The sequence below is a fragment of the Notechis scutatus genome, chromosome 15 (genome assembly GCF_049901735.1).
Source record: "Notechis scutatus isolate UNSWTSFEM ecotype Mainland chromosome 15, rNotScu1.2, whole genome shotgun sequence".
Taxonomy (NCBI): domain Eukaryota; kingdom Metazoa; phylum Chordata; class Lepidosauria; order Squamata; family Elapidae; genus Notechis; species Notechis scutatus.
This window is the reverse complement of record NC_142023.1, coordinates 6,564,786-6,629,962: the sequence shown is the minus strand read 5'-3', so window position 1 is coordinate 6,629,962 and position 65,177 is coordinate 6,564,786. Positions and strand designations below refer to the sequence as shown.

At 54.3% G+C, this 65,177-nt stretch overlaps 6 protein-coding genes and 1 long non-coding RNA gene across 10 annotated transcripts; 4 read left to right on the top strand and 3 right to left on the bottom strand.

Annotated features, from left to right (window-relative positions):
- Positions 1 to 423: 423 nt before the first annotated feature.
- Positions 424 to 5,833, bottom strand: FUT7 (fucosyltransferase 7). Its single transcript, XM_087943919.1, has 2 exons — positions 5,752 to 5,833; positions 424 to 3,049 (listed from the first exon to the last, which is right to left on the bottom strand). Exon 2 carries the CDS (start codon positions 2,944 to 2,946, stop codon positions 1,927 to 1,929), a length of 1,020 nt encoding a protein of 339 aa, XP_087800045.1. The 5' UTR covers positions 2,947 to 3,049; positions 5,752 to 5,833; the 3' UTR covers positions 424 to 1,926.
- A 5,116-nt stretch (positions 5,834 to 10,949) lies between these two features.
- Positions 10,950 to 47,077, top strand: ABCA2 (ATP binding cassette subfamily A member 2). Of its 2 annotated transcripts, none has more exons than XM_087943916.1 (49): positions 10,950 to 11,189; positions 19,921 to 20,014; positions 21,935 to 22,046; positions 23,134 to 23,303; positions 23,481 to 23,608; positions 23,720 to 23,797; positions 24,467 to 24,643; positions 24,831 to 25,049; positions 25,224 to 25,552; positions 25,662 to 25,821; positions 26,167 to 26,295; positions 26,944 to 27,111; positions 27,596 to 27,692; positions 28,340 to 28,513; positions 28,744 to 28,846; positions 29,047 to 29,161; positions 29,962 to 30,152; positions 30,915 to 31,065; positions 31,238 to 31,442; positions 31,556 to 31,720; positions 31,884 to 32,064; positions 32,168 to 32,380; positions 32,593 to 32,789; positions 32,929 to 33,111; positions 33,379 to 33,563; positions 34,749 to 34,869; positions 34,965 to 35,261; positions 35,519 to 35,731; positions 35,959 to 36,058; positions 36,278 to 36,603; positions 36,828 to 37,041; positions 37,147 to 37,252; positions 37,434 to 37,545; positions 37,900 to 37,960; positions 38,149 to 38,323; positions 38,448 to 38,563; positions 39,800 to 39,947; positions 40,042 to 40,165; positions 41,142 to 41,274; positions 41,476 to 41,593; positions 42,259 to 42,437; positions 43,160 to 43,301; positions 43,544 to 43,678; positions 43,792 to 43,895; positions 44,077 to 44,169; positions 44,474 to 44,576; positions 44,670 to 44,807; positions 45,018 to 45,224; positions 45,350 to 47,077. In XM_087943916.1, exons 1-49 carry the CDS (start codon positions 11,124 to 11,126, stop codon positions 45,383 to 45,385), a joined length of 7,491 nt encoding a protein of 2,496 aa, XP_087800042.1. In that variant the 5' UTR covers positions 10,950 to 11,123; the 3' UTR covers positions 45,386 to 47,077. The 2 variants fall into 2 exon arrangements, with proteins under 2 accessions (XP_087800042.1, XP_087800040.1); XM_087943914.1 differs by having other exon boundaries at positions 11,013 to 11,189; positions 19,921 to 20,022; positions 21,940 to 22,046.
- A 692-nt stretch (positions 47,078 to 47,769) lies between these two features.
- CLIC3 (CLIC family member 3) lies at positions 47,770 to 52,086 on the top strand. Its single transcript, XM_026685852.2, has 6 exons — positions 47,770 to 48,449; positions 49,422 to 49,531; positions 49,877 to 50,002; positions 50,218 to 50,324; positions 50,816 to 50,991; positions 51,357 to 52,086. Exons 1-6 carry the CDS (start codon positions 48,414 to 48,416, stop codon positions 51,513 to 51,515), a joined length of 714 nt encoding a protein of 237 aa, XP_026541637.2. The 5' UTR covers positions 47,770 to 48,413; the 3' UTR covers positions 51,516 to 52,086.
- Positions 52,087 to 52,292: 206 nt separating this feature from the next.
- Positions 52,293 to 55,866, bottom strand: PAXX (PAXX non-homologous end joining factor). The gene is made up of 7 exons (XM_026685854.2): positions 55,735 to 55,866; positions 55,344 to 55,404; positions 55,190 to 55,230; positions 54,631 to 54,821; positions 54,148 to 54,225; positions 53,690 to 53,777; positions 52,293 to 52,487 (listed from the first exon to the last, which is right to left on the bottom strand). The coding sequence occupies exons 1-7, from the start codon at positions 55,815 to 55,817 to the stop codon at positions 52,448 to 52,450; spliced, it is 582 nt and encodes a 193-aa protein (XP_026541639.1). The 5' UTR covers positions 55,818 to 55,866; the 3' UTR covers positions 52,293 to 52,447.
- A 21-nt stretch (positions 55,867 to 55,887) lies between these two features.
- Positions 55,888 to 61,918, top strand: TMEM141 (transmembrane protein 141). Of its 3 annotated transcripts, none has more exons than XR_015745404.1 (6): positions 55,888 to 56,014; positions 56,158 to 56,215; positions 56,365 to 56,433; positions 56,684 to 56,786; positions 61,142 to 61,282; positions 61,766 to 61,918. XR_015745404.1 is itself a non-coding variant. In XM_087943931.1 (5 exons), exons 1-5 carry the CDS (start codon positions 55,988 to 55,990, stop codon positions 61,197 to 61,199), a joined length of 315 nt encoding a protein of 104 aa, XP_087800057.1. In that variant the 5' UTR covers positions 55,888 to 55,987; the 3' UTR covers positions 61,200 to 61,325. The 3 variants fall into 3 exon arrangements, 1 of the variants encoding a protein (XP_087800057.1); XR_015745405.1 differs by lacking the exon at positions 61,766 to 61,918 and adding an exon at positions 61,363 to 61,470; XM_087943931.1 differs by lacking the exon at positions 61,766 to 61,918 and having other exon boundaries at positions 61,142 to 61,325.
- On the top strand, positions 59,048 to 60,530 carry LOC148129464 (uncharacterized). The gene is made up of 3 exons (XR_015745406.1): positions 59,048 to 59,162; positions 60,276 to 60,353; positions 60,449 to 60,530. It is a non-coding gene; the product is annotated as an uncharacterized LOC148129464 (long non-coding RNA).
- LOC148129463 (uncharacterized) lies at positions 61,392 to 63,570 on the bottom strand. The gene is made up of 6 exons (XM_087944257.1): positions 63,475 to 63,570; positions 63,099 to 63,223; positions 62,900 to 62,970; positions 62,474 to 62,578; positions 61,995 to 62,114; positions 61,392 to 61,477 (listed from the first exon to the last, which is right to left on the bottom strand). Exons 1-6 carry the CDS (start codon positions 63,568 to 63,570, stop codon positions 61,392 to 61,394), a joined length of 603 nt encoding a protein of 200 aa, XP_087800383.1.
- Between the last annotated feature and the right edge of the window lie 1,607 nt (positions 63,571 to 65,177).

The following is a 65,177-nucleotide window of genomic DNA, read 5'->3' as shown; positions in this document are numbered from 1 at the left end:
CCCATTAGGACAGGCAAACCAACTGCTTAGCTCAGCCTTCCTGCTTTGGAATGGGACAACTTGCTATATAGCAAAGTCGCAGCAAACTCGCCACAGCCAACTCACTGCAACCAACTCACCACTGGACAGCTTCTCACGGCCAACTTGCCACAGGCCAACTCGCCACAGGACAATTTGCCAATTCGATTTCCTGATTTAAAATAAATAAAGACAATTTTTAATTTTTGCCATTCCCATTTCATTCGGTCCCCCTCTCCTTTTGCATCCTTTCTTTAAGGTTTCCATTCCACCATTTCTTTGATATTAGTGTAACTCTTGTCCGCAGTCAGTTTTTCTGTGGCGAGGTTGCTGTGGTGATCTGTCCCGCAACAAACAAAACGTCAAAGAGTTTTATGCAAGTCAATCGCACTCTGCACATATTTTGAGGAAGATAATTTACTATTAAGGGGGGTTATTTTCTTAAATAGGAAAAGAATATTCAAGTAATCCGATTAAACATTCAGGCAATTCAAGTTAGGATTGGAGCAGTGCGCGATGCTCGGTGCTGATGAAAGAAATAATTATTTTGACTCTGTAAAGGTAGAAAGATCCAAGAGGAAGGAAGGAAGATTTATAGCAGCAGCAGCAGCACCCTTGTGTGTCAAGTTGTCCACCAGGGGGGCTCACAGGCCTTTCTGGACCCCAGTTTCAAACCCTGATCCTGCTCTTAAAGATCCCTTTTTTAAAACGCTCCCAGCGATTGCCCTGTTAAATCTTTCTTTCTGGATGCTGGCAGTTTAGAGTGTCATTTAAATTCCTCCAAGGTAGCATATTGCACGGGGGATTTTCTCCCCACTCCACCCCAGCCCTGCAAAGTAGGTCAGCGTAAGATTAGGATTAGCGGATCCCTTTTAGACTGGGGGAGGGGGGTGGAAGGGGAGGGAAAGTTGGGGGAATTAAAAACGGGTCTCTCTCGAGGTGGGGTGGGGGGCTTCCAACTGGGCACCGGGTTCAGTCCAGTGGTTTTTCGGGAGAATGAATGGGCACCCGCTCCGTAGGGATCCAGTGGGACCGCTAGAGGGAGCTGATGGCAAACACGAGGCTGGCACCGGATTGGCTCTGTGCCAAGAAAGGGCCAGATTTCACCAGAGGCGGAATGAAAAGGACGTGAAGCGATGATGTTCACAGGATGTGGGGAGCACGTGGGACTCGGAGGGCTGAGGGAGGACCGAGATCCAGTCTGGAGCATCCGGCACTGTGGCCAGGGGTCACTCTGCCTCCCCTCCCCTGTTAGGCCAGGCAAACTGGCTATCTAGCTCAGCCATCTTGCTTGGCCGCTGCTCACCCACCTCCTGGCGAAAGATGAGGCTGAAGTCAAGGGACTCTCTCCCTGAGGGTGCCCAGAGGATGGGTGTCTCCCCGCTGCCAAACCAGGCGCTGTAACCACTGCACCCGCTGGCCCCTTGCTTAAGACAAGGAGGGGCACTGAGGTTTCTAGCTTCCTTTCCTGCCAGCTTCACTTGGGTAAACAGGAAAAGGTTTACGGCCAGGCTGATCTTCTGTTTCGCGCCTTTCTCTGCTGCTGGAATGGCTTTCCCCTCTGCCGCTGCCTCCCGTGTGTGGCATTCGATGTGGGTTCAACTACAGATCCCATCTTCCGTCCCAGAATGGGTGGTACAGGGTGACGGAGCTTGCTGGGGTAACAGAGAAGAAATGAAGCTTGAGCAAAGAAGGAAGGGAGGGAGGAAAGGAAGTTGAAGGAAAGAGAACAAAAGAATAAGAAGGGAGGGTAATTGGGGAAAGGCGGGGGGCCCTGTGGGTGGGCCCTGGTGCAAATGGAGGGTCTCTTACTGGTCGGTGCCAAAGGTGGGCAGCTCTGGGGCAGGAGAGGAGCCACAGACAGTCTGGCTGCCCCAGAGACAATCCTGGCTTCAGAGGCTGATGCCGCTAGTAATCCCAAAACCAGCGCTTCAGGTCCGGGTATAGTTTCTCCAAGGGCAAGCGAGGGTACTCCCGGCAGATGGAACAGAACCGTTCCTGCCAGTCCTGGTGGAGTCTGACCGTGTAGTTCCGCTTCCAGGCAAAGAAGCTCCGGTAGTGGCTTTCGTTCATGGTGGTCAAGAAAGTGGCCAGGTCCTTGGCTGAGCTGAAGTCATCCACGTGGATAAAGGCATTGGCCGGGATGAACTGCTGGTAGTTGGCGCGGGAGGGGCCCAGGACGATGGGCACAGAGCCGGCGAGGAAGGCGTTCCTCCACAGCTTCTCCGTGATGTAGTCCCGGTGGATGGAGTTCTCGAAGGCCAGGTAGAACCTGTACTTGGAGATGGTTGGCAGCAAACAGTCTGGGCACAGCGGCTTCCTGTTGGCCTTTCCGAACACATCGATTCTGAGGTGCCTGGACAAGTTGTAGAACATCGCTGCCCTGGCTTGGGAGTGCTGATAGTTGCTGATCACCCAGGACACTAAGCCGGTTTTCTCGGGGATCTCCACCACATCCAGCGAGTGAGGCACTAGCTCCCCATAGGGGATGAAGAGGTCAGCGTCTCGCCTGTACGAGAGGACCCAGTTCCATTCCTTCCCCGTCCAGCCCTCCAGGGCTTTGGTGTTGCTTGGAGACTCCAGGGAGACCCAAACCCACTTTTGCCAAGGGTGGGCCTTGGACAGTGGAAGGCCCTGTCTTTGATACTGGAGTTCCCAGTGATGGAACACCACAACGTCTGCTTGGATGAACAGGCTCCGGTTTGTGGTCAGTTGGCAGCCTGTGATGCCGTAGAGCCTGGAGCAGACATCACCGGTCAGGTTTGGGGCTGCCCCGAAGGGCCAGCTCCAGATCAGGAGGGTCAAAGTGCTGTTCTGCCTTGAAAATCTTGGAGGGTTATCGGACAACTTGAAGAGAAGCGGGGCATTCCAGAACAGGACGATGCCAAGGAGAGATGCGCTTGCCCAGATCTTTGCCATGGGGGCCATCAAGTGGAAAAGTGACTAGCAACACAACTACTGCTTTTACGTTAGCAGCTGGCTTGAGGAACTGCGGTTGCTCGACCCTCTTCCTTCCTTTGTCCCAACAGTTCTGCAAGAGAGACAGAAGAGGTTAGGGTGCTCAACGGATTGCAAAATATCCCCCGTTGCATTAAAGGAAGTATGGAGCAGCTCGGAAGTCTCTCGTTCCGGCCCTTCCCTGACCCCAAGGAGGCTGGGGGTTTATGAAACCTTAGCCTGACACAAAGTGAGATCGGAGTCTTGGGTGTTGTTAAAGTTGGAAGGGATGGAAGAGACTGCAAAACTTTTCAGCTTCAGCGGTGTTACCACCACCTGCAGTGACGCCGCAGTGACACCAACTGCTATGCCTTTGGGAAACATGGAGCATTGTAATGCAAGTAATATTTCATGAACTATATTTCTGTCTCACATTGGCTACAAACAAATACAATCTCTCTCTACCCGCCCCTCATATCTCTTAAGCCAAGACTCAAAGAGGAGATAAAAGTTGATCCCTGGGTACTGGTGAAAAAAGAGTGGTGTCTGAGGGACATAAAAACAGAGGATGGGTCCAAGCAGGGAGAACAAGGAAGAGAAACCCCCCAAACTCTGAAAAAAAAAACCTCAGTTTCTCTCTCCTACAACCTTCCCATTATCATCCAACCAACATTACAATCTATTATTTGGAAGAGGGTTAGAAAATTGAGTGGGTTTTTTTTTTAGGTTCAGTGGGATGTAAACTCTGGTATTTTGAGGATGTTTTGATCTGAATTGCTTTCACTTCTCACTTAGCCAGATTTTGTTCTGGAGGTTAAATAGAGAGAAAATCACAATACCCGAAAGCAGGCTGTCCATGAAGTGGGGGCAGGGGAGCTTTAGAGTTTTCTATTCTGGAAAAGGAATTTGTGGAGAGGTATCTGAGCAGAACTCTTTATTAACAAGACATCTGATAGTCATACTAATTGTGCAGATTCTGGCTTCTTTAGTTGATAAGGTTTTCTTTTTTTCATTTGCGTTCCTCTCCCTACCTATTCTGTTTTTTGGCTGAAACATATTTTTGCATGCTGTGCACTTCTATCTAAACGCCGTACAACGAAAGCCAATGCGTGGTGCGGTATAAACAATGAGCAAACGTGAACAATGTAATGATCAGTTCAGGACAGTCTGCCTTAATTTAACTGGCATCCAAACCTCCACTGTAAAGAGAAACCTTAAGATTCACAAAGGTCCGGTGGAGAAAAAATAAAATAAAATAAATGTTTTAAGGACCTTTAAAAACCTTTAAATATCAGTCTCCAAGGAAAAGTTGCGGGGAGCCAATATTGAAGCCAGATGAGAAATGTTTGAAGTCTGCGGTGGTCCTTCTAATCCCAACAACAACACTGGTTGCGCAAAAGAAGATGAATCGCTGTGCAAGGAACGGAGGTTTCTGCCCAAAGTGGCAGAGGCTGGCTCCCTTGCCGAGCAAGAACTGAAGAAGAGGAAGGGAAGGGCTCTTTCCAGGGATGCCAAAGTGATTCCAATCCAGTTTGAAGGACTTGCCGCTTTAAAAAATGCTTTCTTGGTTTGGTTGGAATGCCCCAGTGCAGCAGGCACTCAGGAGCACCTGGGTCGCTGCTCAATGCTTGCCTTTCAGTGGTTTCCCCTAATGTGGTGGGGACAGAAAGGGGCCACTTCCTTCAAACTGGGACGGTGAGGGAGAGGAGAGCCAACGGCGTCAGCTGGTGCTCCATTCAAAATCCAAGAAAGAAATACTTAGACTCCGTTAATCAGAGAAAAGATACCTTTTCCTGGAAATCAAGTGGTAGCAACAGAAGAATTCTGAATCTGAGAAAATGGGCGCATAAATCACATATACAAAGTGATGGCAACGTTCCCACCCTCAATAGTTCAATTGGCTCATCCAGTTAAAAGTTGTCTATATCATCATGTGGGCATCTCCAGGTGGTGGTGAGGCTTCTGTCCTTGACCTTGACATAGTTTGATAAAGGGTTGCAGCTGCGCATAGCATAGGATAGAAACCTAAGCAAGAATGTACCCCCCCCGCCCCCGCTTTTATACAGTTCTGGTTTGTAACACCTCCAGCTCACTTCCCATAACCATTCCCCCCCCTCCCCCCACCGTTACTTATGACAGCCGAAAGAAGCAAAGCAAAGGGAGAAAAATCTTGAAGGCTGACAAACGGTGAGCTTTGCAAGTGGGTTGGCAAGCTGGTGCCAATCAAACCCAGCTATGATTAGGAATCAGATTTTAGCCAGGAGCCTGAAAGGCATCTGGACTGGGACTTCCCACAGGGGTGCTCAAGACAGTTGCTTGAAGTCTTGCAGAACTATCTACTGAATATCTCTAAATATGTTTTTCTCTCTGCTTGCTGATGCCAACCCACATTTGCGTATGCCACCGACTCCTCCAGACACAAAGCGGCTCTGTGCCTCAAAACGCGAAATGCAATAAAAAGCACCTCAGGAATAAAGCTCATAAGGATCACAACCCCCTTCGAGGGGCCTTCCTCTATGTCCTCTGGGGCAGAACTGTTTAAAACTTTTTCTGGAGGGCACAGAGAGGGAGAGGGCTGCTCCAGAACTAGGGTTGTGCATGTTGAAATATGGGCGGTTATGAGAAGAAAATGGTGTCTCTGCATTCCTGAATTCAGATGCCGACAGGTTCTTCACCCCCACCCACCCCCCGACAAAAGCTGTGGACCCCTAAAGACAGATTAAACCCAAACAGGAAATGATGGCAGGAATTCATGATTAATAAGAAGAAAATACGAAGCAAGCAGACGATACGAACCGTGGCAGGAACGAGGCAGCCTGAAAGAATCTTCTGAGTAAACTTTAGTAATCTTGTGAGTTGGTACAACTGCCCAATGACCACAGTTCATTTATTCCTAATATAAGAACATTTCGTTAACTTTCTCCAGCTGGTTGATTGGCTGATTCACTTGAGATATTTTATGGGCACCAGGCGATGTAGCTGCTTCTAGTAATTCTGAAAGTGCCCTGAGTTTAAGGAAGCTGATCTTTCATATCCTTCCAGCAACTAAAATCAGTGCTCTTCTAACTAGCACTTCAAACGAACTATTTTCATCAAACATATTTCAGGAAATAAATCAAAAGGAGAAAATGACAAGTGTTTGCATCAATGGTGGGCAACGAAGAGAACATCCTTTTTGAAATGCAGACTAAAAACTGCCAAATGGGGTTCATCCTTGAAACAGTGAAAACGAATTTAATTTTAATCTTAATTTTAAACTATAAAAGGGATTGGATTAAGAGAAATTTACCCGTGTCTCTGCCCAGAGAGTTAAACTTTAGATTTTTAAAATACGAATTTAAGATTTTAAAATATTTATATAGCCCTTCCAAAATTTAAAAAAAATGAAACTGTTGCTACTTCAGCTAAAACATCTGGAAACATATTGAATTTGAAATCTATTCTTATAAGGTCTGTTTTGGGGACGGGTGGTAGCAGCAAGTGGCGAAGAGCTGTAGGAGCAAAAATTTTTGTCAGAATGGTTAGTGGGAAGGACAAAAGGTAGAGGAAACACAATGGAAATTCTTTAAAAAACAAAAAGGCGTTCATTTTGTTTCATTTCAATACTTATCTTCATCAGAAATCGCTGATGAATGAAAATTTAGTAATGATATCATAATGATATCATAAATCAGAGCCATTTAAAACTCCATTCCAAACGATACGGATTTATTAATTGAGTGAAAACTAGCATGAACTTAGGACAGAAAGACAGAAATGCTTTCCTTACTCTACATAACAACCAATAATTGTCTAAAGTCCTGTTCGTTCTGTTCCACCTTTGCTCAGGGCTCCCTGGCAATGCCCGCCATAAATGGCATACATGCACAGCCTGGCCATAAATGGCATAAATGAGCTTACCGGTGCCGCCCTGGTTCTGTCCTGCTCTTGCTCTGGAAGATCGATCTGAGCGGAGGCGAGGCGGAAGGCAAAAGAGGCACTTGTGGTCTCTGCTGCTTTTCAAAAGAAAGCCGCCCCTGAAGCTTTTCACACCTTGGTCAGACTCAGCTGTATTGCGGGAAGTTTCTCTCTTTCTTCTTCTTCTCTCTCTCTCTCTCTCTCTCCCCCCAAACCACATCTGGGACAGCTGCCTAAATGGCTGAGCAGTGCCCCCCCTGACTCTGCCAGAGGGGAGGATGCAGCTGAGTTTCCTGGCCTCCTTCTGTTGGGTGAACGCAGACGCTCCCGCGGAGCTCCCCTTCAAAAGGGCCCGTTTTCCCGCGCAAATTCCTGCCACCAGACCTGGCATGAGCAGCCACTTAGTTTGCCTCTGGAAAGAGACCTGGGGCATAAAAGCCAAAGGAGAACTGGGCAGTGGTGGCCCAGCTCAGTGCCAGCTGCAGGTCTGGCTTTGACACCCAACACCTGGCGCACAGAGGCAACTTTCCGGCTGTCCCCCACAACAGCTCAGGGTTTTATTTCCACCAAAGTCTTAAATTTCCACTGCCCTTTTCTCCCTTCTTGACTTCAGCTGGGCTGTACCAGAGCCTGAAATGGCCTTTATCTCGCATTTGGGTAACTTTTGTCATGCTGGGTGGGGATAATGGAAGGTGTAATCCGGCTGAAGGGTTTAAGGCAGTGGTCGCCAACCAGTGGGCCGGGGACCACTGATGGTCCGCGAGAAAATTTTGGTGGTCCGCAGAGAAATGTCACCCCCAAAGCAATTAATCCAGGCTGTGCGGGAACACAAGGCTTGCGTCGCTTGCATTGTGAACAACATGAGGTAGTGAGGGGAGGGGGAGAAGGGCGGAGAGGGGGAACTTGCCCCACTCACCCCATGCGCCTGGCCTGGGCTGCTTCTTTCCGCTTCTTTCTTCTGCTTTTGGCTGCAAGCAAAGAGCAGAAAAGTCTTTTTCCTCCCCCAAACTCTGCCAGAACTGAGTCTTTGGGACCTTACAAGGCCTCCTGCCCCAGCGAGGCTGTGCCGGCAAAGACTCATTTCTGGCGGAGTTTGGGGGAGAGAAAGAAAGACTTCTGCTGCTTCTGCTGCTTTCCTTGCATGAAGCCAAAAGTCTCTCTCTCTCTCTTTCTCTCCCCCCCGAGAACGGAGCTGGAGATGGTATCCTGTGATCCCAAATAAAGAATGATCGATCAGTAGGAAAACAGGGTGGGGAATTTTCCTGCAGACTTTTTGGGGGATTTTCCCAGGGTCTCTGGTCCGCGGGATTTAAAATTATGAGTTTGGTGGTCCCTGAAGTCCAAAAGGTTGGTGACCCCTGGTTTAAGGTACAGGTGTAGCACAGCAGATGGTCTCAGCAGCTGCACCCCCCCCCCGGGGCTCCTTTGGGGTTTACAACCCCAGGAAAACGCCTGTCAGGGAACTGGGCAGCCAGTTTCAGAGACGCCAACACAAAACCACTTTTATATAACACTGAATAATTTAAGTGAGGCCAACAGGTGAATCAACAGACCAGTGACCTCATGAGGTAAGTCACAGAGACCATGAGGCAAAAAAGGCGGGAAACAAGGAAACGCCCCCCCTTGTCACTCAGCAACCAATCAGAGCTCATGCAGCGGCCAGCTCTCCTCCACCAATTGGCTACCGCCGTTGTCTTTTTACTTCTCGTCCAGCTATTAAATTTTAAATATCTCAATGAGGCCAAATTCTGGGCTGAAAGAAACAGTGTGGAATCGGCATTTATTTTAATCCAGCCAGCATTGAAGAGAAGTTTTTTTTTTTTAAAAGATAAAAATAAAAACCCACAATAATCATCATCAACATCTGCAATTCTGACGTTTCTCTCCAGGTGGAGCTCTTGCCCCTGTCCTGGGCTCTCTCGGTATCCCAGCCTCTTCAGTGTGTTTGTGTGACGGGCTAACCCACAACGCCGAGGCCCGGGCAAGGCGGCTCCAATGTCCCAGAGGGCCCCCTTTCGTTGCATGCAGAAAGGAGGCAATGACAACCGGAGCCACGGAGTCCTCTGGCGGCTCTTGGAAAAGGAGAAGCCATCTCTCGGATTTGAAGCCCCTTCGCCAAATCCCCTCGGCTGCTAGGAGGCCCCTTTAAATGCCAGGGAAGGGAAAGGCGAGGACTGTCCTACATTTCCCAGCAGCCCACGGCAGGCGGAAGGAATTGTGGGAACTGAAGTCCTTGGCGAATCTGCCCTCCTCAGCCTGCCCAACCCCCGAGAAGGGCCTGTGCCCACCACCCCCTGCTTCTCCTCCGTCGGCCTCCTCCCCGAGGGAGGGGAAAATGTGCCAGGAGACCCTTTGGCTTCTTCCAGGGGAAAAAAAATAGACCCCTGCAACATCTGGAAGCTGGAGTCCAGCAGCAACCCACCGAAAACCCCTGGGCACCATATAGTGGGGTGATGGGGGTGTCTCCTGTGTCCTGTACATGGAGGCTCGCTCCATTTTGTACTGGTTGCTGAGCTGCTTTTCACTGGGCCGCTCGTCCTGCATCGCCCTGGGGCTCTGCGGGCAATAGCCAGATGCTTCCAGCTTGCAGGAAGCTTTCGGAGGGATGAGCGGTGCCGGGCTTCTGCAGATTGCCTCTGCGCCTACCACCGAGCCCTGGTTTGACCGTCCTGGATGGAATAGGCCCCAGTTCCTCGGGATCACCTGCCCTGTTGCTGTCTGTCACCTGCAAATCCGCCAGCTTGTCCTTTAACAAGATACAAACAAGATAAAAACCTTGAATTACGCCATCTTCAGTCTGATTTAAGTATGGTATATAAAATCATACATTGCAATGTCCTACCTGTCAATGAATACTTCAGCTTCAACCATAAAAACACAAGAGCAAACAATAGATACAAACTCAAGGTTAACCGCACCAAACTTGATTGCAGGAAATACGACTTCAGCAACAGAGCGGTCAATGTCTGGAATACTCTACCTGACTCTGGGGTTTCTTCCCCAAACCCAAAAAACTAACTTTAGACTGTCTACTATTGACCTCACCCCTTTCCTAAGAGGTCTGTAGGGGGGCATGTATAAGCGCACCAATCGTGCCTACCGTCCCTGTCCTATTGTTTCTTTTATTTTTCTTATATGTATCCATTTCATGTATTCATAACTATGTATACACTTATACTTATTATCCTGTAAACAATTGACAAATGAAATAAATAAATAAATAAAATAAAATAAATACTTGCGGGTGCAGAAGCGAAGGAAGAAAGGAAGGAAAGAAGGAAGGAAAGGAAGGAAAGGGAAGGAAGGAAAGAAGGAAGGAAAGAAGAAAGGAAAGAAGGAAGAAGGAAGGAAGGAAAGGGAAGGAAGGGAAGGGAAGGAAGGAAAGAAGGAAGGAAAGAAGGAAGAAGGAAGGAAAGAAGAAAGGAAAGAAAGAAGGAAAGAAGGGAAGGAAGGAAAGGGAAGGAAGGAAGGAAGGAAGGAAGGAAGGAAGAAAGGAAGAAGGAAGAAGGAAGGAAAGAAGGAAGAAGGAAAGGGAAGGAAGGAAAGAAGGAAGGAAAGAAGGAAGAAGGAAAGAAAGAAGAAAGGAAAGAAGGAAAGGAAGGAAAGGGAAGGAAGGAAAGGAAAGAAGGAAGAAGGAAGGAAAGAAGGAAAGGAAGGAAAGGGGAGGAAGGGGAGGAAGGAAAGAAGGACGGAAAGAAGAAAGGAAAGAAGGAAGGAAAGAAGAAAGGAAAAAAGGAAGAAGGAAGGAAATAAGGAAAGGAAGGAAAGGGAAGGAAGGAAAGAAGAAAGGAAAGAAGGAAGAAGGAAGGAAGGAAAGAAGGAAGGAAGGAAAGAAGGGAGGACAGAAGGAGGGCTGCCGCTTTAAGAACCGGGGCCGAGCCCCGCCGAGGTTGGAGGCGGCGCTGGGCTCGCCGGCGTTGCGGCGGAGAGCGGAGCGTCTCGACCGGCCGGGGCTGCGCGGCGCCTCCTCGGGAGTAGGTGCTGTGCGGGAGCTGGGCCAAGGCCCGCCGCCGCCCCCCTCCCTCCCCTCCATCCCTCCCTCCCTGCCTGCCTGCCTCCCGGGCGGGTGTGTGCGAGGCTCTGCCCGCCTCCAACCCCCCTTCCTCCCTCCGCCCGCCTGCAGCAGGGAGAAAGGACCGGCTGTTGCTCCGTTTCGGCGAGGAAGGCGCGGGGGTCTCCGCGGTGGGCGGCCTTGGACGCTGCAACTGCGCCCCTTCCTCCCCCCCAGCCCCGTCCCTCCCTGCAGCTGATGCCCAGGGAAGGGCGACGCGATGGGTTTCCTGCACCAACTTTATCTCCTGCTATGGAAGAACGTGACGCTGAAGCGACGCAGCCCGGTCAGTAGCGGTCTGCGGGGTCGGGGGGGGCGAGGATCTGGAGGTGGGGAGGGTCCGAAGAATTTGTGGGAAGGGAGGGGACGGGGGCTTGCGCCCCCACCCCGCTCCTCCCTTCTCCTCGGGCGGCGGGGCTTCAACAGAGTCCGGAGGACTTGGGGATGGCCGAGATTTTCTTGCACTATTTTTTGCAAGGGGCGGGGGCGGCTTAGGAAAGGCTCCCCCGAGCAGCTGGGATGGGAGTCGGAAGCCTCCCACACACCCATCCATCCCCAGGCCGATCTGCAGCCAATCTCTGCGTCCCCCCCCAACCCCGACCTGGCTGTGGGGAGGGAATCTGCTTGAAGACCCTCTGCCGCTGGCTGGAAGGGCAGCTGTCCCCGCAGAGAGGGCCAACCTGGGGCCCAGAAGACACCCCCCCCTTTGATTCTCCCGTGGGGGGTGGCTGCAGAGAGGCTGGGTGAAGGTTGCCTCCACCTGTCCACCAACGGGGAGCTGTCCCTGCCTGTGGCTGCTCTTCCCTCTGGTTTCCAGGTCAAGGGCGGGATGGGGTATCCTGAGCCTTCCTCCGCTTGGAGACAGCCAACGTGTTGGGGAATCATGGGCGTTGTAGTCCATCATATCTAGAGAGCAGGAGGTGGATGTCCCTTCTTGTGCCCCTCCGTCCCCGGCTGCCCAATTTCTGTGTTGTTTCCCAGCCCTTCAAGACCATATGGGAGGCTGGGGAGGTGTTCCTTGAGCCAGGGTTGTTGGAATGATACCCTGGTGGTGTCTGGCCTCCCCTGGAAGGCAAAGCCAGGGGCAGCTGAGTTCCCAAATTGTGCTAAACCGAGCCAAGAGCAGTTAAACTCTATTGCGCGCCCCTCGTTGTTGACACAGTTTTATCTCTGCTCCCCTATTTAAAAATAAACTTGGCATTTTTCCTTTGTTAACACCAGCCACACCGGGGAGGTTTGGTTCTCGCGTTGCGTTGTGCTCCCAGCTGCTTGCCCTGCCTTTCGGGAGCTCTACGCGCTCCCTGGCCTGTGGAACTCATGGCCACAGGTCCTGCACTGGTGTGAATTACGCTAATTGTGGAGAAAACAGCCCTTCCTGCAGTAGCTAACTGTGCCATTATGACTCTTCTAGGAAGGGGTATTGTCCTGTCATGCCCCTGTCAGAATCTATTTTGGAGGGGGAGGCAGAACAGCTGACAGGGAGTGGGAGTGTGGCTCCATTGGTTGTGGAAGAAACGGGAAGGGCACAGTCCGGCTGGGCAGAGCAGGGGAGAGATAGAGCAAGGGAGAGGGAATTCAGAGGAAGACCCAGGCCCACCCCATCTTCATCCTAGGGCATGCAGGGAGGAACCGTGAAGGGAGCAATGTGAGTTGCATGGCTTACAGGGGAGGAAAGGGCCCTGATTCCCTTCATTAGCTGCAGCTGGGAACACAGTGTTTAAAAAGGGAGGCTGCATGCAGCAAATTGTTGGGAGAAAATCGTGAATTGTCATGGCTTATCTGCGTTCCTGGTTTGTGTGGATTTTTAGTTAGTCTGTATGTACCTTGTTTTGGACTGAATTTCCTCCACTTAAAGGCTGTTCCTGGGAGAGTTTTTCTCCAGCCGAAGATAACCTGGACATTGGGGGCAAAGTTGGAGATAATAAAGGGACTCTTCTTGTTTATTTGGCTGTATTGCCTTTGGGCCACACCCTGGGTCATCTCACCTCCTTATAAGGGGTGGGGGTCTAGGGGCAGTGAGGAGTGGGAATTCCCCTTATGGTTGCTGGGGAAACTCATCTGACCAGCCTTCACTGGTATAAAAGTGGTCAAGCAGAGGCACCACCAGGCTTTAAGGCACCAGGCTGGCCCGAAGGGCTTAAACCCGTGAGGGTGAACCTATGGCATGCATGCCACAGGTGGTACGCAGAACCATTTGTGCCAGCATGCAAGCTGCAGGCAAACTTACCTCCCTGGGCATGCGCATCCCTCACAGCTGATCTTTGGCAGGTTTGAGGCCTTTTTTGGCCTCCTAACAGCTTGAGGAAGGCTTCTGCAGGCTTCTGCAGGCCGAAAACTAGCCCCGTTTCGTCACTTCTGGTATTTTTGGAAAAACAGGAAGTGATGAAACGGGGCTAGTTTTTTTGGCACAGGAGCCCAAAAAAGGTTAGCCACCACTGCCTTATACCATTGGCATTTTATCTACTGCCCTTTTCCCGCTGGGGAAAGGAGGCCGAAGCCTGCAGGGAGCTCGCCAAGAGAGTTAGAGGGCGAAGTGCAAGAGAAGCTCCCCAAAGTTATCCAAAGGCCGTGATGTTATTACGTGAGCTCTGCAGAATTAATCATCCGCAGTCTTTTGAAGGGGCAGCTTCATCCGCGGCTGCCTTGGGATGCAGCCAAGAGCTTGAAAAACCAGAATTGTGGTTCATAATCCAGGAGAGGATTCTTCCACCTGTGGAAATCAGCACATGCCTCGTTTTTTTCCCTCCTCCCAGCTCAGGACCAGGGCTCCGATCGTACGGAGGGGGTTTGGGGCTACCTACTGAAGCAGGGGGTGTGGGCATTCTTCTGCCACCCAGGGCTGGAGGGTCTTTTCCATTCCCCTCTGCCTTCCCAGGGGCCTTTCTGGGCCCCTTATGCTGCACGAGGACAGGGCCATTGAAGAGATGCTCTGTTGTATCTCAGCCCTCCTGGCAGCTGGTGTGTCTCCTTCCCTTGCACTGGGCTCTCCTCTTTCTCCTCCTCCATCCCGGCAGGACCTTCTGCTGGCTTTCCCTCCCTCCGAATAACCCAACAGCCTGCCCGTTCTAGGAATTGTCATTTCATTTGCAGCCGTGGCTCCTTGCCTCTGCAGAAGACAGTCTTCCAGGACTCTTGGTTCCTCCCCCCTAATTTATGTCCATTGTAATGAAGGAGCCGTGGAGGATCTGGCTAAGCCCTCTGCAGCACCAAGGCAGCTTCGGGGGGCATAAATTCCGCAGGAGCTTCTTCTGCCTAGAGCAGACTTGGGTCCCTTTCCCAGCGGAGAGGCTGGATTTCGGGCTTCTTGGGTAGGAAAGCTCGCCGCACCCCGGCCAGCGCTCGCATGGGAGACCTTCCAAAATCTCAGGCTGCCGGTTACCTTGCAGGGACCAAACCATTCCCCCAAAGGCAGGGGAGGCTTTTGCGTGGACGCTGACCAGACCTGCATGGATGTGTCCATCTTGACACCCAGAGCTGAGCCTGGGCCAGACCCAACAGAGAGTTCCTTCTTTAGCCCTGGCTAGATAAAACCCCTGTGCTTTTTTTTTTTTTTTTCTGGGAAAAAAAAATTCTTCTGTTGGTTTTTTTTTTTGTTCCTTTTCTGTGGCAGCCCCTCCCTCCTGCCTCTCTTGCATAGCAAAATAGAGACCGACCCTGGATTTCCTAAGAGCAGAACAAACTTTGTGTTTGGAGAGAGAACCTGAGTCCCAAAGCGGGCTGGAGAATTCTGGGAGAGGGAAATCTATCCATCCTCAGAGTTGCCAAGATGGAGACCCACTGCTCTAAAGGGAGGGGTCGCATTTAAGCCCCTTCTTTGCCCCCTCCACCCCAACCTCTTGGGAAATCAGGCTGGGTGGGTTGAAGCGTCCACAGGAGGCTGGTGCATCCTCAAAAGAGGGAATCTGCCATTATTCTCCTGGTCTGGCCAGAGGAGCGAAGGAGAGGTGCTCACACAGAAGGACCACGTGCAGCTGTCTCCTAAGCAGGGCCAATGTGGCTGCGTTTGATTTACCTCCAGGGATCTCCTGGCTTCGGATCCACACGAGGGTAGACAGGCTGCCCTGTTTCAGGACTGGGTCTCCTCTGCACGGTGAGGCTCCTCTCCTGGGTTCCCGGGTCTGGCCCGATCTGGTGGCCAGAACCACATGGTGCACATCAACCCAGATGGGCCTTTTGAATATGCTGGTTTGTTTACAGAGACTTTGCAGAGCTGAATCTTTATGAAGGAACATCTGGAGGGGGAAGGCAACCCTTTAGAAAGCAGCTTTCACACAAGCCTCCACTCGGTTGTGGGTCTTTCCATTGTTCTTCCTGTTTCAAATGGAGAGATTTTGCTGGAGCTGACCTCCCCGCCTGGACAAAGGGAGGTTTGTCCGCTGGGACGTCAACGCCACCTCGGCTGCGAGTTTCTGGGAAGGCTGCTGGAAGCATCTTCTGTGTTTGCCCGCCGTCCTCCCTCCCACCCACCCACCCACCTGCTCTAAAGCTAGGAACAGGGTGTGCAGCTCTGCTCATCTTTTGTGGATGAAAATTTGGGGAGGGAGAAGAGAGGTGACTCTCTGGCAGCTTTTGACAACGTGCTGAAGATGGAGGGAGAGCAAAGGCCCATATAAAAATCTCTGAGTGGAAGGGCTGTTGTTGTTTTTTTGGAGGGCCATGAATAAAGGGGCAGGTTGCCAATTTTTTATTAATTTTTTATTAACTGACAAACACAAGCATAACACATCAACATAAAACCATCTTCCAAAATGCAACGTATCGGTTGGTACATTTCTTTCATGCAATGTCACAATATCCATGGTCTTTCCTTCCGAACATACATTCATATTACATAGGTCAACTGTACATATTATATTATGTTATATTGTGTTATTATTGTATTGTTAGTAGACCCAACTATAAATTTATATATTTCTTACCGAACAAATCTCTATTTTGACAAACCTGGGATCATACAATTCGTTTTCTTAGGTTCAATTATATAACATCATTGCATCATATTATCTTACATATTATACTATTCCTTTCCATAACATAGTTTACTTCTCTTATCTAGCCATTGATAAAATAAATCCCAAATTATAATATTCTTTATCTTCTTGCTCTCTGGCAGGTTGCTAATTTTAGGCACGCAACTGGGTGTCGTGCTAGGCAACCACCCACCCATACTTAGGGCGGGTGCATCCACCAGGCGCATAACTTGAGCTGTACAGGTTAATTTCCTCCCCTCCCCCTGTTATTCCACACACTTTTTTATCTGCTTTTCTGTTTCTCTTTGAAGGTAGAGGAGAGGGGGCGAACGAGAAAAATACTGCCGTTTAATCGCACTTAACGCCTTTTGAACCCCAGGGAAGAGATGCCAAATTCATATCTTTAGAAACAGGAACCGACTGGTTACAGGATGTGCTTTGAAAGTTTAAAGGGAAAAAAAAACTTGGAGAAAGTTTGTGATTAACTCTGTGGCTGGACCTTCTGCGGGGATGAAATCTTTTCAGATACAACACTCAGGGCTGGTGAGGAAGCAGCCGGGCTGGCTTCGGATCCGATACAGGGAAGGCCTGCTTTTTCCCCAAGCAGTGTGGGGGTCTCTAGGCAGGGACCCTTGTGGCCATGCCCCTGACCTTTCACACAACTGAAGGCCACGAGGCTGCTTCCCTTTGTCACGGTGGCCTTTGACACAATAAGAGGCAACCAGCAACCTGTATGCTGAGCACAACTCCTATTCAAACAGAACATCTCCTTCCTTCTGAGCGGAAGCACACCTGCCGTGTCTTGGGAAAGCAGGTGGCACTTGATGGCGTGGCAAGATTCCCACGGGAGAAACACAGTGCCAGTGTGTTTGGCAAGTGAGTGCCAGCCCCCCCTCCCCCTGCCTCTGCCTGTGTACCTTTTCTGCAGCTGCAGCAAAACCAGGGAGCTGCTGAGCGTTGCTCGTCTTGGGCGAGGTCATGATTTACCTCAAACTCTTTGATTTATCAGTCCGGAAGTGAAAGAGATGTGAGCAGGGCCAAATAAGCGGCATTTCACCCCCGGCAAGAACACTAACAGGAAAGAGCATTAAAAACCCATTTGCACCCATGTGGCAATTCTTTACGGAGAAAGCGTGAGAACTTTTTGCCTTCGGTCCAAAGGAAATAAACCTGATGCCTCCAGTCCCTTCCCAGCTAGACTTTTAAGATGAATGGACTTCAACACCCAGAATTCCCCAGGCAGCAAGCTGGCTGGGGAATTATGGGAGAGTAAGTCCCTGCATCTTGATTTTCTCACAGTTGGGAAACACGGCTCTAGAGTTTAGTCAATTGTCTGAAGCGTTTAAATTCGTCCCAGCAAGCTGCTTGGGGAATTCTGGGAGTCTACACCTCTTAAAGTTGTCAAAGTTGAGAAGCACTAAGATAGACTGCCCCCGGGCATCAAGATTCGTAATCTGTCGGTGGATTTCTCTAATCAGATGATGGTTTTCAGCCCATGTTTACAGTTGTGAGTTTAGCCCGAAGAGGAAATGCTTGCGACTTTCCCCCTAGCTCCTTTCTCCAAGCCCCGGATCACAAGCTCTAATTGCATCACAAGCTGTGTTGTGAGTTTTATCATCTCCTGCTAAACAGCTGTCACGCACACCTTTCCTTTTAGGTCAAAAGTGAATCTGGTAAACACTCCTAGGGAGCACCTAGGCGGCAGTTTCAGCCAGCAAGCACTGAGCTGAGGAGTGCATGGTGGACCTTTGTCCCATTTCATCAGTGCAAAAGAAAAAAAGACAAGAAAAAAGGCAGCTGCCAACCGGCCTGTCCTGTAGCCGGCAAAAGAGCCTATATAGGATGTTGGAGGAAGTTTTCGATGCGGCTGTGTAAAGGGAAGAAAAAGACTCTTCCTCGTAACCCAGCTGTGCAGGAATAGTTCCCTCCACTCTGCTCAGTGCCACTTTCCGTTTCTCACGGGGGGAACCCTGCTCCTCTTCCAAGGAGAGAGGAGAAATTTCTTTCCGGGAGACCCCAAAACAAGAGCGGGGTGTGGGGTGTGGATGAACGGAGAGTCCTTCCCATCGCGCATCTCTCTTCCCATTTTGGGGGTGGGTGGGGTGGGTGGACAGGGGTTGACTTGTCTCTGTGTGTGTGTGTGTGTGTGTGAGTGCCAGCAGTCTGTTTGCGGGGTTCTGAACCCAGTTTCTGTCGAGGGGTGATTCACTCCAGCGTGGTGTCTCGGGGGCAGAACGGTGTGCCTGCTTGCAATGCAAACCCGGATTGGGTTGCTATGGAAACGTAGCAAAAAGGATCTTCTTCATAAGGCTATTTTAAAAAAAACATTGGAGAGGGATCCCAGAGACAAGACCTGATCTGATCCACTTGCTGCCTGCTCCCATAAAAGGCTAGCTGGGAGCCTCACCTGCCCAGGTAGCCAGCTCTGTGAAGACTGGGCAGGGCACTCTGCCCTGGGGTTGTATATCTCCCCACCCCCCACTTTACGATTGTTGTGTGTTAACTGGAAAATTCTCTGTTAACATTTTTAACTGCAGAGGCAAGGGTTATTGCTGCAAGTTTGCTCAAGGAAATCTCTGTGGAAATATACAGGCAAGGACTTGCTTAATTTCCAGTCGCAAAGAAGGAAATAATGCATGTGAAATAAATATTCTGCCTTGGGCTGTTTGGCTCGTCTTGCAGGGGTTTGGCCCCGAGAATCGTTCCATCCGCCTTGAGGGCTGTGTGCCCACCCTCTTTCCTTGCCCTTTTCAAGTTGGCCATCTTGGGCAAAGAGCTGTCTGGTGCCAAGCACGACTTTTCCCCTCTTCGGTCTGCTTCAGCACTCTCCGACTGGCCCTTGGGGGCATTGTGGGTGCCCATGGCCCTGAGCCCCCTTGGGGGGGGGGACGACAATGTCCTTCTGCCCTTTCCGAGGCAAACACCAGGCGCTGCCGCTTCCTTCCAAGACGTTAATGGCGGAAGGCGAGGCAGCCATTCTGACGCCAAAAATGCTTGGTGCTGCCTGGTAGAAACCAGCTAATGAAACGGGGGCGGGTGTTTCTGGTGACAAAGTGACAATTGTGAGCTTCCCGTGAGTAAACAAAGGAGTCACCCTGGGTGGCTTGACTTGGGTTGGGGCAGGAGAAGTTGCTGGATCCGAGGCCCGAATGGGTCTCGGCCCCCAGCTTTTCCAGTTCCCCTCCAAGCAGAGGAAGGTTTCTACTGGCTGGAACGCTTCCCTGCATTTCCCCCTTTTCATTTTCAAGAGACAATTTCAACCCTCCGCTGAGTAACTTCCAGGGAAGATGCCGAAATCTTCTCTCCACCCCGTTGGTGGTTTTTTTGCACATCCCTCCAGGGAGCTTCCTTTAATGTGGGAATCTGGCAGGTGGGGGATTCGGTGGCCCAGTTGTGGCCTCCGCTATCCAAAGCAGCCACCAAGGAAGACCACGGCTGCAGTGCTGAAGCCCCCTCGGCTCCCCATTTTAAGGAAGGCCTCTTTAGCAGATCAATCGTGGCCACGGGACATGTGGGGCACCTTTACAGGTGGACCCTTCTGAAGAAAGGGGTCACTTCTGTTGGAGGGGAGGCGGGAGGGCAAAATGGGCACCCTGGTGGGCAGATGGGGTGGGCAGGGGTGCTGGCGAGGCGGGAGGATCTTAGTGGGGATCTTGCACAGCAGTGCTCCCTCCCTCCCTCCCTCCCCTTTGAACACTCAATTGCCTGACATTCTGGGTTTGCACTAGTCGGCCCTCATTCGAGCAGAACAAACATGGGTTGTTGCCCCCTGAAGACCTGGAGCCCCTATGTTTCCAATCTAGGTCAGTGAGTCGGGAGGTCTGGTTGGCATTCTCAGGTTGTCTCCTGATCCTTGCTAGCCAAGAGGAGAGGGCGACTTGGGGGGATCCTATAAGCCACCCTGAAATTTGAGGGGTTTTCACCAGCCTGCTCCTTCAGCACAGGGGTGTCTGTGCCCCCGGTTGGCCTCCCAGCCAGGCTCTTGGGGAACGGTGGGCCTCCCCTGTCCTTGGACTCATCCAAGTTTCCCTCCCCTCCTCTCTGCAGTGGGTGCTGTCCTTCGAAATCTTCATCCCGCTGGTGCTCTTCTTCATCCTGTTGGGGCTGAGGCAGAAAAAGCCCACCATCGCGGTGAAGGAAGGTAAGCGCCTGGCCGCCAGGAGGAACCGGGTACAACCGGTGAGTCCTTCCCCCGATGGCCACGGGCACAAAGTCCGCAGGGTGAAGCCTGTCCCCCGTGGGCCACAAGGCCTCCCTGGGAAGGCAGAGCCGAAGGATGCCCTGCAGTTCGCAAAATACCCCTGCCGACATCCTGAGCTTCTGTACAGAAAGCATCCTCAGCTCGGAGCGGTGGCTGCCTGGAAGGTATCCCCCCACCCCTGGTGCAGATGGGCAGCCTCTTCCCAGAGCAGCTGGCAAGGGGTCTGGCTGTGGGGTGGGGGGCAAGAATCCCAGAGGGTTGCAGCTGCCCTGCGGTGATCAGGGTTTATCTGCTCCTGCAAAGGGCTCAGAGAGTCATAATTCTTAATTAAACCCCACTGGAATTAGGAGCAGCCTTTGGGTGCCCGTTAGCAATGCCCCCCTGGCCCACCCCCTTTCTTTGGTACCCCCATCTCCCGCTTCCCCCGGCCCATGGGAAGCTGCCCAGGCTGCCAGTTCTGCCATCATCGGAGGCATCGCCACGATCCTCCCCGTTTGCTTTGAGGCTTGTTTTTCGTTTGTTTCTGAAATGTTTTTTTCTTTTTTTTCTCTTCCCCCCTCCACCACCCTCCACTCTTTATTTTTCTTTTCTTTTCCCTGACCTGACTTCTTCTTCCTCTCTTCTTTTGCGCCCGTGTTTCCTCTAGTCTGTAAGTTGGTTTCCTTTGGGCTGAGGCCACGTCTTGAGGCTCTCCCCACCCCCCAGTTGACTAATGTTTTAATCCCAGCTTTCTCCCGTCTCTCCTCGCATTCGTAGCCCTCCCGGTTATGGTGGCAGGTAACCATTGGGGGTTGGGGTATAAAGTCCTGTGCAAATTCAGAAGCCGAGGCCCGTTCCCAAAAACCACCAAGGCTTCCTTTGCAGCTTTGAGAATCTTCAAAAGCCTCGAAAAATTCAGGGCAATCCAAACAAACAAACAAACAAAAAGGCCACAAAGAGGGGTTATTTGCCACCATTGCAATCCCTTCCCCAGATTTATATCTAGCTTACTCATTATTTCCCCCATCCTGCTTTTTTTCCCCTGCAGTTGATCAGGGTTGGATCCTGGCTTAATTCTCTCCTGCCCCTAGCCCATTCCTCCTCCTCCTTTTTAACTTGCCCTCTAGGATGTGACTAACCGGTTGGCCAAGGCCATCTGCCCTTTGGCCTGGGGGAGTCAAAGGTCACTGTTTCCCTGGCTTCTGAGGTTCTGGATAGGTCATCAACTCAGCCGCTTGCAGAATCTCCAATGCCTCTAAAGCCTAGAAGAATAATTCAGTGCGTGTTTGTTTGGAAAATAGTTGTTCTTTCATGGAGTGAAATGATTGGATCAGGCTGTACCTTTTGGAATTCAGACCGGGCATTGAAAGCCCAACTTTTCAATGTCTGCAGCAAGGCAGCAGCAAAATTGTATTTATTTATTTTTAAAATTTGAGTTACAGCAGATTCATCTTGGTGGTTTGGGTGTTAAACCTTGTACCGTGGGGGAAGGTTTTGTTTTTGGCTCCAAATTCCACTTGGTAAGAGGCTGCAAGCGGCTTGGAGTTCTGCCTGGGAACGGACGAGATACCAGGTTGGCTGTGGGCAAGGATTTCTCCATGCTCCTGAGGTGCTGGACTACAGTACCCATACCCCCCTTGCCAAGGGTCATGGGGCCTATGATCCAGCACCTCTGAAGCTTGGAGAAGGCCAATTTGGAGGGGGAATTCGATGGAAGGGCCGCTGACCTTTAACCCTCTGAACTGTCCCTCTGGCTAATCGGAAGAGACTACAGCAAACTGATCTGACTTTCGCACTGCTCTCTGAACTGGTGTTGTGCGTCTTCTTACATACCCTGTCAGGTTTCCACCCACCCCTTTTCTCACGCTCTTCCTTCTCTAGCCTACTACACGGCAGCGCCCCTCACCTCGGCCGGCATCTTGCCCGTCATGCAGTCCTTGTGTCCTGACGGGCAGCGTGACGAGTTCGGGTTCTTGCAGTACTCCAATTCCAGGTGGGTTCGGCACCCCAGATGCCCGGTTTCTGGTATTTTGTTGAAAAAGAGGGTATGGCGAGAGGAGCCTGCTGAGGGAAAGGGGCCTCTGTGGCCAGCCCCCGATCCCTTCAAGGAAGTGCCGGTCACCCTTCCAGTTGCAAGGGGAAAGTTTTGGGTGTAACCATTTATTCCTAGGTGGGGGCCCAGGTGGGTGGGGGAGCAGGAAGAGCTGCCCGTGGAACTGACACCTTGGCATCGAATCAAACTAACCACTATTGACCTCACCCCGTTCCTAAGAGGTCTGTAAGGGGCGCGCATAAGTGCACCATTGTGCCTACCGTCCCTGTCCTCTTGTCCCCATTTATTTGTTACCTATTTCCTGTATTCACACTTATACCTATTATCTTGTAAGCGATTGACAAATCAAATAAATAAATTAAAAAATAAAGGAAGGAAGGAAAGAAGGAAGGAAGGGGGGGAGGAAGGAGAACAGAGAAAGGGAAGGAAGGAAGGAAGGGAAGGAAGGAAGGAAGGAAGGAAGGAAGGAAGGAAGGAAGGAAGGAAGGAAGGAAGGAAGGAAGGAGAGAAAAGGGAGGGAGGAGAGAAAAGAAGGGAGGGAGCTGGAGGAAGGAAGGAAGGAAGGAAGGAGAGAAAAGGGAGGGAGGAGAGAAAAGAAGGGGGAGCTGGAGGAAGGAAGGAAGGAAGGAAAGGAAGGGAGAGAATACCCATTCCTAAGAGATCTGTAAGGGGCGTGCATAAGTGCACCATCATGCCTATCGTCCCTGTCCTATTGTCCCCAGTTATAAGTTCCTATTTCTTGTATTTAAACGTATGTTTCTTCTTGTTTCTGTTATATTGTAAGCTTTTGACAAATAAATAAAATTAAGTAGGAGGAAAAGTATGGAGGCCGTCTGAGCTGGGAGGATCTTTTGTTCTTTCCAGAGAGCAAAAAGTGGGCAGACCTGTTCAGGCTCTTTCCTCCACCAACCCTGGCAAGTGCAAAAGGTCTGAAGGGAGCCAGAGCCCCCCTCAGGGTGTGGCCTCCCCATTCACACGTGCCTCACACACACACACGGGGTGTGTGTGGGGGTAATCTTTCCTGCAGGGTGACGCAGCTGCTGGAACGGCTGAACGAGGTGGTGGAGAAGAGCAACCTGTTTGACCCGGATCACGCCGGGCCGGAAGAGGAGTTGGAGTCTCTCCGGCGCCACCTGGAGTCTCTGGGCAGCAGCACCAGGCCCAGCCCTGTGGAGACCCATTTCACCACCCACGCAGGTGGGTGGGTGGGTGGGGGGTCCTCCCCTGTGGGGAAGGGCCAGGCCAGGAGGCAGCAGCTCGGCTCGTCTGGGGTTGCGGAAAGTTGTTGCTGCTGCCCGCCTGAGGGGTGGGGGGCTCTCCCTGCTTGGCGCCCACCGCCCTACCTCCCCCTCCCCGTCTATCTTTCCTTGGCAGCCCCTGGCTTCTCCCTGGACTCCATCGCCAAGGACAAGACGGAGCTCCACCGCTTCCTCAGGCAGAACCTCTCCTTGTCCAACGAGTCGGTGGAGCTGCTCACGGGCTCCAGCATTAACCTGAGAGAGGTGGGCAGGGGAGGGCGTGTCGCAGGGGGGAGCCGGCTGCAGGTTCAGGGCTGGGGAGGGGTGACGGGGAGGGGGTTGAGTTACCAGGGTCAAAGATTGTTCTTCCCGCAGGTCTACCGCCTTATCTTTGACGTGTCTCCCGGCTCTGCCGATGGCTTCAGCCCAGCGGACAAGTGGCGCCACCCGGAGGTGAGGCTTCCTGGACCCTCATGTTGCTGGTCAGGGCAGGTGTGGGGGGGGGGGAGGAGGAGGGAGGATAGACAGAGGGATGGCTGGGAGCGATGGATGGATTGGTCTCTTCTCCGCTCTTCTCCTTCCCTCCTGGGCAGTGCGTACGAAATCCTCGCAGCTGTTAATATGCGTAACATGATATATCTTATCTGTTTTATTGCATTTTTGTGTTATTCTACCTAATAAAAAAAAGTTTCCGGATTAAGTTCAGTTTTCTGATTCGCAACTCTGGAAAGAAAAAAAGGGTCCCCCAGAAGACATGGTTATAAAAATATATAATAGATTGTATAGAGACGGACAGGCTAACGAAAATACAAGACTGGGAAGATTCAATTTACTATAGGGCCTGGTATGAGTGGTTTAGAAATAAAAATAAAATAAAATGGCAATTAGGAAAAGAATGAGGGAATATGTAAATACACCATGGAGAAGATTGATGTGTAAGGATAAAAGATATTGATTTATAGCGAGAGTAAGATGTAATGGTAAAGGGATAAGTAAATACATATACTGAAAAATGTTAAGGAGATGCAAAAGAGGTCTTGATGTTGATAACAATGTATAAAGTTTTGTGTTTTTAAAATTTGGAAACTTAATAAAATGTATTATTAAAAAATAAATAAGAAGAACATCCTGGGCAAGATGATGGAAGGTGGGCTGGTCCGGCAAGCTCTGCGCGGCCCTCCCAAAGGCGCCCAGCGGAAGGCCATCCTCCGACTCTTCTCACATGCTTTGGGCCTGGCCAGCCCCATGGCAGAGCCCCCCGGCTCCGACAGCCCCCAGACCTTTGTGAGGGATGTGGAGGTGAGGAGGCCAGGAGGAAGCCAACTCTCTCACTGGGAGGGGGCTTCAGGAAGGGTGCCCGAAGGGAAGGCAGGGAGGGGGCATCCCCGTCCCAGACCTCCCCCCGCCAGCCCCAATAACTCTGCCGTTGTGGCCGAGCCCTCCGGCCATTCCTTCAGTGACCACAACTGCTTCCTCCCTCCCCCAGAACATCCTTTTCACCCCCGCTGTGCTGGAGAGCCTGACGTGCCGCCAGAGCCAGGACGAGCTGAGGCGCATCCTGGTCATCCCGGAGAGCCAGGAGCCACTCCTGCAGGCCTATCGTGCTTCGGTCTGCAACCGGAGCGCCAGCCTGCAGTCCGACTACTTCAGGCAGCTAGCCGTGGAGATGAAGGACCAGCTGGAAGCTCGGAAGGTGGCTGAACAGGTGAGGTGGGCAGGGCAGGCTCTTCTGCGGCCTCCCCAGCCCTCGGGTGTCTTCCTCCTGCCCCGAAGGCCTCACCTTAGCCGGGATGGGCGCCGAGTGCGATCGTTACCCCCTGGACCCTTCCGAGGAGCAGAATTTCCTCGGTTGCAACCAGATCTCTGATCATCTCTGCAGCTGAAGCTGGACGAGGTGAACCACACGGCGGCCCAAAGTCGCCTCCACGCCCTGCTGGAGGACCTGATGGAAATGGAGAAGGTGCTGAAGGACCTGGACATCCTCTCCGCTCTGGCCAAGCTCCTCCCCAAGGGGGCCTGTGCCGCAAAAGCGCCCCCCGCCGCCCCCAACAGCACCGGCTCAGCTGGGAACTTCAGCTCTGGCACCAATTCCAGCTCGGAGGAGGGCAGGGCCAAGAGTGAGCCGCCATCCGAGGACCCGCAAGGGCAGTGCTCGGCATTCGTGCAGCTCTGGGCCGGCCTGCAGCCCATCCTCTGCGGGAACAACCGGTGAGGGTCCCAGGGCGGCTGTTGCCTGGGCTTTGCTTTGGGGTCCGTGTCCAGAGCGGCCTTGAAGGGCAGGCGTAGGCTGCTGACCTTCAGAATCTGTCCCCTTTAGGACGATTGAACCCGAGGCGCTCCGGCAGGGGAACATGAGTTCTTTGGGCTTCACCAACAAAGAGCAGCGCAACCTGGGCCTCCTGGTGCACCTCATGACCAGCAACCCCAAGATCCTGTATTCCCCCGTTGGCACCGACGTGGATAAAGTCATCCTGAAGGTGGGCAGGGCGCAGAGACAGGTGGCTTCGGCCTTGAGGCTTTGCTGGGGCGATGTGTCCAGGGGTGCCTTCCCGCCCTTGGCATGTCGGGTGGTTGGCCTTTGGAGAGGCAGCAGCTGCCCAGCTGCCAACTCCAAGAAGAAGCAACACCAAAAGGATCATCATTAGCGGAGTCTGCTCCAGATGTCAGCCGCTGTCCTGCCTTTCCTTGAGTTGCCAAGAGGTTTATTTTTTATCCTGGGGGACAATTCTCGGCACCCAAAGGAAAATGTCCCCAGATTCCCCTTGAATACCCTGCCTGCAGTCCTTGGGGTGTCCTCCTTAATCCTCCTCCCCGCACGACAGGCCAACGAGACCTTTGCCTTCGTTGGGAACGTGACACGCTACGCCCAGGTCTGGTTGAACATCTCTGCTGAGATTCGTAGCTTCCTGGAGGAGGGCAAGTTGGAGCAGCGGATTGCCTGGCTCCAGCAGGTATTGTGGGGGAGGGAGGATTGGCTTGAGCCCCCCGCTGCCCACCCAGGGCAGCAGGGAAGAGAACCTGAATTCAAGGGTGGGATTCTACCAGTTTGCACCTATTCGCTAGAATCGGTTGTTAACATTCTAAGCAGTTCGGAGAACCGGTTGTTAGAAGAAATTACAGGGCTAATCCTGTAAGGAAGGCAGGAAGGAAACATTCTGGTGTTGCTTACAGAAACTGCCTCTCCGTTAACCCTTATTACATTCTTGGCAGGACTAGACTTCCTGTCTCGGGAACTTCTCTGGAGTTTTTTTCCCCCTCCTTTGCTGGTACTTTGCTTGTGTGGAGTGACCATTCAAAGTTACAATGGCACTGAGAAAAGTGACTTATGGCCATTTTTCACACTTATGACTGTTGCAGCATCCCCACAGTCATGAGAGGCCAGGCGAGGAGATGCGTGCCTCGATGTGAGTGGTATTGAGTTGGCCACGCCCAGCCAATAATATGACCACCAAGCCATGCCCACCAATTAAGCCACGCCCACAGAACCGGTTGTTAAAAAGTTTGAATCCTACCCCCGCCTGAATTCCTCCCAGCCCAGCTGAAGCCAGAGAGGAAGGGGCTGCCTGCTCTCACTCCCTACTTCTCTTTGGGGCCCCCAGATGGCGGAAGATCTTCACAGGCACCCCGAGATCCTGAATGTCTCTGACAGCACCCTCTTCCATACCTTCATGGAGAGCAATTTGTCCCTCTCCAACACCAGCACGCTTCTGCAGCAGCTGGACACGATTGACAACGCTGCCTGTGGCTGGATCCAGTTCATGTCCAAGGTGGGCCTCGCTGGACCTCTTCTCAGGCCAGAAAGCCAAGAGCCAAGCCGGGATCCTCCTGGGAGCAGAGAAAACGGGGAGATCTCAGGGTTGGGAAGTCAAGGAAGGAGCCCCAGAAGAGGGCGCGGCAAGGCCTTTAAAAAATACGCTTTAAAATATAATATATTTCGGCTTGGTGCCGTTCAGTAAAAAGTCATGATTTAAAACGGCAAGAAAGGATTTGAGATTTAAACAGCTTAAAAACACAAACTTCTAGATTAAATGCTAGCTATAGAAGCTGAGCTTGGGGGGGCCGGCAGGGGTTGGTTTCCTCCGTCTTTGAGTTGGCGTTGCTTTCCAGAGGGCGGGAGGTTCCTGCCTTCCTTACTTGGGGTTCCTAGCATGTTCCTAGGACTGGAGCTCTCACACACTGTCTGAGGGGAAGCTTAATTTGGGGTGTCAAAGCGTCTCCCTTGCACCTCAAGGGGGTTCTCCTTTCGCCCAGGTCAGCGTGGACATCTTCAAGGGCTTTCCAGACGAGGAGAGCATCGTCAACTACACCCTGAACCAGGCCTACCAAGACAACGTCACGGTCTTTGCCAGTACGGGCCTGTCTTCCCTTCCTTGCCCTCCCTCGCAGCTCCTCCGCCCGAGTAGCAGAGCCACCAGCTGGCACACCTTTTGGGCAGGATTGGCCCTCAGTGTAGCCAAGGGGGAAGAGTTTCTAGAGGTGGCCTTCTAATATTTTGGACTACAGCTCCCATTTTCCCCGGGATGTCTTCTCCTGGTGGAAGGAGAATGGTGGTGCCAGTGGCTTCAGCACTGCGGACAGCTCCAAACTGAATTATTCTGTAATTTGCAGTTTGTCAACCTGGTCAAGTATGAGGTGGGCAGGTGTTAACTCCCAGAATTCTGGGAGGATGAGCCTGCTGGCTGGGAATTCTGGGAACTGAAGTGCACACATCTTAAAGATGATAAGGTTGGGAAACACTGGTGGGTGGACTTCCTGGTTGCACAGCTATGTATGCCAGAGCTTTTTCTCTGTGTAAGGCTGTGTAAGGTCCTGTAGAGAGACAGAAATATGGATTTATGAGTATGTTTACCTTAGAGGCCACCTATTATTCTAGATGATTTATTGGTTCAATGCAACCTCACAGGTCAACACCTGGCCTACTTTGGGGCCGAGCCAGAAGTGTGCTGGCACTTTTCCCCGTTCCCTTGTGGACTATTTCTTCTCTTCTCCCAAAAGGTGTGATCTTCCAAACCGACAAGGATGGCAGCCTCCCTCCCCACGTCATGTACAAGATCCGCCAAAATTCCAGCTTCACGGAAAAGACCAATGAGATCCGGCGGGCATATTGGAGACCCGGGCCAAACAACGGGGGCCGTTTCTACTTCCTGTATGGCTTTGTCTGGATCCAAGGTGAGAACCCAGCTGGCTTCTTCAGAGCCTGGGTAGATGCTCCCTTTCCCTGGCCCAATGTCTGCAAAGTGGTTCATCGTTGACTGTAGGTTAAGGAAGCGCACGCTTCAGTCGCAGTTCCTGACCCTTCGCTTGCCAAAAAAGGCAGGTTGTTTCTGGAGGCCAGTTTGGGCACAATCAATGCCCGGAGAACCATCAGCATAAACTTAAGCGCTTCTCATTTTCCAAAGACATGATGGAGCGCGCCATTGTCAACACCTTTGTCGGCCGCGATGTGGTGGAGCCTGGCAATTACGTGCAGATGTTTCCCTACCCGTGTTACACCCGTGATGAGTGAGTCCCTTCTCTTGCCTTGGGAGTTGGTGCTCCCTGGGGGAACAGCTCTTCTCTAGCAGGCCGGAGGCCAAGGAGAAGGGTTGCGTTGTGGAGCTGCTGGGGGCCTGGCCCCTGACTCACTCCTGGTCCCCTCCTCCTGGGGATGGCTGGGGGGTTTCCTGGGCTGTGGACGAGGCTCCCCCTTTCCCCTCCCCCAGCTTCCTCTTTGTGATTGAGCACATGATGCCCCTGTGCATGGTCATCTCCTGGGTCTACTCGGTGGCCATGATGATCCAGCACATCGTCGCGGAGAAGGAGCATCACTTGAAGGAGGTGAGGCCGTGGGACGGGAGGGGCGGAAGGCAGAGGTAGCTTCCAAAAGGCCAGTGAGGCGGGAAAGGAAGGAGAACAAGGAAACAGACCAAGGGAGGCTTTGCTGGGAAGCCAGGGCTGAGCTGGGTGCTGCAGCTGGGACCATGAGAGGAAATGGAGGGGGATCTGTTTGGGATTTGGGGGCAGTCACTGGGTAGGCGCCACACCCTCAGCCAGAATGGGAGGCTGCAAGCAGGGCCCTGCAGGCCTCTCTGGGTGCAGGTGGCAGAGTAACGAAACGGGTGCTGCGAAGGGGCAAAACCACCTCCTAGAACCAGGGCTGGAAGTGTTCCCAGACGGGTGGGGGGGCCTCCTCCAGCTGTCCCGTCTCCGTCTTTTCAGCCGTGGCGCTTCCCAAGCCGGCGTCCTCCCTTCTGTGGCACTTCCCTGCAGAGCTCCTTCCTTGCCTCTGTGCCAGGAGGGCCTTCCCGTTGCTGCTGGCATGTCCGTGTTCCTGCTTAATGAGATCATGATGAAGTGCCAGGGCAGAGAGCCAGCCGGCTGGCCTGCCTTTGGGCGGGTGGCTACGTCTCTGCCAAGGGAGAGGAGAGTTGGCAGAGGTGCCAGCTGCAGGGAGAGATTCCGTCCAGGCGGGCAGGCAGGGAGAGGATGCTGGCTTGGGAAGCTTTCCTGCCCGCAGCAATTTCTGATGGTTGAAGACTCAGAATCTCAGAACCGGAGCCATTTATGAGAGTTTTTGTGCAGCAAAACGGCAGAGAGGCCCTTATCCCGGCTCTGAGGAGGCCCTTATCCCCTTGCAGGTGATGAAGATGATGGGGCTGAATAATGCCGTCCACTGGGTGGCCTGGTTCATCACAGGCTTCACCCAGCTGTCCATCTCGGTCACTGCCCTGACCGCCATTCTCAAGTACGGGAAGGTCCTCATGCACAGCGACGTTCTCATCATCTGGCTCTTCCTGGCCGTCTACGCCGTGGCCACCATCATGTTCTGGTGAGGGCCAAGGGAGGGAAGGTGGCCTGTTGGAACATTGGCCCTCGCATTGGGGCCTCTACACTGTGGTGCTCTGCAAAAGTTGGCGGTTTGGTCTCTTGCCTCCCATGGAGATGCCCTGCCGAGCAGAACACGGGGCTCCCTCAACGTAGTCCCCGGCTGTTGTGGTTAGCCAGCAGCAGGTGCGGACGGCTAAGGAGAGCGAGGACTCAGATGAGGGGCCAGGACCATTAGGGAGTGGACTGCTGCTTTCAGAGATTGTGGGGGCTGGCAGCAGCAATGAGGAGGTTCCCAAGGAGCCTGTGCTAAGTGCACGTGTGCACAGGATTGCTCACAGGAAAGAGCAGTTACAACGGCATGGGCAACTCGGGAGTAAGGCTGCAAGGTAATGGCCCCTCCTTCAAGAAGATAAAAGCCAGCTGTGAAGCGAACGTTCTTTGCAGGAAGCAAAGACGTTTTGAAACTACAGCCTCGTGGACATTCTAGTATCCTGAGTTTGGATTTGAAGATTCTTGTATTGCAAATTATTTCTCGTCTGTCTCACACAGTTTGGCAAGGCTTTGTGCTTATCACAGCTAATTATTTTGTAAGAATATTACAAGGTTTCTGTTCCTTTTGGATTGTGTTTGATTTGTTGGGAAACGGCGTGGGTCAGAACACCAGCTGAGGGTGATGGGATTGGGCAGCCTGCTTAGCTAAGCTCATTTCCCCCGTCCACAGGACTGCAGCCTGTTCCTGACCTCTCGCCCTCTTTCCCCGCAGCTTCCTGGTCTCCGTGCTATATTCGAAGGCCAAGCTGGCCTCGGCCTGCGGTGGGATCATCTACTTCCTCAGCTACGTCCCCTACATGTATGTGGCCATCCGGGAGGAAGTGGCCCACGACAAGATCACTGCCTTCGAGAAGTGCATTGCTGTGAGTACCCCGGGAGAGACGCAGTTGAGGTGGCAGCAGGAGGCTTGGGAAGATCTGCCCCTGTGGGGCAACGGCTTCTCTTGCATCTGTGGGCCCTGGGCTTCTCTCGGTTGGCACAGTCTGTATTTTTCTCAGCCCTCGAGGCATTTTTCACCCTCTCCTTTCTCCCCAGTCCCTGATGTCCACCACGGCCTTTGGGCTGGGCTCAAAGTACTTTGCCCTCTACGAAATGTCTGGCGTGGGCATCCAGTGGCACACTTTCAGCCAGTCCCCTGTGGAAGGGGATGACTTCAACCTCCTGCTTTCCATGATGATGTTGATTGTGGACGCCGTGGTCTATGGGGTGCTGACGTGGTATATTGAAGCTGTGCACCCAGGTACGGGGATTTGGGGGAGCTTGGGGTGGGGTCTTGGTCGCTGCAGCCGCCACCCCGGGCTGAGATCCTCCAGGGAGGGGTTCCTGCCATGCCAACCAGTGCTTCTTCCCCAGGGATGTACGGGCTCCCTCGGCCTTGGTACTTTCCGCTGCAGAAGTCCTACTGGCTGGAAAACGGGCGCACTGAGGCCTGGGACTGGTCATGGCCTTGGTCAAAGAAGACCCACCTGAGCATCACAGAGGAGGACCAAGCGTGTGCCATGGAGAACAGGAGGATGGGTAAGGTGGCAGGTGGGGCAGAGCCACTGCGGGGCATCGCAGAAAGGGCTCCCTGTTGTCCGCATGGCTTTTGAAGACTCTCAATGGTCAGAAAGGGTCTGGAGAGGCCCTGCTTTTTCCTCTCACAGAGAACCCCCTCCCCACCCTTCGTTGATCCCTGCAGAGGAGAGCCGGGGCATCGAGGAGGAGCCCACCCACCTGCCCCTGGTGGTCTGCGTAGACAAACTGACCAAGATCTACAAGACCGACCAAAAGCTGGCCTTGAACAAGCTGAGCCTCAACCTCTATGAGAACCAGGTGGTCTCCTTCCTGGGTCACAATGGCGCTGGCAAGACGACCACCATGTGAGTGTTGAAGAGTGTGCCCCCTGGCCGATTGTAGGGGGGGCAGGCAGGGAGTGATGGTGGGGTGTCTGACCCCATCCCTGGGCTGCTTCCTCCCTGGCAGGTCCATCCTAACCGGCCTCTTCCCTCCGACCTCCGGCTCGGCCACCATTTACGGCTATGACATCCGGACGGAGATGGACCAGATCCGGAAGAACCTGGGCATGTGCCCGCAGCACAACATCCTCTTTGACAAGCTGACGGTGGAGGAACATCTCTGGTTCTACTCGCAGCTGAAGGGCATGGCCAAGGAGGAGATCTGCAAGGAGATGGCCAAGTGGGTGTCCCCTGACCCTCCCCCAGCAGCCTCGGATCCCAGCTCCCATGCTCCCCAGCCAGCAGGAGCAATCCTACTGTACCCTTTCCTCCTGCTCTGTCTCACTTTGGGAGCCCCTCTGGGGAGGCTCACCCAGATCTGCTGGAGGAAAGGAATCCAGGTCTCCCCAGAGGGGCCCCCCAAAGTAAGACCGCTTCCTTTGCTCCCCACAGGATGATCGAGGACCTGGAGCTGACCCACAAGTGCCACTTCCTGGTACAGACGCTGTCCGGAGGGATGAAGAGGAAACTCTCGGTCGCCATCGCCTTTGTGGGGGGATCGCGGGCCGTCATCCTGGATGAGCCCACGGCTGGTGTGGACCCCTATGCACGGCGAGCCATCTGGGACCTCATCCTCAAGTACAAGCAAGGTGGGTCTGCTGGGCCCTGTTTGGGGAGTGCAGACCAGGTTCCTGGTCCTCTCCCACCTTGGACCTCGGGTGGGGGGGTTCTTATGACCCCCACATGGCCCATCTCCCCCTTTTTCTGCCCCGCCCCCCCCGCCCCCAGGAAGGACCATCCTCCTCTCCACCCACCACATGGACGAAGCAGACCTGCTGGGCGACCGCATCGCCATCATCTCCCATGGGAAGCTGAAGTGCTGTGGGTCACCCCTCTTCCTGAAAAGCACCTACGGGGACGGCTACAAGCTGACGGTGGTGAAGAAGCAGTCGGACGCCCGGGCCAATGCCGGTCAGTGGCCCCCACCGGCCCCCTCCTGGGTCCAGGGCAGGGAGGAATCCTCAGGCCTTTGAGGGGGGGGCTCTGCCTCGGGTCCCCCTTGGCCTTTCGTGCTTAGGTAGACTTCCTCAGAACAGGGAGGTTCAGGCCCTTTGCAGCCCAGTCCCTTTCCCTTGTCTCTGCCTGGTGGCCCTGCTTTAAATTCTGAGCGACGTGGGGGGGAAAAAAGCCCCCTCTTTTCCTTTGGCCTGGCTGACTTTCCCCACCTCCCTCCCCCAGAGACGGGGCTCCCCCGCAGCCCGCCCTGCCCCTCCGCCACCAGCCCCTGCTCCGAAGAGCGAGTCAGCCAGTTCATCAAGAAGCACGTTGCCTCCTGCCTCCTCATCTCCAACACCAACACGGAGCTCTCCTACATCCTGCCCAGTGAGGCCGCCAAGAAGGGTTGCTTCGAACGGCTTTTCCAGGTGGGCGCGGGCCAGCGGTGGGATTCTAATTTTTTTTTAACAACCGGTTTTGTGGGCATGGCTTAGGTGGTGGGCGTGGCTTGGTGGTCATGTTATTGGCTGGGCATGGCCAACTCAACGTCACTCACTTCAAGGCACGCATCTCCTCGCCTGGCCTCTCGTGACTGTGGGGATGCTGCAACAGTCGTAAGTGTGAAAAAGGGTCATAAGTCACTTTTTTTAGTGCCATCGTAACTTTGAATGGTCACTCCACACAAGCAAAGTACCAGCAAAGGAGGGGAAAAAAAACTCCAGAGATGTTCCTGAAATAGGAAGTCTAGTCCTGCCAAGAATGTAATAAGGGTTAACGGAGAGGCAGTTTCTGTAAGCAACACCAGAATGTTTCCTTCCTGCCTTCCTTACAGGATTAGCCCTGTAATTTCTTCTAACAACCAGTTCTCCGAACTGCTTAGAATGTTAACAACCGGTTCTAGGGAATAGGTGGGAACTGGTAGAATCCCACCCCTGGTGCCTTTTCCAGGTGGGGGAGGCGACTGGGGGGGAGGAAGGGAAGAGGGAGGGAGGGAGTGCTGCATTGGGTTTGAGTCCAGGGCTGCGTCCTTTCCTGGTGTGTGTGTGTATGTGTGTGTGTGAGAGAGAGTGTGTGTGGAAACACATAAAAGGTGCTTTGAAGCAACCAGATGGCGATCTTTGGGTCAAGAAGCTAGTCCTCTTGAAGGGGGGGTCCCCCTGCCAACCTAGATGACCCTTTTCTGCCTCCGGGGGATCTGTAAGCAGTTCAGATCTCACAGAGGAGCCCCTGAAGAAGCGATGGAAGGTGCCATCATTGGCACAGGCTGAGCTGATAACTGCGTCCCTGTGTGGTTGCAGAGGTAGACTGCCCCTGAGCTTGGAAGTTCAGGGTTGATATCCACCAATAGCTTCCTCTTCTTCCTCCTCCTCCTCCCCCTCCTCCGGGAATTGTGAAAACTTGATTTAAAGCCACACCATTTGGAGGCACCTTGCAGAGTGGAGGAAAGAAATGCCTTTGGTCCACCCTGGAAGGGCCGTCGCTTGACCGAGACACGATTTGCATAGAGATATTCCAGAGAGGAGAGTTGCCAGGCCATCTCGGAGCCTGACTCCCCCGCAAGTGGAGGAGCTGCAGTGGGACTTCCCCTAACTTCCCCCTGCTCCCTCCTGCAGCACCTGGAGCACAGTTTGGAAGATCTGGACCTGACCAGCTTTGGCCTGATGGACACCACCCTGGAAGAGGTCTTCCTAAAGGTCTCCGAAGAAGACCAGTCTCTTGAGAACAGTGATGCGGGTATGCTGCAGGGGGTCAGGCCTCCCTCGCCTGGGTGTGTGTGTGTGTCTCCTGTGGCCCTCGGCAGCCATTCTCACCTCTGCCCACCCTTGCAGATATCAAGGAGTCCAAGAAAGATGCTTTCCCGCTGCCCAGTCCCCGCTTTGGCCCCAGGCCCCAGGCCAACGGCCACCCCCTCCCAAGGATGGCAAGGCCGACCACGCCCGAAATGGACCTGGGGAACCTCCTGACCTGCTCGGACTTGACTGAGTCCCAGGCATCCTTGCATTCCTCCTCCTCCTCCTCAGCCGGCTCCGTGCGGGGCGAAGACGGTGGGGCTTATTCGGAGTTCTACGGGGATTACTCCCCCTTGTTTGACAATACACAAGACCCCGATAATGCCAGCCTGCAAGGTTTGTAGCGCGGCAAAAAGTCTGATGGGGGCAGGGGAAGGGAGTGTGAGGGACACACACCCCGGTCCCCAGAAGCCGTTTAGTTCTGCTTCTAAGCTTCCCAACGGCAGAAACCCTGGGTGTGCAACGGGTTGAGGGCAGAAGGCTGCTGCGTCTTGTTGCTCGGGCATTTGGGAGAAGAAGGAAGCAGAAGGAGAAACGGAGGCAGGGACCCTTGCCCTCCCTCCCTGCATCCCTCACGTCTGCCCTTCCTGCAGAGCCGGAGACTGACCTGGAAGAGGCATCCCTGGCCGGACAAAGCAGCTTCAAGCTGGAGGGCTCCTGGCTGAAGCTGCGCCAGTTTCACGGGCTGCTGGTCAAGCGCTTCCATTGTGCCAAGCGCAACAGCAAGGCCATCTTCTCCCAGATCCTGCTGCCCGCCTTCTTTGTTTGCGTGGCCATGACGGTGGCACTCTCTGTCCCAGAAATAGGTAGGGGGCATCCCTGCCCTGCCCACCCACCTGGGTCCACGGCTGGCCCTCCGCAGGGGAGGGATTGGGAAGGCTTCTCTGTTTTGGAACCTCGTTGGGCACTTTTGCTTTGAGTGAGCCATGGAGGGGGGCTGCGTTTCAACCTTTTTCTTGCCCTTCTTTTCTGCTGCCGAAATGGGGGTGTTCTCCTATACGGCCGGTTATTACGGCCCCCTCTTGCTTTGCAGGAGACCTGCCTCCCCTCATCCTTTCGCCTTCTCAGTACCACAATTACACCCAGCCCAGAGGCAACTTCATCCCCTACGCCAACGAGGAACGTGGCAACCAGTAAGACAATCCCCCACCCCTTCTCACTCTTCCCCCCGCACCCTCAGGGCATTTGAGAGAGAGAGATGTGGTAAAACCTGCCTTGGGGATTGTTCCTTTGAGAATCACCTTCCAGGGTTTGGTTGGAACCAATGTCTGCGTTTCTCCTTCACCCACTATGGGACTGGAAAGCTGGAGTCCTTGGGCTGGAAAAATCCCCCTTCCTCCTCCTCCTTTTAGCCAGTCTTCGCCAGACGCCAGCGCCCAGCAGCTGGTCAGCACCTTCTACCTGCCCTCCGGCATCGGGGCCACCTGTGTGCTCAAGTCGACCTTCAACAGCACGCTGGACCAGCAGGTCCAGTCCCTGAACCTCAACAGCAACGAATCCAAGATGTTGGCGGCCAAGTACTTCGACGCCATGTGCCTGGACTCCTTCACCCAGGGCCTGCCCCTCTCCAACTTCGTGCCGCCCCCTCCGTCCCCGGCTCCCTCCGACTACCCCTTCTCTCTGGACGAGGACTTGCTGCGGGCCTGGAACTTCACCACCTTCCCGCCCACCGTTAAAGGTAAGGACGGCCCTCGGCCTTTGAGACACAGAGGCAGAATCTGAAAATGGTGCTTCTCTGGCTGGCTGGGAGGGGCGCCTAGGATGGGCTCTGGGAGAGGCTGGGAGCCCCCTTGACTGAACATCTGGCTCACTTTCATCCCTTCGACTGCTTTTCTGGGCGGCTGCCCTGCCATGCTGGGTTCCCTCGGTGGTGAAACCGCTCTCGGTTATTCTCCCTGCCAGAGACGGTCACCTCCACCCCGGCCCAGCCCAGCATCGTCCACGAATCCATCAAGTGCACCTGCTCCATGCAGGGCACAGGCTTCTCCTGCCCCAGTGGAGTGGGGGGCCACCCTTCCCAGACGAAGGTGGTGACGGGGGACATACTGGTGGACATCACGGGGCGCAACGTCTCCGAGTATCTGCTGTACACTTCGGACCGCTTTCGGCTGCACAGGTGTGTGTGTGGGCGTGCATGGTGGGGTGGGGGCACCCCCTCACCCCCAGGAGGGGCTCTGGCAGGTGCCTGTTAGTGAATGTGGCTGCTGCTTTCCTGTCCCAGGTATGGAGCGGTGACCTTTGGCAACATCCAGAAATCCATCCCGGCCTCTTTTGGGGACAACGCGCCCCCGATGCTCCGGAAAATTGCCGTCCGCAGCACCGCCCAGGTAGGGGCTCAGTTATAGCTCTGCCAATCTGTGGTGGGCAGCCCAGAAGCAGCAGCTGGATGAGCTTGAATGGGAGTTCCTGTCCCTCCCAGGGTCCTCTGTGCCCACTGCCCTCCTCAAGCCCCCTGTCTGTGGGGGAGCTGCCTGGGCCAATGCTCCCCTCCCTACACTGCCTTCCCAGGTGTACTACAACAACAAAGGATACCACAGCATGCCCACCTACCTCAACGCCCTCAACAATGCCATCCTCCGTGCCAACCTGCCCAGCAGCAGAGGAAACCGTGCAGCTTATGGTGAGCAGGGAGGGTGGGAAGGATGCTGGGTGGAATTGGGGCAGCGGCAGCACTCGACCGGATGGCCAATGGTTGGAGTCAGCCGGTTCGCACCGGTTCACTAGAACCGGTTGTTAGCGTTCTGAGCAGTTTGGTGAACTGGTTGTTGGAAGAAATGATTAGGGCAGAGAAGTGATTGTTCAGTTATTGGAATCCCACCACTGCGGGTGGCATGGAGAGGCTCTGCCCTTGCGTGTTGGCAGCCAGATAGGATGCGGCGAGAGAGGAAGAGGCCATGTGGCTAGGGGGGAATTTGCAGGAGGCAGAATCTCAGGCACTCATGCCAGGCTCTCTCTCTCTCTCTGCCCCCCCCAGGCATCACCCTGACCAACCATCCCATGAACAAGACCAGCGCCAGCCTTTCTCTGGATTACCTGTAGGTCTCCTTTCCCTCCCTCCCTTCCCCTCTTAATCCCTTTTTCCTCCACAGAAGTTGACTTATTTCTGCCCTGCTTTTCAGAATGGTTGTATGACTTGGGGGTGGCGTGTGTGTGTGTGTGTGTGTGTAAAGTTCCCTGTGTATCCCACTTTTCCCTCCGGGCCAACCTCTCCTCTACCCCTCAGCCTGCAAGGCACCGACGTGGTCATCGCCATCTTCATTATCGTGGCCATGTCCTTCGTGCCGGCCAGCTTCGTCGTCTTCCTGGTGGCCGAGAAGTCCACCAAAGCCAAGCACCTTCAATTCGTCAGCGGCTGCGACCCCGTCATATACTGGCTGGCCAACTACGTCTGGGACATGGTAGGCCTGGGCTGGCTGCGGGGCGGAGGCGTTGGAGGGGCGGGTGGCTTTGGGGGCAGGGGAGAGGGATGCCAGGTTGAATCTCTCCTTCGCCCACACACCCCTTGCCCCTCCTCCTCTCCAGCTCAACTACCTGGTGCCAGCCACTTGCTGCATCATTATTCTCTTCGTGTTCGATCTGCCGGCTTACACCTCTCCCACCAACTTCCCCGCCGTGCTTGCCCTCTTCCTACTCTACGGGTGAGTGGTGGCTGGGAGAGGAGCCATTGGGACCCTAGAGAGGGGGGAGTCTCCCATGCCTGGCCTGGGTATGTGTGTGTGTGTGTGTGTCAGCCCGAGGCATGCTCAGTTTCCTCTCCATGATCTGTTGGTGAGTCTCGTGGATGGGGAATCTGCCCTGGAGGCCACCATAAGGGTTAGGAATGGAACCTCTGTGTTTAGAAGCAGTCTACCTCTGAATTTCTTGAGGAAGGAGCTGGGTGGGAAATTCTTTGTGTGTGTGTGTGTGTTTTAAAACGAACTTTATTTGCAATGGATTAAAAAGATATAAACCTACGAGTATACAGAAATAAAAAATAGTAAACATACTAATAGGATAGTAAACATGTTTCTTTCTATTACATTTGATAATAGGTTTGATAGTTCATAATAAACTGTTAGGAATGTGGGTCGCCTAACAGCTATTTGGGTTGAAAATATATAAACCAGGATAAACATTTTAATACTGTATCTTTAAGAAAATGCAAAACTGTAATTAGGTGTGGTTTCTCAAACGGCCATAAGATGGAGCCAGAAACCTGGGTTGTCTTAGTCTTAGTCTCAGAAGAGAGTGTGAGTGTCTCTGTTTCCTTCTGTTGGAGAGTATTGCCGTTCCTCCATTTTTCCTAATTGACTGATATTTTCTGGATTTGATGTAAGTCTGATACTGAACTGTTTTTGACACTGGAATTTGTTACTGGATTATCCCTGGATTGAAAAACTGACTGATCTTACCTGTGAATGACTTTGGACTGCCTATTTTGAACTTTGCTTAAACCTTTCTGGAAGTAAAAGCCTACATTTACTGTACAGTGTATCTGTCTGCTGTGTGTGTATTATTCAAACACTACTCTCCAATACGTCTCCCTGTATGCGCTCATTCTCCTAACGGGGAATGACCTCAACATAAACAATAATAACTAATAATTGGCAAGTATTCCTTGTCTCTTATAGATAACATATTAATAAATAAGTAACACACGTTACTCTGCTATTGCTATTGGATTATAACTGTATTCTTTAATCATTAAAACTTTCATAATGTTTATCTATTAGAGGAGAATCTTGAAACCATTATTTGATATATTCAGTATATACAAACTATATGTAATATGTTTCCTGGGTTCAGAATAAATGAACCCAGGAGCTGGGTGGGAAATTCTTAGGCAGGTCTTTTGAGGGCTTCTAATCTGGAGCCTGTTGCACCCTTTCTCCTAGGTGGTCCATGACGCCCATCATGTACCCAGCCTCCTTCTGGTTCGAGGTGCCCAGCTCAGCCTACGTCTTCCTCATCGTCATCAACCTCTTCATCGGCATCACGGCCACCGTGGCCACTTTCCTCCTGCAGCTCTTTGAGCACGACAAGGTGGGTGTTGGCCGAGCAGGAAGCTGAAATAAGGAGGGTGAAGGGGGTGGTCTGATGCTGCCGCAGCCCTTTCTTAGTGCCTCTTTCTCCGTAGGACCTGAAGATGGTGAACAGCTACTTAAAAAGCTGTTTCTTGATTTTCCCCAACTACAACCTGGGCCACGGGCTCATGGAGATGGCTTACAACGAATACATCAACGAATACTATGCAAAGATCGGTAAAGAGTTTTTTTTTTATTGGGTTATTAAATTTATACGGTTTGTTTGTTTTTTTAAAAAAATCTTACTTTAATTAAATTTTAATATTAAAAATTAAATTTAATACCCATCTCACTATCCAAAGTGGCAGTAAATTTGGCCCTTTGTTTTCGCCTCTGGATTTTAGCCTCCTCCTCCCCGTTCTCCGTGCCGCAATTTTATTCCTGTAATGTTGCAAACTTTAGAACATGTGCAGAGCGGTTTCTCAATCCTGGCTTGCTTAGTGACGGCTCGCCTTAGATTTCCCGAGGGATGCAAGAGGAGAGGAGGGGAAATTATCTGGCATTCCCACCTCTGTGCCTCTTGCATTCAGCAGGAAAATGTTGGGGGCTTTTGTGTTGGTCAGAGTATATTCATGAACTGGAATAGAGTTTGGTAGCGAGGTCAGCCAATGAATAGGCATAGCAACTGTCAGCCAATGAGGACTGTTTGGAAACTGAAACTAGAAGTAGCCTAGGCGTGGCTCTATATTAAGCTCTGCAGCTATGCTGAGCTCCGAGTCTGTCTGTTGAAAATGAAACTGCTTCTCTTGCTTGCCTGCTGAACTAAAGTAAAAGAGAAACTAACTTGCTTGCTGAAGGCTGGAGCTCTGCTCTGAACTTGCAACATGTTTCTGTCTGAGTTTGCTCCGTGTTGGAGAAATCTACAACTGGTTTGTAAAATCTACTTATTATGTTTATGAAGATGTTAAACGAAGCATCGAGCCATCAGTGTTTATTTTTCTGGCGCTGAATTAATGCTGCAAAACTCTGAACGGTGTTTGACTAGAAAAATAAGCCCTGGGGAAGCAGGAAACCAGCCTCTGGTGACCCCAGAAAGGCCTGAGCAGAATTCTTTCCCCCCACCCCCGCCCCCCCACTCCACCTGCCGCCAAGGAAGCCCCCACACGTGGGAGGTTTTGGCCCACTCGCCCCATTTGTGCCTCTGTTCCTGTAGGGCAATTTGACAAGATTAAGTCTCCCTTTGAGTGGGACATCGTGACCCGAGCGTTAGTCGCCATGACGGTGGAAGGCTTCGTCGGCTTCTTCATCACCATCATGTGCCAGTACAACTTTCTCCGAAAACCACAGTGAGTGTGCCAACAAGTGTGCCCAGAAGGGAGATTATTTTTGGGGGGGGGGGGGCGAGAATTTTCCTGGCTGGGCAGGTGGGAATTGCAGTCCTGCAAACCCGTGCCGGGGAGGGAAAGATGGACACGACGACACTGGGCTGAGCCTCCTCTTGGAAAAACGACTTATTTGCACCATCCTGCCCCCACCCCCCCATCCAGGCGCTTCCCCGTGTCCACTAAACCCATTGAAGATGACGTGGACGTGGCCGCCGAGCGGCAGCGAGTTCTGCGTGGGGACGCCGACAACGACATGCTCAAGATTGAGAACCTCACCAAGGTGTGTGTGTGAGAGAGAGAGAGAGAGGGAGAGGGAGGGAGGGAGAGGGAGGGAGAGGGAGGGAGGGAGAGAGAGAGGGAGGAGGGGAGGGAGGGAGAGAGCAAGGGAGAGAGTGAGGGAGAGGGAGGGAGAGAGAGAGAAGGGAGAGAGGGAGGGAGAGAGGGAGCAGAGGAAGAGAGAAGGAGGAAGAGGAGGGAGAGGAGGAGAGGGAGGGAGGGAGAGGGAGAGAGAGGGAGGGAGAGAGAGGGGAGGGAGGGAGGGAGGGAGAGAGGGAGGGAGAGGAGCGAGGGAGAGGGAGGGAGAGAGAGAAAGAAGGGAGAGAGGGAGGGAGGGAGAGAGGGAGCAGAAGAAGAGAGAAGGGAGGAAGAGGAGGGAGAGAGAGGGAGGGAGGGAGGGGGAGAGAGAGGGAGGGAGAGGGAGGGAGAGAGAGAGGAGGGAGAGAGAGAAGGGAGAGAGGGAGGAGGAGGTCCATCCGAGGCAGGTTTGGCTGGGGCTTAAAGGGAGCGAGGTCTGAACCCTGAACCAGCTGAGATTTGGAGACAGGAGAGAGTTTGAGGGGGAGGGTATGTGTGCCTTGTGCAGGTGGGAATGCCCCGAGGTGGAGCAGGTGCCCTTTTGTCACGGAGGCTGAGACGGATGTTTTCCTGCCCTCCCCGGGCAACCAGGTGTACAAATCGCGCAGGATTGGGCGCATCCTGGCCGTGGACCGGCTGTGCGTGGGCGTCCGGCCAGGGGAGTGCTTCGGCTTGTTGGGCGTCAACGGGGCAGGGAAGACCACCACCTTCAAGATGCTGACAGGGGACGAGACCACCACCAACGGCGAGGCCTTCATTAACGGGCACAGGTGGGTTGGGCATCCAGAGGTGGGGACCTCAATTCCTGCACCCGGAGCTGTTTTTTTTTTTTATTCCCTTCTTTTCCCCTGGAATATCTTGGGAACTTGGCATCCCAGCGTTAAAGTGGGGTGATTTGCACACAGAGCAAGGCCCAAGATGTGTGAAGGCCTACGGAGCCTCCATGGGCAGGCAGTGTTCTGATTTACTCATTGCAGGAAGCACCACGGAAAGAAGGCTGTGCCTTCCTGCTACATGTTAGAATGCTGATCTGATGTGATTGTATTTCTCCCCCTAAATTCATTTGTTCTCTGCTTTCATTGCTGTCCGCTTTGAGCAGTGGCCCCCACCCAGCCTTTCTGGAGGGGGTTCCAGGCAGTGGTGGGATTCAAATTTTTTTTTACTACCGATTCTGTGGATGTGGCTTGGTGGGCGTGGCAGGGGAAGCATACTGCAAAATCCCCCTTCCCTCCCCACCCCACTAACCTGCTTTGCAGCTCCGTTCTCCTGGGCAGGGCAACCAAAGAAGACCCAGCCAATCCGCTGGGACTCAATGGGAGGCGGAGAAGAGATGGGGGTTGGCGGGGCCAGTCAGAGGTGGGATTGGCCGGTTCTCCAAACTACTCACAGTTTCCGCAACCGGTTCTCCAAAACCGCTCGGAACCGTCTGAATTCTACCTCTGGTTCCAGGGGCCTCACCTTGTGCTGAGCCCAGCTCTCGCTTTCCACACAGCATCCTGAAGGAGCTTCTGCAGGTCCAGCAGAGTCTGGGATACTGTCCACAGTTCGACGCCCTTTTCGACGAGCTGACGGCCCAAGAGCACCTGGAGCTCTACACCCGGCTGCGTGGCATCCCGTGGAAGGATGAGGAACGGGTGAGGCAGAAGGACAGGCACTTTTCCTTAAGGAGGAGAAGGCCGCTGCCGCCGCCTCCGTGTAGACCACGAGTCGGTGGAACTCACCCCCATAAGGCAGAAAGGGCTAAGGGCAACGCCCTCTGCAGGGACTCCCTGGCCGGTGACAGAGACTGGGTCAGGTGGGCCTTCTGTGGTCCCGCCTGCGGCTGCTGCTGGGCTGTTCTTTGTGGGTGTGAGACCCCTCTTCCTTCCCAACCCAGGTGGTCAAGTGGGCGCTGAAGAAACTGGAGCTGGCTAAATGTGCCAACAAGCCCGCCAGCACCTTCAGCGGCGGCAACAAGAGGAAGCTGTCCACCGCCATCGCACTGATCGGCTACCCGGCCTTCATTTTCCTGGTGAGCAGCGAAGGTGGGGCTGGAGGGTGACGGGTGACACGTCCCTCTTCTGCTCTGGTGCTTTGACGCCAGCCTGGGGCTAATCCTAACCCCGGTCCCCTCTGTTGCAACAGGATGAGCCCACCACCGGCATGGACCCGAAGGCTCGACGCTTCCTCTGGAACCTCATTTTGGACATCATCAAGACGGGCCGCTCCGTGGTTCTGACGTCACACAGGTAGGCTGGACACAAGAGAGGTGGGCCGGATGTTGGAACTCCAGGGGTGTGGGTGAGTAAGGTGGCAGCGGCTGCTGGGCGGCTAAAAGCCGATGGGCGAGCTGTGTCCCCACCCACCCCCACCTCTGCCATTTGGGGAGGGGCTGCCCCTTCCTTTCAGCTGTGCTCGTCTTTTCCCCAGCATGGAAGAGTGCGAGGCCCTCTGCACGCGGCTGGCCATCATGGTCAACGGGCGCCTCAAGTGTCTGGGCAGCATCCAGCATCTGAAGAACCGGTGAGCCCAGGGCGCCGGGTGGGCGGCAGAGCACGTGAGCCCCTGGCAGCGGCTTCCCCCGCTGGCCAAGCCTGACGGAGCTCTCGGTCCTGGCCTGGGGGCAGCGCCCAGAGGTGGAGCAGACCCCCCTGAGTGTGCCAGTCCTAGAGGAAAAGCTCTCCCGGCCCCTTTAGAGGCAGGGGCCTCTCACCCCGCTTAGCTGCCCCCCATCCCGGAGGGCAGTTGTAACTTCCCTTCCCCACTGCTGGGCAGGAGAGCGGCTCTTGCAGGCTCCCCCTCTCCCCCCCCCCTTTGTTCTGGACAGGTTTGGGGATGGCTATATGATCACCGTCAGGACCAAGTCCAGCCTGAACGTGAAGGAGGTGGCTCAGTTCTTCAGCCGCAACTTCCCGGAGGCCGTCCTCAAGGTTTGGGCCACTGTTGGGGGTGGGGTGGGGGGTGTCATCTTGGAGGAGGAGGAGGCACTGACCTTCCCTGCCTTTGCCCCTCCCCTCCCCCAGGAAAGGCACCACACCAAGGTCCAGTACCAGCTGAAGTCCGAGCACATCTCGCTGGCCCAGGTCTTCAGCAAGATGGAGCAGGTGGTGGACGTCCTGGGCATTGAGGACTACTCGGTCAGCCAGACCACGCTGGACAACGTGAGGGCCCACCGGGGTCCCCGCTTTCCCTTTGGCCGCCCTCTTCCGTCCGACGAGTGGACTCCGGCGTCATTGGCCGGCTGGGGATAGTGGGGAAACGCCCGTCCCTCTTGGAAGGCCCCCGATTTCCCCTTCCTGTCCTAATCCCAGGCCGGGGGTGGGAGGGAGGCGACTCTTGGGCTCCAGCCTTAGTTGCGGCCTCCTTTGCAGGTGTTTGTGAATTTTGCCAAGAAGCAGAGCGACAACCTGGAGCAGCAGGAGAGCTTCCTGACTTGCTCCGCCGAGTCCCCTCTGCAGCGCCTCCTCAGCCTCCTGCGGCCCCGGGGGACCCCGACGGAGCTGCGCGCCATGGTGGCTGAGGAGCCCGAGGACTTGGAAACGGATGACGAGGGGCTGATCAGCTTTGAGGAGGAGAGGGTGAGCCGGGCGTGGGAGTAGGGGGAGGGGGCTGGCCATGCAGGGGGCAACGAGGCCTGAGGGGGGGAGGGGAAGCAGCATTCGTTACCTTCGCTCTTTTCTCCTCCTCTCCCGCCCCCCTCCAGGCTCAGCTCTCCTTCAACACGGACACCCTCTGCTGAAAACGGAGGGGATGCAGCCCCCTCCCTTGGCTGGGCAGCCCCTCGCCCCTTCCCGCTTGGTGGCTGCCATCCTCTCTGCCCAGCGAGTGACGTCCCAGAGGTGTGGCGAGAAGAGGCCTTGCCCTGGATGGAGCTGGCCTTGGGGCGTCTTGCAGATGGCCAAGGACCGGGCATGCCGCCGTCCGGTTGCGTGAAAAGACTCGAGGAAGGGCGCTTATGCAGCAGAGCGGCTTGACCCGCCCCCCCCCCCTCCACAGTTTTGGGCCTTCGTCCTTGGAGGGACTGCGCTGTTTCGTACCGCACGGCCTCTTCTGCCGGGCTGTGCTGGAATCTGACTGCGGAGGGCAGCTGGCCTTGCTGGGTGGATGACTGGGCGCCGTCAGCCTCTCCGGCCAAAGGGAAGCAGGAAGGGCGAAGGCAGTGGATCCTCCTGGAACAAGTCGGGAGGCTTTGTCGATCCCTTGCGGGACATACCTCCCTCCTCTTTCCCCTCTCTCACTCGGCCCAGGGACCAAAGCCCCCCTGCCAGCTGCATGAAGGCTCGGACAGGGCTGGTCATCTGGGCGTCCTGCTCAGAAGGCGGCCAGTCCCGTCCCTTCCCCCCCGCATCCCCTCACCCCAAAAGCAGCCCAAGGAGAGTGTCTGCTTCCTCTAACCAGGCTCGGATCTTTTTGCTACCAGATCTCCTTTTTAAAGCATCGAGTAACAGGACTGAAAGGCTCCCAGGAGCCTCCCCCCACTCCTTTCTGGCTGTGGGGCAGGATCTTTCCACTCCTCCGCTTGCGTCCTAACCTGGCATGGCATGAATCGGAAGCATCCGGTGGGATCGTGAGGGTCTTCTCCAGCAGCATCTGGAATGGCCCCGGATGTGTGGGACTCTACCTCCTGATGCCCCAGCAGGTGGCTTGGGAAGATAGGAGATGTAGTCTGAAATCGAAGGCGGGGGGCTGCAGACGCCCGGTCCATGGTGCACCACCCCGTCCTTTCCTGGTGGGGAACGGCACCGCTTTTCCCCCCTGCAGCACTTGCTCTCTTCCTCCTCTCCGGGCTGTCCTGTTTGCACCGACCTCCAGAAAAGCCAAGAGGCCAGCAGGGCTCCCTCAAATGAAGAGGAGGGGGTGCCGAAAGGATGTGGGGGGAACCTTTGGGCCCAGAGCAAGGATGGCTTCCTTCTCAACTCGGCAGCTTCTTAGCACAGAACGAGTGTAAATTGTATTTTGAGAAAGAGAAAGGTTTTAGACAAAAGATTGCATCGGTTTATTTTCGGCTTAGCAAGCACAATGTTTGTTTGTTTTTTTAATTTATTGGAGCACCGGGGAGGGGGCTGGACGAGAGAGTGAGCCTAGGCGGTGTGATTGGACGGTGCTGGGCTCGCTCTTCCCCCCCTGCCCCCAATAGCTGTGGGTCTTTGCCTCTCTGGCTCCCCCAGGATGGGGCTGAAAACGGGCCCTGGACATCCAGCCCAAAGGGACACATCAGGCCGCCTGCAAAGAGGAGCCAGCTGGGGAGGACTCAAGGGGCCCCCTTGGCCGAGGTCTGCAAGGCCCCTCCGGCCCTGACTGGGGGATGCTGAGCCCCTCCCCGGGGGAGTGCAGCTTGCTCTCTTTTTGCAAAGAGCCTGTATGTTGCTAGGACCGGAAAAGCCAATGTGAAAAATAATTATTGTTTTAATAAAAAAGTGATCCTAACCGATTGTTGTTCGGCAGAGATTTTTTTTTTTGCGGGGTGGGGGGATTTGCTTTGCAAGGCTGAGCAAAGAACGAAGCCCACCCCAAAAGCCATCCTGGAAGGGGATGCCACGAGTTTTTGCCTTGGCAGGAGTTGCTGCCAGGCAGGCAGGGGGTGAGTGGCTGTAAGGGCGACGCCAGCATCGCTCCTGTAAAGTGGTGGAGTCTTGGTTCAGCCCATTGTGTTGCTGTATGTTTTTATTGTCTTGGAATATCCACAATTTTCACTCACCTGTGTTTTGTTTCTTAAGCCATTCCCCCCCCCCCCCTAATCAAGACAGGCTGGGAAGCATGGGTGGGTTGGTTTGAACCCGGTCCCTCAGTCCTGGGTGTGGCAGGCGGGCATTTGCAACAGAGCCATCCAGCCGAGGGTTTAATTACACCCACGCTGGGAAATACCTCCTAAATCTCACGGGAGAGGGGCGGAATTGTCTTCCTGTGTAGAAATACAGTTGCTATTATTATATTCCCAGAAGTGTGGACCTCATTCTCTGCCTTCTGAGGAGCCAAAAACCAGCGAGCGCTGGGCAAGTGATTCGGGTTGTTGTTGTTGTTTATCAGAAGGAGAGACGCCTTGTTCTGGCTGGCCCCAGGCCTGGGGTTTCCAGGAGATGGGATTAGGAGATGTCACTGGGAGGGGTGTGGCTGGGCCAAGGAGGGGGGGCTGAAACATGGGGTCCCCGCTGCTCTCCAGCCAATGACCCATGCCAACTTTTTGCAAGGCTTCCTCCATTGCCCTGAGCCCAGCCTGACGCACACACACACACAAAGGATCTCGCTGTAAATTCAACCCCACCCTGAGAAGGACGAGAAGGGTATATACAGTATGGACCTTGGGGATCAACGTGGTAGTGGGGGAAAAAAACATCTCTTTTCCACCACCCCCTTTTCTTTTCTTTTTTTAATTACTCTTTGCAAAACTCGGCCAAAACCTGCCACTCCAATATCTACCAAACCAATGAGGCAGGATGGCGTCTTCCTCCCTCATGATCCCAATGCTAGTTTTGCCCAGATTCCTCCGGTGGCTTTCAACCCAGAGGACCTCAGCGGACCACGGCCTGTGATGCCCCGTGATGGGGAGGGAGGGGGCTTTCCCAGGGACCCTCGGCTCCACTTCTGCCCTTCTGATGCTGCCACCCAAGGAACTAGGGAGTGCCCGGGATTGGGTGGCTGTGGAAACAGGGCGTTGGGAGGCGAGGGAGAAAGAATGTGGCTGGTGAAGCTGACGAGAGGGTGTGTCGGATTTATAACGCAGATCCGAACGGCTGCTGGGCAGCTTTCCCTGCTGGGGCCGAGAGAGGATGGCGGAGGGTTCCAGGATCCAGCTCTTCGTCAAGGTAAGGCTCACCCTTCTTTCCCTCTGCTGTTTGGGTTGGGATGCTCCATGGTGTGGCCAACATCCCCAATTGGAGACCCAAAGGAAGGCTCCTCCACATGGTTTCGTCCGCTAAGCGAATTGCCAGAGAGCCCATAAGCTGAAGGGAAGAGTGGACTGAGCTCTCCTGGCCCGCTCCGGCCTCTGGCCGTGGAGCAGGTTGTGTCTGGATGGGGTCTCCCGTGTGCCTATCGCCCCTGCTTCCTCTGGGTCCAGCTGCCATCCGGACATTCCTGGTCACGCTTTTCCTTCAACATCTGGCCGGAAGGGACCTGCAATCCCTCCAGTGGGGGGGGGTGCACCTGGCAGGGAGGGGCTGGACAGTCCCGAGCGCACCTTCTCTTTCCACAGACGGGGGGCTGCACCGGTCCTTTCCCCCCCTACTTGGGGCCGGAGGGATCTTTCTGCGTTGTGCTCAGAGGGAGGCTTTGCCCAAATCCCATTTCGCAAAATGAAACTGGCAAATCCCTGCCCTGAGGCAGCCGTCCTGGCGGAGGGAGCCTCTCTCGGCCAACCTGAAACGCTGCCAACCTCGGTTTTGGGGTTTTGGATCCGATCACAGCCGAGAGCCAGGCCGGGTGGGGTGGGGGGTGGGGGGCTCTCGGCCGAACCACCTTCCCATCCCATCAACGCCTGACCCCAGAAGAACTTGCCTACCAAGAGGGAATCGATCGGTGTTGAAACTGGACTGAAGTGAGAGTTTTGACAGCAGAGCGAAAGGCTCAAAAGGCGTCTTTCTGCTGGCTGATCTACTTCGCCGGCACGGTCCTGGCTGGGAGGATGGGATTTGTAGTCCCGTACGTTCAGTGGATGCTGTGTCAGGAAACCAAGGCATGTCGGTTTTAACCCTGGTCTGCCCAAAAGGGCATTGGGGGTTCCCAGGAGCTCCTTTCTCCTCCCAAACTGCCTTACTCTTGACCCCCTCTTGACTCAGGCCAGCGCTGATGGAGAGACCATAGGCCACTGCCCCTTCTGCCAGCGCCTTTTCATGGTCCTGCTGCTGAAGGGGGTCCCCTTCACGCTGACCACCGTGGACACCAAGAGGTAAGGGCCAAAGGACGGGCCGGCCTCTTGCCTGCTGAGAGTTGGCAATGCTGAATCTGCCTCTGGCAGTTCCCCTTTGATCCCCCCCCCCAAAAAAACCCTGGTGGGTGATGGGGATTGTTGCCTCACCCACCTTGGGGCTGTGGGGCTAGAAAAGCTGCCCTAGAATCTGGTGGGGGTGTGTGTGTGTCTGGGTTTGGGGGCTGCTAGGCGGCTGCATCTGAAAAAGAAGGCTCTGGGTGTTCCTGGATCCTGGGATTGTCCCTTGTGGGGATACAGAAAGAGGTTGGGGGGCCCTCCATTTCCCAGGCTCAGCCCCCTTTTTGATTCCCCCCTCCCTCACAGGTCCCTGGATGTCCTGAAAGATTTCGCCCCGGGAGCCCAGCTGCCTGTCCTGCTCTATGACGGAGACCCCAAAACGGACACCATCAGGATCGAAGAGTTTCTGGAGGAGACCCTGAAACCTCCTGAGTAAGCAGTGCCCTCCCCCGTGCCCCACCAGTGAGGGGCTGGAGCCAACTCTTTCTGGGGGTGGGTTGAGGGGGAGGGAAGAGAAGCAAGAGGGTCCCGCCTGCTCTCCTTTGGGTCTTTTCAAAGGCAAGGCAGGATTCTGCTCGTTGTGTGGATGGGGGAGACCGAGGCAAGGAGCCGCGGCAGTCAGCATTCCTCTACTTTTTACCCCACAGGTTCCCCAACTTGGCACCCAAGTACGCGGAGTCCACCTTAGCCGGGAATGACATCTTCCACAGGTTCTCTGCCTACATCAAGAACCCGATACCAGCTCAGGACGAAAGTGAGAGGGAAGGGGCTTCGGACTACAACCCCCCCACCCTCCCTAGCTAGCTCGTGCCAAGGCCCTTCGCTGAGTCCCAGTCCTTTGGGGGACTCAGAGAAAGACCCTGTTGGAGCCACTGAGGCTTCATTTGAGGCCTGGAGGCCCAGCTATCTTCCCTTAAATTTGCACCCTGGGACAAAGTGGGGGAGGGCAGTGCAAGACAAGACAAAGTCCCTTCCCTGCAGGGGAGCCAGGCCAAAAATCTTCCCTTGGTCAGAGAGTTGAGTGGCAGCCCAGATGGGCAGCGGGGGTGGGTGGGTGGGGGAGGGGTCCACCAGCAAAAGGGCCCTAAAGAAGGATGGTCCAGCCAGTGGTCAAGCGACAGACCCACCCGTTAGAATGGGGGCATCTTTAGAAGCTCAGGCCTGTAGCAGATCAAGCCCCCCACCTTAGAAGCAGTCTATCTGTCTGCCCCAGAGGCTAAACCCCCTCGGGTGTTTTCCCCACAGCTTTGCTCCATGCCCTCCTCAAGGCCTTCCGTAAGCTGGACCAATACTTGAACACCCCTCTGCCCTACGAGCAGGTGCGAGACCCGGAGCTGGTCATCTCCCGCCGGCGGTTCCTGGATGGTGACCAGATGACCCTGGCCGACTGCAACCTGCTCCCCAAACTCAACATCGTCAATGTGAGTCGACCGGGAGAGCCCCCTTTCCTCCCTTCCCCTCCCTTCCCCAGCGGCTACTCTGGGCACCCCCCCGGGCATTTCCCGGGGCCGAATTCCCCGCCCGCATCTCCTCTGGGAGCACCTAACGTATTCAAGGAAGGAGAAGCCTTTCCGCCACCCCACCCTCCACGGAGCCATAATTATCCCAAAGCGGCAGCACAAACAAAATTTGTTATCCCAGGAATCTCGACCTTCCAGTTTGGGTTCATCTTTTAAAACAAAAGTCAGCGGAATTAAGGGACGGATGGCATTGCCACCCTCGGCTCCGGGAGGTGCTGATTTTGTGTGTGTGTGTGTGTCGTCCCCCCCCCCCGTTTCTCCTGCAGGTTGTATGCCAGCACTACCGCCAGGCGGGCATCCCCAGAGAGTTGCGGGGCATCGGGCGCTACCTGGAGTGCTCTACCGAGACCAAGGAGTTCCAGTACACCTGTCCAAACCCCGAAGAGATCATCCAGGCCTACCACGGCGTAGTCAGGCAGCCCTAATAGCCCCCTGGGGGCTAAAGTTGGAGGCTGGCTAGCTCTGCCTGGCATCCCCCTGGGCACCTCTTCTTTCTCTCTCTCAGAGCCACTCAAGGTGGAAGCAAGCAGGGCAGGTCCAGATCCGTGGGACCCCCGTGGGCACGGTCTTTAGGCGCGTCCAGCATCACCGTCTTCCCTCCCGCCAAGGCAGTGGGTGCTACGCAATGGAGCCGGGCCCTGGCCCTACCCTTGTGCCAATGTGCCAATGTGGTGGTCCCAGGCTAGCAAACCTTCCTTTCTTCTCTGGAGGGCTCCGCTCACTTCCTCAGCCCAGAAGATTTGAGCGAGGACAGTCAGCTCCCTTCACGCCTGCAATGATGGCCTTGAAGTGAGTCTGGGGGCTTCTGAGCTCACCTGAAGCTGTGAGAAACCCCTGGCTGGCTCTCGGGTGTATGTGTGTCAGAGCATGTCTGCATTTCCACCTCCTCTCTTCACCCATGGCTCTTTTTAAGTGCAATACCCTCCTCCCCCAAATGTCCAATGCTTTAAATGTCTTTTCCCCAAAATTAAATAGACGCTTAATATATCAACAGAGAATTTAAAATCCGTCGATTTTTTGTACCCCAGACTTCTTTCTCTGGAGAATCGGTTAGAATTGAAATATTCTCTCCCTTCTTGTCTAAACTCCCTACACACCAGTAGAATTTACTCCCACCAGTCTCAACTTCTGTTCTCCCCTCACACACACACACACACACACACACTACAAAGAATTTGGCCCAGAAAGAACAAACCGGAAAGTGAGTAAAATCAAGCATTTATTGTCAACGAGAGCCCTTCATTCTATATAATACATATAAAAAAATATACTGGGTATAGTTCTAAGGCTTAAATAATTTTTTTTAAAAAACACCCGCGACGAAGCAGTTTTTTCCCCATTTGATTGGGAAAGCGGTTCAGGCATCCTCGAAGTCGACTCCCGTCGGGGTCTTCTTGCTAGAGCGAAAGAGAAGCCCCGTATAAGCATCCTTCCCGCCTTCAAACGCCCCTCCCCTCCCTAATTCTGCTGAGCCCCCCCCTCCTGGCAGGGAGCTCACCACTGCCATCCCCAGAAGGAGTGGGCACTGACCGGCAGGGAGAAGGAAGCTGCCGGGAAGCTCTGAGATATGCTGGATCTGCGCGCCTATCATCCCCTACTCATTGGGAGGGATAGGAATTCATGTCCAGCACCTGCAAGGAGGCGCCTCTCCCATCCCATTATTGGACTGACCAAAACTCTCCTCAAAGCCCCAGAAACAGGGCTGAGAACCAAAGGCACCGCTGAGGACCCCAAAGGTCCCCCCAATGGAACCAGTGTTCTGACCCACTGACCCTTTCCCAATAAAACAACCACGAACCAAAGGGGAATAGAAACCTTTGAATCAGGGGTCTCAAACACAATTTACCTGGGGGCTGCTGGAGGCAGAGTCTGGGTGAGGCTGGGCCGCATAATATTATACTTTATATTATACTTTATATTTATATTATACACTAATATTATACTTTCATATCACGGTGGGGGCCACAGGATATTGTCCTGCGGGTTGCAATTGGCCCGCAGGCCGCGAGAATGAGACCTCTGATTTGAATGATTCTTACGAATCCCCGGTTAAAAGGCTGCTGCAAACTAATTAACTTTGATAAGCACGAGCTTCGCCAAAACCGTGCGAGGCTGCCAAGAATCACAGATAAAAAATATTTGACAACACAAGAGTCTCCAAATACCAACTAAGATACTGCAATGTCCACGAGGCTGAGTTTCAAAACGTCTTTGCTTCCTGCAAAGAACGTCTGATTCACAGCTGGCTTTTATCCTCTTGAAGGAGAGGCCGTTACCTTGCAGCCTTACTCCCGAGTCGCCCGTGCTGTTGTAATTGCTCTCTCCTACGAGCAGCCCTTCGCGCACGCGCACTTGGCACAGGCTCCTCGGGAACCTCCTCGTTGCTGCTGCCAGCCCCCACAATCTCTGAAGGCAGCAGTCCACTCCCTGATGGTCCTGGCCCCTCATCTGAGTCCTCGCTCTCCTCAGCCGCCCACCCTGCTACCGGATAACCACAACAGCCAGCGAGGTTTCCGGAATTGGCATGGACCACGGAAGGCAGATGTGCCCCTCGCCGGAGAGGCTCCCAGAGATGGGTCAGCCCCATCCCCTGCGTTACCTTCTGAATCCAGGGTTAATGAGGGACTCTCCAGGCAGGCGCCGCTTGCTTGGACCAGCCCCTCCTCTGGGCTTCCGCGGACTGAAGTCTGTGGGGCGCAGAGAAATCACAGTAGCATCTTCCTCGGATAACCCAGATTTAGGGGGCTATTCAGGGGGAATTGCTACTTTTCCAGCCATTTGGGGGATCCAAAGAGGGAGCAGAGAGGCCCCCTAGGGTGGCACCCAACACTGGCCGAGGCCTGACCCAGGGACCCTTTCTCCCTGAGAAAAACCACCTTGGCTCTTGGAAGGTTCAGGCACGAGTGCAACTGGGTTCCTGCCATCTGTTTTTTCTGGCCTGGGAAGCCAGATCTTTTGAAAGGGAGGGGCTGGGGGCAGCTTGCGTCATCTTTTTCGCCTCTCTCTTCCAGACTGGTTTGACTGGGAGGGGCGGAAGCGCACCCTCCCGCATCTTACCTGCTCCCAAGAGTCTCTGGCTCGCTGAGGCCTTCTCAGGGCTCCTGAGGGCCACGGAGGTGGCAGCGGCTGCGACCTCTGGGGAAGGAGGAAGAAGAGGGGAAGCAGTCAGGCCCCGGTGCCCCCTGAGCCTGGGAATCCTCCAGGCCAGAAGGGGCCTTTCCCAACCCCCTGGGCCATATTTGGGCTGGGCAAAATGTTCCTTCAGATGAGCTGCCTTGGGCAGCAATTTCTACAGAATTTAAACAGGCGCTTCAGCCATGTAGGAAAACCCCCAGAGGCCCGTTCTCTGCCTTCCCCTCCCCTCTTTTTACCGCCACTGAGCCCTGCACTTCTCCAGGCCCCTTTCCTTAGGAAAAAAGCCCAGTTCTTTCTGCGTTGATGGCTGCGGCTCCCTAGTTTTTGTTTAATAGGGGGGAGGCTTTGCTTCCCTGATGGGCACATTGCCCCCTGCCCAAGCCCTCTCCAAGACCCCGGCTGCACCTTCCAGGCGTTTCTCCAGCGCCTGCAGCTGCTCCACCAGGCCGAAAGTGAGGTCCTGCAGCTGCCTCTTGGCTTCGGGGACCGAGGCTTTGTCCAGGTCGAAGGTCACGCTCTGGTCACCGTTCTGGACCTGAAGCGTAGCCCTGCCGTCCTGGAGGGTGAGGATGGGCGTCTGGCCCTGCAAGATTTCCCTGCAAAGAACGGAAGCGTGAACTGGCGCTGCCGTGAAGTGCCCGGGAGGTGCCAGGAGGCAGAACTGGGAGAGGATTGCAACGATTCCAAAGCAGGAGGCCAAGGAAGCGGATTCTCTTCCGGATCTGGGCACTCGGCCTGCATAAAAAAAACAAAGGGCGCCACCTCTCCGCCAGGCCTGGCATTTTTCTGCAGCTGCCTTCCTTCCAGCTGCCTTCCCGCTCAACGGCCTCGAATGGGGGAGCCACCAACGGCTGAACTAGCCACGGGGGAAGGAGAAAAGCGGGCGAGCAGCCCTCCTTGCCTTGCGGGATCCGTCCTGGGAAGCGAGGGAGGGAGCCAGAACCATGGCCAGCAGCCCACTCACCGCAGTCTGGAGAGGCTGTCGGCGGCAGAGCCGGGCTCCTCCTGCGCGAAGGGGAAACGGCAGTCAACTCTAGGGCGGGCGGGCGCGCGCGCGCGCAGGGAGGGAACGCAAAGGACCCCAGACCCATAAAGGTAGCCCAGGGGACCCTCCCCACCTGTCCGTTCAGCTTCTCCAAAGGGACGCTGCAGCTCCAGAAGTCGCAAGCGTCGGTCAGCCTGCGGGCAGGGAAGGAAGGAAGGAAGGAAGGGATGAAGGGAGGCGGTTGGCCAAAAGGGGCTTCTCGTTGGCAGGACCCCGGCGGGGGAAACAGGCGGGGAGGAGGGCGGGGGCTCCCAGGCTGGACTCTTCCCCCTTCTAGGGGAGGAGATGCCAGCATCCAGATCCGAGAATAACTGTGGCAGAGAAGGGGGAGCGCCTGAGAATGGGGAGAGGGCAGCGTTAAGGGGCCTTCTGCACAGGCTCAGGGCCGGGGAAGAGGTTGCCCCGGGCGGATCCCGAGCGCAAGGGGGTCCCGACGCCAAAGCGCCCCCCTTTTTAGCACTTACTGCAGCCGCGGAGAGGCGCCACCGTCCCCGCAGAAGCAGAGGAACCGCCGCCCTCCGTGGCTCACCACGCGCAGCGGCGCCATCGCGGCCGCTCCCGATCGCCGCGCCAAGAGTTGTGGCGGGGCGGTGGGTGGGCTCCCGCTAAGACCCGGCTTGGCAGCGGCGCCTACCGGCCGAGGAGGCTGCTCCGGCCGCCTCCGCCGGCCCTGCAGAGGGAGCTCTGGCCGCCGGCCGCCCGCGAAGGGAAGAAGCCATGCCGCCCGACGCAGCAGCCAACCCGGTGAGTGAGTGGCTCGGCCGTGGGACGGGCGGGCAGCGCGCAGCGGAGCAAGGGACGCTGCAGCTCCAGAAGTCTGGAGCGAGCGAGGGGGCCGCCGCTGGTGGGCCGCGATCCTGACCCGCGGCGTCTCTTCCGCGCTGCAGGAGTACGCCTTGTGCCAGGCTTACGTGCGCCTGAAGGGACTGGCCGTGCTCGCCGTGGGTAAGCCCTCACTGCCCAGGGGGGTCCCGGGGAGGAGGGGGTGTCCTTGGGCTGCGCCTGGATAAACAGAGAAGGGCAAGCGGGCGGGGAGGCTAATCCGTGCTGCCTTGAAGGTGCTGGCCTGAGCCTCTTGCTTGTTCCCCCTGCAGGTACGGGAGCGGCCTTTGCGGTTCTCAGGAAGCCCCTTTCCCTCCCCTGGAGCGCGCTCTTCTCCCTGGGTTGGTATAACGCGCTGATTTTCCCCCACCCCGCCCTTGGGGGATTGGGAGGGGGCTATGATTAATTTGCCTTCGGTTAATCTAGCATGAAAAACTCCCCAGGAGGCCCCTGAGCCAGCCTGGGGATCCCGTCAGACACAAGAGTCCCCCTTCTGGCATTTGCAACCCCAACTCTGATTGGGATGACCCCTTGGGAATTGGGAATAAAAGCGATTTCAGCGCAGCTTTTCCTCTTCTTGGGCTCCTGCAGCTCTGGTTGGCTTACCCACCTATGCAATTACCCGGAGGCAGCTGAAGAACTGTGCTGACTTGTGGGACTTCCAGACCACCCCCTCCAAAAAAGTAGCCCAAAGGTGAGAGCAGGGCAAGGTTGGAGCAGTTCAAAGGCTTGCAGCCATATTTGCAAATCCCAACCGGGCAGGACACAAGGCCTGACTGTTCACACCCAACAGCTCACCTGCCAGCAAGTGGTGAAGCATCAGGTGCCCTCCAAGCAGCGTTTCGGGAGCTGCTTCCTTTTTCGGCTTTATTCTCCTCAAAAGACAGGCGCTCCACCTTCCTTCAGGCAGCAGGAGAGCAACAGTCCGGTGGCTGAGATGGGCTGGCACCTTTATGGGCACTGGATCCAGTCAGGCCCCTGGTTTCACCACAGCCCAGAGTGGGAAAGTGACGTTTGACCTTCAGGCCTCCAGGATCTTGTGCAATTAAAGTTATTTTGCTCGTCAACCCTTCAAGTCATCAATCGGACAATTTAATAACTTCTCAACTAGTTATTTCCAGGTCTTGCCTCTTCCAGGGAAGGGGATGAAACAGGGCGCATTTTCTTGAGTTTCTGAGCGAGAGCATTTTATTTATTTTGAAATTAAGAGGTGCTTGTGAGCCCCTTTGGTTTACTGCTAGAAAGGCGGGGGACTTAAGAGGTTCTGCTGGGCTGGGCCCAGAGAGCCAACACCACCAGGAGTGCCAGGCCGAGTACCTGTGAGGGAGGAAGGACCACTCGACCCAGGAAGAGCAAGATAGCCAGCACAGCCGGAGGGGGCAGCGTCTTCAGGAGAGGAATGAGGAAACACACATCGAAGTGTTTAGCTTGCGGAGTTTTATTTACGCTTTATTTGACAAGCAAGGCTTGGCGTTTGCCCTCTGGCTGGCAGGAAGGCAGCCACCAACAGAGGCCGCTTTGGCAGAGAGGGGGTCTTGGGTGGGGGGTAAGCTGGCAAGGACCCTCTCTGCACTAGGTCTTCGCTTCTCGCGTTGGGTCCTCAGCAGGTTGCTGTGGAGTGAAGAGAGAAGAATTGGTCATCCCAGGAGGAGGAGGAGGAGGAGGAGGAGGAGGAGGAGGAGGAGGAGGAGGAGGAGGAGGAGGAGGAGGAGGAGGAGGAGGAGAGGAGTCCATCTCTGATGTCCCAGTGATCTGTTAGTTTAGGCTTAGCATAGAAACATGAGTTGAAATGGGAGAAACCTCTGCCCAGGTCTTCCCAGGAGAGCTTCCACTGACCCAGAAGGGGTGATCGCGAAGGACCAGAGGGTTACCTTGCAGGACAGGGCGCATGATCGCTCCGGTCATCCCCAGCGAATTGGCATTGCGCTTGAACTTCCCCTCCAAAACCGGCGTCACGGTGGGTCTCGTGCCTAGACGAGGCAGGCAGGGAGGGAGGTGGGTGGAGGTTGGCTGGAGACCTCAGGGAGGGAGGGCGGCTGCTCTGGCTCTGCCCCCAAATTGAACTGGTGAGGTGGATGAAGTGAAGGGTGGGGATCTAGATGCACAGGAGGGAGGGGCTTCCCCTGGGGCAGAGATGCTGGGGGGCAGGAGGAGGAGGGGGTCACCAAGGAGGTCCCAGCTGGCACCCCAAGGATTCAGGTGGTGGAGGTGGCTCTTTGGGGCAAGAAGCAAAGGGAGGAGAAGGATCTCTCTCGACCAGCCCCACACCCAGATCTCTTACCAGCAAGTACCAGGAATTTTTCCATTATGCCGTAGCCCCTCACAATGAAAGCTATGAAGTAGTTGTTGTAATCTGTTTCCTGGAAGCTAACAGCGCCGGGGACTTCATTGCAAAAAGCGGAGAGAAGCTGTTTAGTCCCCTTTGGAGCTGGAGCCCTGCAAGCCCCCTCCCCCTGCCTCTCCCAGGAGAAGCTGCCATCCACTTTGGGGGGCCTCGGCCCCGGTCCTGCTTCTTTCCCTGCCTCAGGGAGAGGAAGGGTGCTTCTCTTGGGCAGGTGGGGGCACGCTCAGACCTTGACCTGCCCAATCGAGCAATTCTCCCGGGGGAACTCGGGGTGGCCAGGAAAGTCTCGCGTCTTCACCAGACCCTCGTGAAGACTCCCAGATCAGCAAGTCCAGATGGAGGCAGTACAGAATTCCCCACTCACCGCTGCCACCGTACTCCCAACACTGGTCCTGTTTGGTCAGCGCCAACTCGTTAATCGTGCATTTGCCATTCCTGGAATGAAAAGGGAACCGCATAAACCTTTAGGGTGGGAAGGTCTCGGAGGGACCCACCTCTCGCCCGCTTTCGGGGATGGGAACCCTCGGCCAAGGCAGCCAGGCTGATCATTATTGTAGGTCCCAAAACTTACTGGGGCGTTCTAGTGATGTACTTCAGATCTCCATTTCGCTCAGCCACAAGTCTGAATGGATGGAATTCCACATTCCTCACCTGTTCAACAGAAATGACGAGAAGAGGATACCAAGACTTGGCAATCTAGGAGAAAAGGAGAAAACAGGAGAATTCGTTAGTGCTCAAGGCTCTGATCCAAATCCTTCCTACCAGACCTGGCTAAACCATTTGTAATGAGAGCCAACCCTTGCAATATGGATGATGTTCCCTAGTTGGGTTTGAAATGTCTTCCAGCCACTCCAGAGAGCATCAAGGACCCCGGAGTCCCCCCCTGGGGAACTCTTCCACTTAGACAGGGGTCTTCAAACTTGACAGCTTTAAGACTTGTGGACTTCACTCCCAGAATTCCTCCTCCGGTTATGTTAGCACAGGAATTCTGGGAGTTGAAGTGCAACAAGTTTTAAACGTTGCCAACTTTGATGATCGTTGCACTCAGAGTTGGGAGGAGAAGAATTTCCTTCCAGCATTCCCAGCTCTGACCCTTTGGGTATGGAACTCCTTTGAGGATCTCAGCCAGCAGAGCCCAGCCAAGAGAAGGGCACCCGGCGTCATGGCTGCAATCCTTTTGCCCCTCTGGCTGCTCAGCCTCGCCCCTTGCCCCTTTTATCCTCTGGAGGTTCCTTCACGTGAATCCACCCTTGTCCAGGAAGCTTTCGAAGGAGGACAGCACGGACCGTTGACAGTCACGAATGGGCCCCGGGTGGCTGCCCTTCGGAACACATCCGGATGGGACGTTCCCTGCAGAGAACGCTTGGAAGCATCGCCTTCCTTCCCGAGCAGCCTGGATGGGGGTCACAGTCACGCCTGGAAGAACCCAACTGCACCCTGCCTGACCTGTATCCTTTGCTCCCCAATATCCCTGTTTGACCTGCTGAGGATGGGTGGGTGGAGAGAACCGGAGGGGGAGGAGCAAGACCAAGAGAGGGAGGGCCCTGCTTCAGTCTCCCTCCTCTCTTCCCTCTTCTCCCTTCTCGCCTCCCTCCTCGCCCCTCAGCACATCTGCCGCAAGGGAAGGAAGCCCTTCCCTCTCTTTGTCTTGCTTTTCCCCCCTTCAGTTCTCTCCCTCCATCCCCGGGGATTTGAGGGACAAGGAGAATTGCAGCCACTCAGGTGAGCAGCAGGCAGGTGAACTCTTGAGGGCAGGCAGAGAGTATCAGAAATAAGAGGTGAGGGCAGAGAGATGGGAAATAAAGCTTGTTCACTCCAAACCTTTTCCTTCCATTCCAGTATTCTAGATGCTGGGCCTGGATAGCAATGGGACGATGGAGGTCTTGCAGGGAATTCCAGTCTTCCCTGGACCAGCAGGTGTTCCAGGGTCCAAAGGTGGGTCTGTTGACGGGGGACGAGCTGGCTCCTCCACCTGACCCCTCCCAAATGGAGCCTCCCCTTTTCATCATAAGGCAGGAGGAATCTGCTGTGAATGAAGAGCGCTAGGACTGGACCACGGAGGCAAGATGGCACCTTTAGTCCAGGCACTCCTGCTGTGGAAATTCCCCCTTCCTGCTGTGGGCAATTCATTGAGCTCATCCTCTGCCCTGGCTTAAGCCTGCCCTGAAGAGAGGGGCTGGAGGGGCTGCCCCCCACCTGGAAACTCATTTGGCCTTTGCCCAACAGGTGAGTGAGGCTTGCAGGGAATTCCTGGGGAAATTGGACCCCCTGCACCCAAAGTTAAGGGGGGAACCAGGGAGACGCCGATTGCAAGATTCACCGTATTCTTATGTGTGCATTTGTTTCTGTGTGCAGCTCTTCCAATTATACTAATTTCACTCATTAATCCTTAAACGAACCGATCAGGCAACGTCACTACTTCTCCATCAGTCTTTCTGGATTTGGCCCCTTCCAGGGACGGGGTGAATGTTCTTTGTGAGAACATTTTATTTATTCTGAGATTAATGGTGGGCAGAGAGATGCTTGTGAGCCCCTTTGGTTTACTGCTAGAAAGGCGGAGGACTGAAGAGGTCCTGCGTCAACTCATAAAATTTTCTATGCCCGTTTTATAGTTGCCAACAGAAAGAAGGGAGCCAGAAAGGAATTTGAAAGAGCAGTGCAGCAGTTTGGAATCGAGAGTGCATTCCAGTCATATTTTCCTTCAGAGATTGTAACCAGGCGACTGAAGTTTCTGCCGTGCAAAAATCTATTTGGGGAACATGATTGATGACTCTTGGCTATGGACATTGGAGAATGTGAATTGTGATACACTCAGAGGAATGGTTGGGGGGAAACCAGGGTCAAAGGTAACAGTAAATTACATGTCTCAAGAGTTGGCTACACTCAGGTCAGGCCAACATGTTAACTCCCAATAAATCCTTTGTAGGTTTGGAAGGTTGGCTCCAGACTAATGATTTAATTGGAGTAACTGCTGGAATCCTGACATTCTGCTGGGCTGGGGCCCAGAGAGCCAACACCCCCATGAGTGCCAGGCCGAGTACCTGTGAGGGAGGAAGGACCACTCGACCCAGGAAGAGCAAGATAGCCAGCACAGCCGGGACGGGCAGTGTCTTCAGGAGAGGAATGAGGAAACACACATAGAAGTGTTTAGCTTGCGGAGTTTTATTTACGCTTTATTTGACAAGCAAGGCTTGGCGTTTGCCCTCTGGCTGGCAGGAAGGCAGCCACCAACAGAGGCCGCTTTGGCAGAGATGGGGTCTTGGGTGGGGGGTTAGCTGGCAAGGACCCTCTCTGCACTAGGTCTTCGCTTCTCCGCGTTGGGTCCTCAGCAGGTTGCTGTGGAGTGAAGAGAGAAGAATTGGTCATCCCAGGAGGAGGAGGAGGAGGAGGAGGAGGAGGAGGAGGAGGAGGAGGAGGAGTCCTCTGATGTCCCAGTGAGCCCTTGGTCTGGGTTTACAACGGAAACATGACTTGAAATGAAAGAAACTTCGGTCCAGGTCTTCCGAGGAGAACTCCCACTGACCCAGATGGGGTGATTGCGAAGGACCAAAGGGTTACCTTTCAGGACGATGGGCAAGATCACTCCAGTTATCCCCAGTGAGTTGGCAACTTTCCTGAACTTTGCCTCCAAAGCTTTTCCTTTAGGTTTTCCCCAAATACTCAAGATGGATTTTCTGCCTAGATGAGGCAAGTAGGGAGAAGGTTGGTGGGGGGTTGGCTGGAGACCTCAGGGATGGAGGGAGGCTGCTCTGGCTCCCCCCCAAATTCCCTGGTTGAACTTCTGGGATAGGTGAAGAGAAGAGGGGGGGATCTAGAGGCACAGGAGGGAGGGGCTTCCCCTGGGGCAGAGATGCTGGGGGGCAGGAGGGGAGTGGGGTCACAAAAGGAGGTCCCAGCTGGCACCCCAAGGATGGTGATGTAGGTGGCGGCTCTTGGGGGCAAGAAGCAAAGGGAGGGGCCTTGCTTTGCTGCCAGCAACATTAGGAAGGGCGAGGACAAGGATGAATCCCAATCAGCCCCACACCCAGATCTCTCACCAGCAAAAACCAGGAAGGTGTCCTTCTTGTCGGCGCCCCACGAGATGTAAGCGATGAAGTATCTACGATAATCTGCTTCCACGAAGCGAACGGTGAAGGGAACCTCTGCAAAAAGCAGGGAGGGGCTGTTTAGTCCACTTTGGAGCAGGAGCCCTGCAAGCCCCCTCCCCACCCGCCTCTCCCAGAAGAAGCCACCATCCACCCTGGGAGGCCTGGGCCCTTGTCCTGCCTCTTTGCCTGCCGAGGGGAGAGAAAGGGTGCTTCTCTTGGGCAAGCTCAGTCCCTGACCTGCCTAATGGAGTGGTTCCCCTGGGGGAACTTGGGGTGGCCAGTTAGGCAGGAAACCATCCCTACTTCACCATCCTCTCGTGAAAACTCCCAGAGTCAGTAAGTCTGGATGGAGGCAGGAGGGAATTCCCCACTCACCGCTGTTTGCATAGTCCCCAAGCTGGTCCTGTATGGTCATTAGCTTCTCGTTAGTAATGCATCCGGCATCCCTGAAAAGAAAAGGGAACCGCATAAGGTGGGAGGTTCTCAGAGGGACCCAATCCTGGCCCTCTTTGGGGGATGGGAACCCTCAGCCAAGGCAGCCAGGCTGGCCCTTATGGTCGCTCCCAAAACTTACCCAGGAATTCTAATTCTGTACTTCAGACTTCCATTTGGCTGAGCAAGAAATCTGAATGGATAGAAATGGGTAGTAACCACCTGTCCAGTAGGAATGGTGAGAAGAGGATACCAAGCCTTGGCAATCTAGGAAAAGGAGAAAACAGGAGAATTCGTTAGCGCTGAAGGCACTGATCCAAATCCTTCCTGCCAGACCTGGCTAAACCGTTTGTAATGAGAGCCAACCCTTGCAATACTGATGATGTTCCCTAGTTGGGTCGTGAAATGTCAGCCAGCCACTCCAGACAGCACCAGGGACCCCAGAGTGCCCGCCTGGGGTCCTCCTCCACTTAGAGTTGTGAGGAGAAGAATTTCCTCCCAAGATTCCCAGCTCTGACCTTTTGGCTATCGAAGTTTGGCATGATGGGAACAACCACTGCGGCTCCCAGCCAGGAGATCCCAGCCAAGAGAAGGCTGCCCAGCAGAAGCTTCATGGCTGCAACCCTTTGGCCCCCTCTGGCTGCTCAGCCTCACCCCTTGCCCCTTTTATCCTCTGGAGGTTCCTCCACATGAATCCACCCTTGTCCAGGAAGCTTTCGAAGGAGGACGGCACGGACCATTGACAGTCCCGAATGGGCCCCGGGTGGCTGCCCTTCGGAACACATCCGGACGGGACGTTCCCTGCAGAGAACTCTTGGGAGCATCGCCTTCCTTCCCAAGCAGCCTGGATGGGGGTCACAGTCACGCCTGGAAGAACCCAACTGCACCCTGCCCGACGTGTATCCTTGGCTCCCCAACATCCCTGTTTGACCTGCTGAGGATGGGTGGGGTGAGAACCAAAGGGGGAGGAGCAAGGCTAAGAGAGGGCGGGCCCTGCTTCAGTCTCCCTCCTCTCTTCCCTCAGCACATCTGTCCCAAAGAAAGGAAGCCCTTCCCTCTGTCTTGCTTTCTCCCCTTCAGTTCTCTCCCTCCATCCCCAGGGATTTGGGGGCCAAGGAGATTGCAGCCTCTGTGGGGGGTTCACAGGCCAGATTGAGCCTTGTGTCTCTCAAGGTAACCCTTGGTCCTTTGCACCCCCTCCCGTGGAGGTATGCTACCGGTTTGGACCGGTTTGCCCGAACCGGTAGTAAAAGAAGCCTCCAGTCAGCTGAAAGCATAAAAGAAGATAAAAGCACAGACGGTCTAAAAATAAATAAAGGAGTAAAGCAGGGGTGCCCATTAGGCCTGTTGCTATAAATTCTATCTGCAGAGGGACTGTTGATTCAGATAAAGCAAAATAAGGATATTAAAGGACTGGCTATTAAGAAAGAGGAGTACTAATATGGTATTTATTATAGAAGACCCAAAAGAGACAAGTAACATATTAATACAAGAAATGGAAGACTTTGGAAAGGTGGCGGGGCTCAAAATTAATTTAAAAAAGACTAAAATAATACACCAAAACTGTACTAAAAGGCAGAATGAAGAATTCTCAAGAGAATTAGGAATGCAGATAAAAAAGTGAAATATCTTGGGATTTGGCTCACGGCAAAACGTTCTTCGATTAAAGAAGATAATTATGACAAATCGATACTCCAAATTCAAAAAGTTTTAGACAATTGGGCTAAAATACCATATTCATTGCTGGGGAGGATCGTGACCGTAAAAACAAATGTATTACCAAAATTATTATACTTGTTTCAAACAGTGGCAGTCAAGCTAGGAAGGAAATTTTTGGAGGATTTAAACAAAAAAATAGTGAAATTTATTTGGCAGAAGAAAAAAGCCTGGATAAGTTGTTGCAAGTTAGCAGAGCTCATCCTCTGCCCTGGCTTAAGCCTGCCCTGAAGAGAGGGGCTGGAGGGGCTGCCCCCACCACCTGGAAACTCATTTGGCCTTTGCCCAACAGGTGAGTGAGGCTTGCAGGGAATTCCTGGGGAATTGGACCCCTGCACCCAACGTTAAGGGGGAACCAGGGAGACGCCGATTGCAAGATTCACCGTATTCTTATGTGTGCATTTGTTTCTGTGTGCAGCTGTTCCAGTTATACTAATTTCACTCATTAATCCTTAAACGAACCGATCAGGCAACGTCACTACTTCTCCATCAGTCTTTCTGGATT

What these genes read in the sequence shown, in the direction of transcription:
- ABCA2 (XM_087943914.1), top strand. Translation starts at nt 11,124, where the DNA reads ATGGGTTTCCTGCACCAACTTTATCTCCTGCTATGGAAGAACGTGACG. An exon ending in GGATTGCCTGGCTCCAGCAG is followed by an intron (nt 26,296 to 26,943) that starts GTATTGTGGGGG and finishes TGGGGCCCCCAG; the next exon opens with ATGGCGGAAGATCTTCACAG. An exon ending in CATCCTCAAGTACAAGCAAG is followed by an intron (nt 32,790 to 32,928) that starts GTGGGTCTGCTG and finishes CCCCGCCCCCAG; the next exon opens with GAAGGACCATCCTCCTCTCC.
- CLIC3 (XM_026685852.2), top strand. Translation starts at nt 48,414, where the DNA reads ATGGCGGAGGGTTCCAGGATCCAGCTCTTCGTCAAG. An exon ending in ACCACCGTGGACACCAAGAG is followed by an intron (nt 49,532 to 49,876) that starts GTAAGGGCCAAA and finishes CCTCCCTCACAG; the next exon opens with GTCCCTGGATGTCCTGAAAG. An exon ending in GATACCAGCTCAGGACGAAA is followed by an intron (nt 50,325 to 50,815) that starts GTGAGAGGGAAG and finishes TTTTCCCCACAG; the next exon opens with CTTTGCTCCATGCCCTCCTC.
- LOC148129463 (XM_087944257.1), bottom strand. Translation starts at nt 63,570, where the DNA reads ATGAAGCTTCTGCTGGGCAGCCTTCTCTTGGCTGGGATCTCCTGGCTG. An exon ending in CAAACTTCGATAGCCAAAAG is followed by an intron (nt 63,224 to 63,474) that starts GTCAGAGCTGGG and finishes TCCTTTTCCTAG; the next exon opens with ATTGCCAAGGCTTGGTATCC. An exon ending in CACCTTCCTGGTTTTTGCTG is followed by an intron (nt 62,115 to 62,473) that starts GTGAGAGATCTG and finishes TGCCTCATCTAG; the next exon opens with GCAGAAAATCCATCTTGAGT.
- FUT7 (XM_087943919.1), bottom strand. Translation starts at nt 2,946, where the DNA reads ATGGCCCCCATGGCAAAGATCTGGGCAAGCGCATCTCTCCTTGGCATC.
- PAXX (XM_026685854.2), bottom strand. Translation starts at nt 55,817, where the DNA reads ATGGCGCCGCTGCGCGTGGTGAGCCACGGAGGGCGGCGGTTCCTCTGC. An exon ending in TGGAGAAGCTGAACGGACAG is followed by an intron (nt 55,231 to 55,343) that starts GTGGGGAGGGTC and finishes CCCTTCGCGCAG; the next exon opens with GAGGAGCCCGGCTCTGCCGC. An exon ending in ATTAACCCTGGATTCAGAAG is followed by an intron (nt 52,488 to 53,689) that starts GTAACGCAGGGG and finishes CTTTCGCTCTAG; the next exon opens with CAAGAAGACCCCGACGGGAG.
- TMEM141 (XM_087943931.1), top strand. Translation starts at nt 55,988, where the DNA reads ATGCCGCCCGACGCAGCAGCCAACCCG. An exon ending in ACTGGCCGTGCTCGCCGTGG is followed by an intron (nt 56,216 to 56,364) that starts GTAAGCCCTCAC and finishes TTCCCCCTGCAG; the next exon opens with GTACGGGAGCGGCCTTTGCG. An exon ending in TCCAAAAAAGTAGCCCAAAG is followed by an intron (nt 56,787 to 61,141) that starts GTGAGAGCAGGG and finishes ATTTTCCTTCAG; the next exon opens with AGATTGTAACCAGGCGACTG.